General features: G+C 39.0%; 3 protein-coding genes and 2 long non-coding RNA genes across 5 annotated transcripts; 2 read left to right on the top strand and 3 right to left on the bottom strand.

The window, feature by feature from the left end:
- The first annotated feature begins 6,802 nt into the window (after positions 1-6,802).
- On the top strand, positions 6,803-7,786 carry LOC126381413 (uncharacterized). Its single transcript, XM_050030888.1, has one exon. It carries the CDS (start codon positions 6,803-6,805, stop codon positions 7,784-7,786), a length of 984 nt encoding a protein of 327 aa, XP_049886845.1.
- Positions 7,787-11,371: 3,585 nt separating this feature from the next.
- LOC126381410 (uncharacterized) lies at positions 11,372-12,349 on the bottom strand. The gene is made up of 2 exons (XR_007568808.1): positions 11,858-12,349; positions 11,372-11,776 (listed from the first exon to the last, which is right to left on the bottom strand). It is a non-coding gene; the product is annotated as an uncharacterized LOC126381410 (long non-coding RNA).
- A 34,409-nt stretch (positions 12,350-46,758) lies between these two features.
- Positions 46,759-49,098, bottom strand: LOC126381412 (uncharacterized). The gene has a single exon (XM_050030887.1). The coding sequence runs from the start codon at positions 49,096-49,098 to the stop codon at positions 46,759-46,761; it is 2,340 nt and encodes a 779-aa protein (XP_049886844.1).
- Positions 49,099-49,107: 9 nt separating this feature from the next.
- LOC126381403 (uncharacterized) lies at positions 49,108-50,969 on the bottom strand. Its single transcript, XM_050030885.1, has one exon. The coding sequence runs from the start codon at positions 50,578-50,580 to the stop codon at positions 49,909-49,911; it is 672 nt and encodes a 223-aa protein (XP_049886842.1). The 5' UTR covers positions 50,581-50,969; the 3' UTR covers positions 49,108-49,908.
- Positions 50,970-67,554: 16,585 nt separating this feature from the next.
- LOC126381415 (uncharacterized) lies at positions 67,555-68,821 on the top strand. Its single transcript, XR_007568811.1, has 2 exons — positions 67,555-67,674; positions 68,632-68,821. It is a non-coding gene; the product is annotated as an uncharacterized LOC126381415 (long non-coding RNA).
- The last annotated feature ends 3,268 nt before the right edge of the window (positions 68,822-72,089 follow it).

Raw genomic sequence — 72,089 nt, 5'->3', positions numbered from 1 at the left:
TTTCATTACATATAAGTCTCAAGAGCGTTTTAGTTTGAGGACGGAAGTTCACGAACGGCTGCCTCGATCGTGCACTAGGATGCTATTGGTAGCTCCCACCCACCGAACTGATTACTACGGCCAGTCTTTTACTGTGCAAGCTGTGCGCTTATGGAACTCCTTACCTGCTTCCATCAGAGTCGCTAACTCTCTTCAGAGCTTCAAAAACCAGTTGCGAGCTCATTTTGAATCCTTATGTGGATATTCTTAGGATATTACTATTATGTATGATGTATTTTATTTATTTCAATACCTGTATGTGTGTGTATAGTCTATTATTTATTATTATAGTTTTCTTTAGATTATGGTTAGGTATATTTTTAGTATATATGGATTATATTAAATTGAGTATTTATTAATATATGTACGTATAGTATAGAGTATTTATTATATTAACTTTAGTTTTACTTTTAGGTATTTATTTATTTATTTTTTGTTGCACCATCCCGCATCCAAGTTGTAAATGTTTGTTTCCTTTTGTTGGTTGCCTGGAAGAAATTGCTCTAGAGCAATAAGGCCGCCCAAATTGTACTGTATTCATGTGTTATGTCTGATTGTTGAAATTCTAGTTCTGTGCAATAAAGTATATTTGATTTGATTTGATTTGATCAGTGGAGGTTCTTGGACCAGATTCGCCCATTCTCCTTTACTCTTTTTTAGCAGTTTTTTCCTATCCTATACTGGCCACACTAGCATCCACCCTGGAAACCCTACAACGCCAACTGACAGCCTCATTCTTGTCCGTGCGCGCGCGGCGTTCGCACAAGTGCATACAAATTCTAAAACTTTTCCATAAAGTTGTGATATATTATTTTTATTTTTTATCGTGATGTCGAAACGAACACATGAAGAAGCAACGGAGTCTCGTGAAGAGAGATGGTTACGGAAAATAAAAATGTATGAAGAAAAAATTGAAGCAAAAAGACGACGTCAAACGGAGACTTTGCCTGCAATAGAACGTGATGAACAAATTGAAGGTACATTGTTACCGCTAATTTGTAATTCCAATGTATTCTTTGGAAATAACGTGATTCACTGTACTTTTAATATCCGTTGTGTTAGGCTGAATTGTTCGTCGACAGTTATAAGACATTTTTCTATAAATGGCAACACAAGAATGGGGTTGTCAAATCGGACGGATTGATACACGCTCTCTTGCGTTGGGGACCTTGTCGACATCGGACGTGTTTACCAAGTTAAGTGTTATTTGATACCAGAATAAATAAGTGTGATTACTGTTCTTCCGTATTTTTACTACATATCAGAAGTGGTAAGTACCTACGTTTTTGGAATGTTTTGTTGCCACGCGTGACCATTTTTCAAGCTGGATAGTTTGTAAGTTTAACTGTGGAAAAGTGTTGTTTGAATTATAATTATTCTTTAATTATTAGTGAGACTCTAATTGTTTCAATTATGCATAGTCAACTTTTATTTCAAATAGTAGGTACCTATAGTTATTTAACCTGTCTTTATTTCGAAGAGTTACCCACATTCTAAACATTACTTACGGATTACAGAAAATAAACAAAAATGAATGTATTACTATTGATATGTTCAACTTCAATGAATGACCTAATTAATCCAATGCTACGTACATACCTACATTTAAAAAAAATTAAAAATAAAATATACTAAAGGAAATAATAGTGAAATTTTGTCGTAAAGGGTTATTATGTTTGGTAAAGATTAATTCTAATGAATACAGCGGTAACAAAAATTTCGTTGTTATTGCGACCAGACATATAAGTAGTTTACAAGATAATTTATGTGTTGTTTTACATTTTTTTTTCTTATAGGCCACATAATATGGTGGTTTGGTATGTATGGTATCTTAGGATTTCGTATCAACAGTGGCTGCAAGCTGTGTTTGATTACTTGTGGCGCTGACCACCCCATTAGAGATTACAGGCGTGAGTATATGTATGTAAGTACATATGTAATATGGTCCGGTAAATCTGGTTTCAGTAATTGAATCTTTATTTAGATACTAAATTATAAAATGTAATTATTTTGTTTGGCCTAATATCATTAAGAGTCATTGTAATTATTATCATAAATTAGTAGAACTTGCTGGTATTGAGGGTTATAAGGGATTACTGAAAATGTCGTTTGTAAGGTCACATGCATAGTTTACGAGATTTTTACACAAATATTTTTAACTTTTACGTTTTTGTGAATAAAATGTTATCATAGCCTTATTATCCATCCCCTAGCAGGTTTTGGGTGTTCTTTAGTAACAATAATAGATCCTATATGAACAGCACATGTGATGATACCAGGTTGAGGTTACGGAGGTTGATGAAAGGGGTCAAACATATTGTCTATTTTCTCTAGATGCACCTAGGGCATGCTGTCCGGATATCCGGACGACCGAACACTCCGGATTGTTCTTCGGATTTATTATCGGGATGGTAGAATCTGGCGGATAATTATGTGCCTCGGACGCACCATTTTCGAGTTATCATCAAAAACAGTAAAATTAGATTCTTTAAAATTCAAATGTTGGTTAGTCATTAATGGTTACAATTTTATTCTACGAGTTCTAGGAAATGGACGGAGGAGACGGAGTCCGTAGTCTGGAGACTTCTAGGAGGAGCCGTTCACGTGCCAGACGCAGCCGCGGCCGCGGTGAAAGCCGCAGCCGCAGTCGCTGCTTGCTTGATCGCGAGCTGGCTTTGAGAAGAGAGCAAGAGAAGGTTGTCGAACTAATTAAAACTATTAAAGATGCTCTCCCATCGCAGCCGTTAAATCAAAGCTCACCATCAGTAAATAAAAATTTGGATTACAAAAATATTCTTCCGGAATTTAATCCGTCTCTGAAAAGCCAACGCATAGACATGTGGCTAAAAAAGGTAAATCAGTGCGCGGAGGTTTACGGCTGGGATGAGAGGACAGTAGTGCATTTCGCAATGCAGAAATTGGGCATTCGAAGGTTGGCGGCGAAAGTATACGGAACTTGGCTAGTCCACGTGGCGTTGAATAGTTTGTTTTTACCGTTGGAGCGGTAATTGTTTACCAAGATATGCAACAACGTGATGAATCTGAAGCTCAGAGGCGACGGAGCCTTACAACTCTCGAGATCCAGACATCCGAGCAGTCACGTGAAAGGCACACCGACCGAGCATACCGAGGGTGGACTTCACTCTAATTGCAATGACTCAAGTAAGATACGTAGTACAAGTCGTAGACGTAGTCCAAGCCGTTCGCGTCGTCACCGCAGCAAAACGCGAACCAGAAGCCGTAGACGTGTATTCCAAGCTATTGTAGACGTAAATCGAGCTGTTCTCATCGTCACAGTAAGACGCGAAGCAGAAGTAGAAGACGTAGTCCTAGCTCCACTCTCTACCACCGTAATCGCAGTATAAGTCGCCAACAAAGTAGAACTAGGAATAGTTCGAGTATACAGGAGCGAGAACAATTGTAGCGCGAGAGCGAGCACGGCTGCAGTTCCTTTAAGATCAACTTCAACGTGACCGTGCACGTAGTAGACTACCAGACAGAAATGACGGCAATCATGGGATGAAACGTCCGCATACAGATGCACATGACGAAGGAATTAATACCGCGCATCGGTCTAGACGGATAGATAGTCCTACATTCACGTCCAAGGATGTTATAGACATACTAAACTCAATAAAGCCCCAGCCGACGCCGGCAGGCGCACCCAGTCACTCTAATAACCCCAATCCTAAGAATATACTTCCAGATTTTGACCCGTCATCGAAAGGACAGCGAATAGATGTTTGGTTAAAAAAAAAAAAGTGAATGAGTGCGCCACCGTCTACGGTTGGGACGAAAGAACTACAATTCATTTCGCGTTGCCAGAAACGGCAGGGACTGGCTAAATCGTGGTATGATAGTCTAGAAACCATAATGTATACTTGGGTAGAATGGCAACAAAAGTTGTGTAGTGCATTCCCATTTGAGCAAAACTATGGCCAGTCCTTGGAGTACATGCTAAAGCGCAAAAGTATGTTCCAGGAACCAAATCGTAGTGTAATTTTACGAGAAATTGGCAATGTTGAACCAGTGCAATATCGGCAAACGCGCGGTAGGTTGTCTGATACACGGGTTGAGTGACAAAACTACAAAGTCGAATGCTTTGGCGTTACGGTGCACAGAACCTGAACAGTTATTAGAATTCCTAATGAGTAATAAGGAGACAAATATCCCAGAACGTTTCAATTTTAGGAATAGGCCAAACGTAGGGTTCAATACAACTAGCGGCAGCAATGGTAATAGAGCTAGTGGTTTCAAGATAAAATCAGTACCGAATGACACCGGTATATTTTGTTTTAATTGTAAGGGATCAGGTCACCCATTTCGAATGTGCCCGAAACCACTTATTCAATGTACTCGGTGCAACAAAGTAGGCCATAAAATAGACAGTTGTTTTATGAAACCCGACGAGTAGCGTGATAGTAAGGCTACCAATTCTCAAAAGACGATGTGCATATCCACGTCTACTCTGAACTTGAAGTTCTATAAAGAAGTTTTTATTAACGGGGTTCCAGTGAAAGCTTTTGTAGATTTCGGCAGTGAGGTTTCTCTTTTGGCAAATTCAGAATTAACACATTTGGGCCTTCAACACAACAACGTAACGACAGCTTTAAGGGGATTTGGCAACGAAGTTGTTTATTCGTTAGGGAAGGTGACGATTAGCTTCACACCCTGCAGTTAGGCGATAGTGAATTATGCCGGATTCGAGAGATACTTTCATCTGACTTAGATGCTAATGGATTAAAAGAAATAAAGGAAAATGTTGTTATCAAGGATAACAAGTTATACAGGTGTGTTAATTGTAATAGATCTGATTTGCGTTGGGTGGTGCCGAAGGGGGCAAGGTGGCAGCTATGACTTTGGCCTAGAGAACACTGGATCGGTTGAAGAGGACATATTGGTTTTCCTAAGATGTCAAGATTCGTGAAAAAAAAATATATGTGGATGCTTGCATCGAATGCGCATGTTCTGGGAATATGCGCATATTCTAAGAATATGCGCATGTTCTGAGAATGTGCGCATTAGTAGAGATTACGTCTACAAATTTTAAAAATGATGGAAAAAGTAAAAAGTTACTACCACAATTATTCGGATCCATATCGTGTTATTGCAGTACTCGGTAATGACCGGTATAAAATCGCGGCGACACCAGGTTTAAGTAATAGTAGACATAAGCGTAAAACTACAATCGCTGCCGATCGTTATGTTGCCCTGGGTTCATGTAGCAGCCTTAAGCATAAATGAAAGTGACACGGATCTTGAAAATATTGACAGTGAACATGATTTTTAACAGCGTTTATTGTTGTTGATCATGACTTAGAGTTACGAATCAAATTTAAATCAACGATATTACATCTTTTGTATTTAGTATAAATATCAATATGTGTAAAATGTGTATGAAGGTATCACTATACTATAAGATTAAAGGTATTATGACAATAGTTTGTTAAGGTAGCGACCATGTGATTGACTCGTTTTTAAAGTATAAAGTACCATGTGATTGGTTAGGTAATATTTGAGAAACAGAGAACCATGTGATTGGTTCGTTAAATTTAAGGTATAAAGAACCATGTGATTGGTTCGTTAAATTTAAGGTATGAAGAACCATGTGATTGGTTAACTAATATTAGAGAAACAGACGACCATGTGATTGGCTCGTTGGTATTGAAATAAAAAGGACCATGTGATTGGTTCGTTAGAACTGAGATAGAATGGACCATGTGATTGGTTCGTTAGAACTGAGATAGAATGGACCATGTGATTGGTTCATTAGTATGTAATATAGATTAATTTAATTGTAAACAAAATCTATTACCTTATATCTAAATATCTTGAATTGTTATTCTGTGCAGCTAATTAAAATTACCTTTGTACCACCATAAATCGGTAGCTATTACCCACGGCTAGAAAGCATTTTTGTGGGTTCATATAAATCTATACCTATTACCGGTCATTCTAATTTACCAACATTCTTAATTTGAATATAAATATTTTCTTTTACATTAATGGACGTAAAACCCAATGTTGAGTTAAATCGAATCTCTATCATTTAATTATTGCGTCTAGAAAACCGGGTCTTACGATTAAAATCTTTGTATAGTGAATTTCAAAATGAACAACCTCATGTCTATTCAAAAACTTAACTGCTCTATGAAACTGTGTGAAAAGATTGAAATGAAATGAAATGAAATGAACTGAAATGAAATTTATTGTGTGATTAACTTAAATATACTTTGTTAATTAGATACATTAAGCTGGAAGCGTGCATCAATCAGCCGAGTGTTAGGCTCATCTGTCGACGTGTATGGGGACATACACGCGGTCAGGATGGACGAGTGTTAGGCTGAATTGTTCGTCGACAGTTATAAGACATTTTTCTATAAATGGCAACACAAGAATGGGGTTGTCAAATCGGACGGATTGATACACGCTCTCTTGCGTTGGGGACCTTGTCGACATCGGACGTGTTTACCAAGTTAAGTGTTATTTGATACCAGAATAAATAAGTGTGATTACTGTTCTTCCGTATTTTTACTACAGTTGTATTCTTCGGATATTATATTTATTTTACCCCGTTGCATTCATCGGGAGATGATTTTACCCATATTTATTAGTACCCGTTGCATTCATCGGGCAATATTTTTACCGCAATATGTACTACCTGTTGCATTCGCCAGGTCTAAATATCGAAATATATATTTTTTCTGACTACCCTCATACCAATAAGTATATTTTTTCCTTTTCTACAAAATTTTCAGAACATATGGAATATAATGCAGGCATATCAGCTATACCGCAGATAGCTACCGATTCAGATAATCCACAAGCACCGGCTATCGATAACGATGTCGAATGCTCCGAGAATATGGTGAACGAAAGCGCCTTTGATGAGGTCAGTCAGATGACGGAGACTACAGGTATGAGTCCAATTACCACGTATTATGAGCATACTGATAATGCTGCTGACGATTTTGATCCCGATTTATTACGGGAACTGGGTGATTTAGATACGGACCCTACCGAATTTGGTGAGAATTTACAATCTGACGTTGCTGCACGATTTCAAAAGATTTTACAAGAAGGAATGAAAAAGGATATAAAAGAAGAGTTGCTTAAAAAATATCTTTTCCCTAAAAATGTCACTTTGGCTAAAAGCCCGACTCTAAACCCGGAGATTGGGGCCATTCTACCAGAGACCTGTAAGCAGAGAGATAAGCGATTGGCAGCAAAACAAGACCAACTAGGTAAAGCACTTGCTGCTTTAGGAATAGCTCTAACGCCTCTTTTGAAGAAAAATCCACACATCCCCGAAGTTATACGTATATTAAAGGACGCTGGTGTTTTACTGGCTGACTCGCACTTTGCTGAGACTGATACTCGACGTTCCGTTATAATACCTCTAGTAGACAAGTCTTTAACAGACTCTTTTAAGGACCGAAAGAGGGATGTTTTTCTATTCGGGGAAAAGCTGGGGGATTTAGTAAAGGACACTAGAGGCATAAAAAGGACGGGGCAGTTGATACAACTTTCTGCCTCCAATTTAAATGCAAGAGACCCACCGTCCCGAGGACCGCGGCAGCAACGTGGCGGCCAGACGTACCAGCACCGAGCCGGGGGGCCGAGGTCTGCACAGGCGGTCCAGACGTTCCAGACTGTAAACACTTGTCCTTCCTTAAATCACTATACTGGCTCGTCACTACACCAGTATGCAGGTAGACGTCCGCTCTCACCGGTGGCTCTCACGTGACTGTCCTACCTCACTACCCGTGCACCCGAGACAGCATTATATCTATTATATAAATAGATATAGAAACACTACATCCCTTCCTCATTATAATTTATTGATTCAATCTATATCAATTATTTTTAATCAACCTAGTATTATTATAATCCTTTTAATTTATTTTCCTCTTGATCTTGATCACTTTTATCTTCATCCTGAACTTTCCATTCAATAATTAATTTAATATGTGTGTATATAATAATAATTTTGATCAACCTAGTATTAATATTCCTACGAATTGTTTCCATCTTGATCTTTATCACTTTTATCTTCATCCTGAACTTTCCATTCACCTTCTTTTCTTTTTAGGTGTTTTCGTTTCGCCTCAGTCTTTGCCCAGTTTCTTCGTTTCTAACTGTTACATCTCCACCTTCCGTTTGTTCAACAATGTGTGGTGTTGGCTTAAAGTTTGCTGTCAATTTATTTCCTTTTTCTGTTTCCTTTACATAAACTTTGTCTCCTTCTGAAAGTTTTAGGTCTTCGGCTCTTCTCTTCCTATCTCCATATTCTTTCCCTTTCTCTTTCTGAATTGTGTCCCTGTCTCTTGTTTCACCATCAGCTATGTTACTTTCCTGGTCTAGTAAAGAGGGAATTTTATCCCTATTTTGTCTCCTAAAGAACAATTCGGAAGGGGTTTTTCCGGTTACAGAGTGAGGAGTAGAATTATACATCATAATATAATCCCACACACTTTCCCTCAAGTCCTCCTTCTGAATTTGGCAAATTTTTAGTCGTTTTAAAATATCTCTATTTTGCCTCTCGACCTCTCCGTTTTGTTGAGGCCAGTACGGGATCGTGTTAAATAATTTTATATTGCATTGCCGGCAATATTCCTTAAATTCTTCACTAACAAATTGACGGCCATTATCCGCCGTTATAGATGTTGGGTAGCCAAGGCGACTAAAGATCTCCTTTAACAATTTGATTATTTGTGTACTTTTAATAGCTTTGGTGAATTTTATCTCCTTGTACCTACTATAATAATCAATGACCACTAACAAATAGTCATTACTTGGCAGTGGGCCTAGTAAGTCCATAGCGATGTCCAGCCATGGCGCTGCGGGAAGTTCTCGTCGTTTCATGGGCACAGGAGGGGTAGGTAATCCGACAAGAGTGACGTCACGAACGTGAGTGACGTCACGAACGTCGTGTTACCGTGTTCACGTACCCGTTGCTGTATCAAAAAGAAATATAAAAACCGTGTATTGTGCTATCAAATCATAATAAACATAAACTTACCAAGTTCATAATTACCCTTAATTGTGGACACAGTGTTCAGTGCAGTGTATACACCAGAAAAACCACAATAAATAGTCACTATCAATAATATTTATTTATTCACGGTCGTAATCATAAACTTAATACAAAAAGTACCGTCAAAACAAGCGCGGTGGCGGGGTCGGCTTCTACATACGCCGCGGCGTCTCCGCCCGCGTGCTGCCTCACCCGCCGTCTGGTTGTGTCGAGCAGATGTGGCTCGCTATTACAGTTAACGGCAAAAAAGTCGTTATAGGCACCGCATACCGCCCACAATGGGTAACAGTAGACTTGATTTTGGGGGCGCTGTCCGAGTCTGTGTCTACATTTTCGTGGAGTGATCATACAGTACTGCTTGGGGACTTCAATGTCGATATGTTGGACGTCGCTGATCGAGACGGCTCCGTCAAGAAGTTAAATACTTTCCTAAGCTGTTACAATTTAAATCAACTTGTTATTGAGCCAACACACTTCACTGGCCACAGCGAGACTCTCATCGATTTGGTCTGTACAGATGTAAAGGGGAGCTCTGTTGATGTCTATTATGTCCCTGAACTAGGAAGACATGCATTCCTTACATGTTTAATAAATATCCCCAAATGTAAACCCGCGCCATGTCGAATCACGCGAAGGTCATTACGGGACATCGATCTGAATATGTTCAATAAAGATCTGTCATCGTTATATTGGACCAACGTTAGTTCTTTAACAAATGTAAATGACATGGTCACCATCTACAGTGAAATGATTTCATACTTGTTCGATATCCATGCTCCCGTCAAAACCGTATCAGTAAAGTGCGAACAGTACCCGTGGATAACGTATAACATAAAACTTATGATGAAGAAGCGGGACCAGGCACATACCAGGGCTCGACTTACTAAGCAGGAAAACCATAAAAAATACTATAAAGATTTAAAAAAGCTAGTGAGTGAGGCATTGTATAGGGAAAAGCAGGCATACTTCGAACATTATATTAACTCCACTGAAAATGACTCGCGTACGCTTTGGAAACATATTAAAAAAAATGTGAGAATTAAAAGTAGGCCCGAATTGCCAGCAAATATTTTCCAGGACCCAAACGAAATAAATAACTATTTTCTAAATGTACCCGGTAGCGATAATGTAAAAATATCCCAATTGACTTATTTTGAATGTCATCAATGTGTGTCCGACACATTTACTTTAAGCCAGGTCACAGAAAGTGATATTATGAAAGTCGTCCGTAATATTAAAACGAATGCTGTTGGAATGGATGGTATTTCGCTGGATATGCTACTGCTTACCCTGCCTGATACGTTGACTGTGATTACCAATATAATTAATTGCTCTATAGTAACAAATACGTATCCTACATTATGGCAGAAGGCATTGGTAAAACCGATACCAAAATCTTCAAATGCCACAGAATTGAAAGATCTTCGTCCAATCAGTATCCTACCATGTATGTCCAAAATATTAGAAAAAGTAGTTGCCTCGCAGCTTACAAAATTTCTGGAAAAGAATAACATACTACCGTACGTACAGTCGGGGTTCAGGAAGGGATATAGCACCACGACTGCCTTGCTACATGTTGTAGATGATATACTGGCTGCGCGTGACAATGGTGAGGGGACTTTGCTGACTCTGCTGGACTTCTCCAGGGCTTTCGACTGTATTAATATCCCAATGCTATTGTCGAAGCTACACTATTACGGATTTAGCATAGACAGTATAAAGTGGTTTAGTAGCTATTTTGAAAACAGAGCCCAAATTGTCGAATTGTGCAACGAGGACGGTTCATCTGTCAGATCGGACTCTAAAACCGTCAAAAGGGGAGTTCCGCAAAGATCAATACTGGGTCCTCTTATGTTCATTATTTATAGCGCCGATGTGGTGAAACAAATAAAGAACTGTAAATTCCACGTTTACGCCGACGATATACAGATTTACACTTCATGTAAGCCTTGTGATACTCGTCTGGCGGAAATTAGACTAGAAGAAGACTTAGAACGTGTTGCAGCATGGGCGGAAGCGAACACCCTAGTACTTAACGCAAGTAAAACGAAGTATATGATTCTTGGAACTAAACAACAGATAGACGGTATTACGCGTCAAGGGTTGAACGTTAGTATTCGGGGCGAAGTGGTACAGCGAGTGTCTGAATCGCGAAACCTAGGGTTGCTAATGGACGAAGAGTTACTTTTTGAAAAGCACATTACGAATACTGCTAGCAACTGTTTTTACAGACTGAAAGTAATGTACCAAATTCGAGAATATTTAAGTACTCCCATTCGAATCAAACTATGCGACTCTTTAATTCTCTCTAAGTTTAATTATATGGACGCTGTGTATGGGCCTCGGCTTCTGGCGCGCTCACAAAAACTGGTTCAGAGAGTACAGAATGCTTGCGCTAGATTCTGCTTCAAAATTCCTCCCCGCACACACGTAACACCTTACATAAACAAGGCTAGAATCCTAAAAATGAAATATCGCAGACAGTTTCATTTTGCAACGCTGATGTTCGGAATAGTTAATTTTAAATTACCGCCATATCTTGCGGACAAACTAGTTTGGTCCCGCGACGTGACTGCTGCCAGGACCCGTGCGTCGTACTACTCACTCGCGGTACCTCGTCACCGCACCACCGCTTTCCGTGGCAGTTTCAGGTTCGCCGCATCCAAGTGCTGGAACGATTTGCCGCCGCCGTTTCGTAGTCTGAAAACAATTTACAGCTTTAAATCAAAGTACAAATGCTATCTCCTAGATATGCAGCTATTAAGCTAATTAAAATTTTACCTAATTGGTTTCGACACGTCAACGTGGCGGAGTCCTCCTTGCGGGCTGGATGCGGCGACACAACCTTTGTCATGATTATTATTATTTTCCGTCGGGTAATGTTTGCATGGTCTGAAAAGTAATGGCAATATTATACACAGGCTTAATTATACTGTCCGTCAATCAAAAATAAAAAGTGCGTACTTATTCAATATTAGTGGATGGTATAGGTGGGTACATTAAGCATAAAACACTATATTTTGTTTTGGCTTACCTCATGGATCTGTTTATTGGGGTTTTCAAACGACTGCACGTTTCCATTATTTACTTTGGATGTTGTTGAGTGTATTGGACGTACTTAATTTATTGTTTCTTATTTGGTTAATGTATATTTGCTTTATTTGATTCACTTTATTTTTTCTTTTTAATTAATATACGCAATTCTATTACAAATTTATAATTTCGCTTTACTTTGGGAACACGTCGTGCCCGTTCGGCAGCGCGGCGGTCGAATGGAAAAAAAAGTTTTGTTTATAAGTAAGTACTAGTAGTAACCAAACTACTTTACCGACCGAGCTAGAATCGGGGTGCGGCGCGCGCGATAGATAGGTACTAAGACAGACTACACAATACACATTCATGGGATTCGTATTTGTTTATATTATTACATTTGTTTACTAGTTTTACCTATATTAATAACTTTCTTTTTTATTCTAACCTTAAGTATTTACGTATACATCTTTGCGATAATATTTGTCTATGTACACTCTAATTCTATTAAAATAATTTGGTATATATTATAATGTATATTTTTGAATTGAATTTGAATATACACACCATTAACACATGTTTATGGAATACGATGTTCGTGCGTCACCAAAAGGGTCCACATAATACCAGCGTCGTGGTTCACGCCGCGACTTGTGCTGAGTGAGGCCCTTTTATCTCAGGACGTCCACCACCACCTTATGGTCATTTCGACAAACATCCGTCTTGCTTTTTTGTAATTGTTTTAGTGGAAATTTGATATGATGTTGTTGACTTTTTTTTGTGTGTGGCGTCCTTTTATAATAAACTTTTTCTATTCTATTCTATTCTATTCTATTCTATTCTATTCTATTCTATTCTATTCTATTCTATTCTATTCTATTCTATTCTATTCTATTCTATTCTATTCTATTCTATTCTATTCTATTCTATTCTATTCTATTCTATTCTATTCTATTCTATTCTATTCTATTCTATTCTATTCTATTCTATTCTATTCTATTCTATTCTATTCTATTCTATTCTATTCTATTCTATTCTATTCTATTCTATTCTATTCTATTCTATTCTATTCTATTCTATTCTATTCTATTCTATTCTATTCTATTCTATTCTATTCTATTCTATTCTATTCTATTCTATTCTATTCTATACAAGAGTGCACCCTTTACAACCTTTTACCATCGCCTCAGCATCTTTGTCGATTCTAGGCCACCACACTTTTGTCCTCAAACGACTCTTCATAGCAACTATCCCAGGGTGACCCTCGTGTGCAGCCTCTAGGACATCTTTTCGAAGGCCCCGAGGTATGACGATCTTATCACCTCTCAGTAAAATGCTATCGTAAAAGCAGAGTTCATTAGCAAAAATCTTGTATCCCTTGACAGATTCGTCCCAGTTGTTATTGTAAATTCCTCTTCTTACGCTTTTGATTTCTGGGTCCGTTTCGGAACTTTTGATTATATCTGCCATAGGAATAGCACACGGGCGGGCTTTTTCCACAATCTGGTGCACATAATCGTCAATTTTTGGAATATCACAGTACTTTTCCTGATCACAAAGACGTGACAATGAGTCGGCAATATTGAATTTTCCGGGACAGTACTTTATTTTAAATCGATAGGCTTGCAGCCGCAACACCCACCTTTCAACACGCGCACAAGGTTTCGATTTCGCCCCGAAAAGAAATTCTAATGGTTTATGGTCAGTAATAAGATCGAATTCTTTGCCGAATAGAAATATGTTGAAATGTTCTACAGCCCACACTAAGGCGAGCGCCTCTTTTTCTGTTTGGCTGTATTTCCTTTCCAGTTCGCTTAATGTCCGATTACCATAAGCAATAATTCTAGGACCTCTCTTGTCAGTTTGAATTAGAACGGATCCTAATCCCACTGGACTTGCATCAGCAATGACTCGTGTGTCATCGTCAACATCATAATATCCCAATGTTTTCACCGTAGTAAGTGCTTGCTTTAATTGTTTAAAAGCTATATGATGTTCATCTGTCCAAAGTTCTTCAATGCTTGATTTCTTTCCAGTCTTTTTCCTTAATAATTTCTTCAAAGGTTCGGTCGTTGTAGCTAAGTTTGGGATCCACTTGTTGATGTAATTTACTAAACCTAAAAAACTTTGAAGTTCCTCAATTGTCTTTGGCGTTCTAAATTCAGCAATACTCTTCATATATTTATTTAGTGGTTTAGTTCCATCCTGTGTCAGTTCGTGCCCCAAGAAATTAATTTTACGTACTTTATATACGCACTTTTCTTCATTAAGCAGTACATTATTCTCTCCCAATACCTCCAATAACTTTGACAACCTTAAATCATGTTGTTGTTCATTTTCTCCAAACACTAAAATATCATCGATAAAATTTACTACTCCTTCAAGTCCGCTTAACATTCTTTCCAGTATTTTTTGAAATAGTTTCGGAGCGCAAGTAATACCGAACATTAGCCGTTTGTATCTGTACAGTCCTTTTGATGTTATAAATGTAGTCAGATGCCGTGAATCTGGATGAATTTCCACTTGGTGGAAGGCATTTTATATGTCTAATTTAGAGAAAAAACAAGCCTTTCTAATCTTGGGTAACAAGTTCTCTATGCAAGGTAATGGATGGTTTTCTCTCATTACCGCAGCATTGGCACGTCTCATATCTACGCATAAGCGTATATCGTCATTATCCTTGAGTATTGGCACTACCGGAGAAATCCATCGCGACGGTCCGTGCACTTTTTCTATTATGTCACTTTCAAGTAATTCCTGTATTTTCTGATCCACTTTCTTCTCAATAGGAATTGGTATTCTCCGGTACGGTTGCGATACTGGTTTGCATGTTTCATCGATAGGAATTTCTACAAGTACATTTTTGAATTTCGGGAAAGGTTTGTTTGATTGCGATATTTGATGAATACTAACACCTAATTTCAAGACTCCTAGTCGAATAGCAGTTTCTTTGCCTAATAAATCTCTGGATCCTCCTTTTATAACAAAAATAGTGGAACGCTCCGATTTCCCATTTACTTTGATGAGAGTTTCAAAGGAACCTTTAACATCTAGGGGTGTTTTACTCCCATAAGAAAACAAGGATTTATTAGTTTCCTTCACTTGTTTTGAACAAACAATTCTTCTCTTCTTCAGCATTTCCCATGTTTCATGCGTTATTAAATTCAATTTACATCCAGAGTCTATAAGCATATTCAGTTCAACGCCTCCAACTTCGCACTTTACTGTAGCATCATCGTTGATGTTAAACACATAATGAACATCTTCTTCCACATCAGTATCATTATTGCTAACCGTATTTACTTCATTGCCGCTTCGAAATCTTTTTAAGTTCCCATCAGTTTTTTGTTTGTCTTCTATTTTCCGTTTTTGTAACCTTTTCCTGCACAAGGCACTAAAATGTCCAAATTTTCCACAGTAATGACAGTTCTTTCCTTTTGCTGGACATTCCTGGTTTGGTGTAACATGTGCATTGCGTCCACATCTTCCACATTGATTAAATCCTGTCTTATTTGTTGTATGCCCCATTTTATTTCTATCATTTTTGTGATTTAATTCAGTCTTCCTTGATCCCGTATAGTTTCTGATCGTATTCACTTCATTAGTCTTGCTTTTTTGTTCGTACCCTTCCAATTGATGTCCCACTATTTCTAAAGTGTTAGCTTCAGTTATGATTTTATCCAGTGTAACATTGTCTCCTATTGTCAATATCTTCTTCCTTAGTTCCGATGATGTACATTTTTCTACTATCTGATCAATCAGGTGTTCCTCTGGACTAGTAAATTTGCATCTCCCTGCTTGATTTCTCAGGTTAACTACAAACTTTTCGAATTTCTCTCCCTCTTCTTGTTTAATTTGACGAAATATGTGTCTCTCATAAATTTTATTCTGTTTAGGGAGGAAATAACTGTCAAGTTTTTGAATAGCTACGTCAAAAACATCTATTCCTTCAGTTTCGGCAACATACGCTCCTGGTAAATTATAAATTACTTCCTGAAGTCCTGAGCCACCCAAAAGCAGCAGAGTTGCTCTTTTTTTTGTAGGGCTAGTGATTTCTGTCGCCTCCAGGTAAATATTTAGAGATCTTTTCCATCTTTCCCATCGCAATGCAACTGAAGCATTATCTCCTTCTAGATCAAACTTTTCCGGTGGTGGTAATGATGTTGTCATGTTAAGGAGTTTGGGGCGACCTGGAACCAATATGTCCACAATCACGTAAAGTTCACAATTCCATGTACGTCTACTTTTACCAAACACCAAGACAGTTTACATTTTTATGTAGGCCTGTTCTACCCAACACACAATGACGGTTTACAATTTTATATAGGTCCGTACTACCCAACACACAATGACGGTTTACATTTTATGTAGGCCCGTACTGCCCAAAACACAATGACGATTTACATTTTATGTAGGCTCGTACTGCCCGAAACACAATGACGGTTTACATTTTTATGTAAGCCTGTACCACCCGAAACACAATGACGGTTTACATTTTTATGTAGGCCCGTACTGCCTTAAACACAATGACGGTTTACATTTTTATGTAGGCCCGTACTGCCCTAAACACAATGACGGTTTACATTTGATGTAGGCCCGTACTACCCAAAACACAATGACGATTTACATTTTATGTAGGCTTGTACTGCCCGAAACACAATGATGGTTTTCATTTTTATGTACTGCCAGTTTAATACATACCTACATTGCATTTTTTTATTTATGTTTGTTAGTATTTATTATTATTATTATTATTTTTTGACATTTCATAAACTCTAATCGTTCACCACAAGAAACCACAGTCGTTTCTACAAATTTACAAAATATAAGCCACATTTTATTTGATTAAAAATTCCAGTATCTACTCTTAATCGCGTTGGTATAAAACAACGCGCGTTGCGCGTCGCGTTGGTTCTATTTCTCTTTTGTTTTGTATTTTGTTTTTTCCTGTTTGTGCAATAAAGTATTTGTTATGTTAAGTATGTTATGTAAAAGAAGATAGGTATGTACTTAGTTTTTAATGACGCACCAATTTAATGTAAACACTTTTTTTTTTTGTAGAAATTATGTAGGTAAGTAAACATTCCCATTTTTTTCTTTTAACATAAGAACCTACTCATACACGTACAGAATAAACAGCGTTAACACAAGTCTATTCATTCCCCGTTATGAATATTATATGAACACCGGATCACATTATTATCTTGCAAGTTAGTACTTAATAATTTGTTTAAGTATAATATAACCGTGTAATAATCCGTGATCAGTTTATTTAAGTACATTTATACCGAATCATGACGTGATTTTATTACTTGTAGGTAAACCTACGATAAGGACGACTATTTGATACTTACGTTATTATTGTAACATGCATTATATGAATTGTTTACCGATTTCACTAATATAAGTACCTATATGTATAACTTTAAGTGATTAATCCTATCATATCAAAATTAATGTAGATATCATAAGAACGTCATTTTTTTATAAAAATAAAACGGTTAGGTTACGTTTTGGTAATGTCGTTGCATATCCGTATATCCCCCTTTTTATCTTTCTTTCATGATCAAAACGACTGACCTTTCACCTCGTCGCCACATGTAAACACTTGTCCTTCCTTAAATCACTATACTGGCTCGTCACTACACCAGTATGCAGGTAGACGTCCGCTCTCACCGGTGGCTCTCACGTGACTGTCCTACCTCACTACCCGTGCACCCGAGACAGCATTATATCTATTATATAAATAGATATAGAAACACTACACAGACCAACAGGCGACGAGCAACAGCTCAGCACCCGCCACCACAGTTCGCACCTCGTCGACAGAACAACGCATCTTGGCAATCGGCGGCGCGCCGTCTGCCGCCTCAAGTGCAGCGCCCGACAACCAGTCGTCAGTCGTAACTACCGAGCCTCAGGTACATGCTGGTCGATTAAAGTACTTTATTAAGGAATGGCGATCTATAACGGAGGATGACTTTATTTTGAATACTGTGTTGGGTTATAAAATTCCCTTTGTTACTGAACCACAACAAAACCCAAATGATTACCGGCGACGGTCTTTTGCATCACACGAATTGCTGTTGGTTAAAAAGGAAATAAATCATTTATTAGAAATTAAAGCAATCAGGCTTTGTAAGCCTTCATTAGGTCAGTTTATATCGGATATATTCTTAATCCCAAAAAGTGACGGTAGTAATCGGTTTATACTAAATCTAAAGAAATTAAACAATTTTATTTACACGGAACATTTTAAAATGGAGGATATTAATAATAATAATAATAATAAAAGTTTATTTCGGACTTATAAAAAAAACATCCATATTTGTTAGTAACATTACAAACTTAAATCTAGTATTAGTAACAAATAAGTAATCCAGGCCGGTTGGACCCCCGATGGCGGCAGACTATACTTGTTTGACTGCGTGCAGTCGTATCCATCGGGCCAGCAACCGTGAGTCCCACCGGTCCGCCAGCGCGCGCAGTATGGTGTTGGGGCTGTCGCGCGTGCGGCGCAACATGGAGGCGCAGCGCTTACGCATGACAGCGGCAAACCCATCTAACGTCATGTTCAACCTAGATTGTAATGGCAGCTTATTTATCAGATCGGGTATAATATATTGCGAGGTTCTCTTACCATAAAAATTATGAAAAGTAGGTTTTTGTAATATCTTATTAGTAATTTGTCGTGTTGTTTTCTTATGTGATATATAATTTTGTATTTCTGTCCTAAAATATTGTTCCTTTAAAATATGAAATTTAAAATTAAAATGGATTGGTAAAACATTACAATATTCAAATAATTCAACATAACATAACATAACAAATACTTTATTGCACAAACAGGAAAAAACAAAATACAAAACAAAAGAGAAATAGAATTCAAATTCATTTTTCAAATTAATTTTAATATGATATGGTACAATCATTTTTAAAAGTCGTACTTGTAATTTATATATATGGTCGAGATGCGATTTAAAAGTACGGCCATAACTACTCAAGCCATAACCTCTCGACTAGTGCGACATAGATAGTGCGTCTAATCTTATATGGAATCCTATTTTTTATAATATAAAATTTGGCCAGAATAGCACGTAACTTTTGGCATACCATATGTATGTGCTCATCCCAATTAAAGTGGTTGTCAAGTATGAGCCCGAGATATTTTTCTTTGTTTACCTGTTTTATTGGGGAACAGTTACATGTGGTGGGAGAAGGAGTCAAATGTAAACAATGATGATTGTGCCCTACTATTGTCACAGGACATAGGGTTCTGGTTTGACTAGAGTGTACGTGCATCATTTTAGTTTTATCGGCGTTCAAAACCAGTCCTATGTCATGAGACCAACGGCAGATGTAATCGAAGTCGCGTTGTTGTAACGAAGCATTTCGGACCAACGAGCCTTGTAGCGACATCTTGTGGTTTCTGACGATATATCGTTGTTTTATATTTTACCCGCAGGGCATCACAGATGGCGCTGCAGGGTTATCGATGGGCCCGAATATTTTTAATTATTTTATTTTCTTCAAAATTTGGTATATTAAATTATCTGCAACATTTATTTAAAGATTTATTTTGGTTTGGTTTTGATCAAACAAATCGATCGTTTGTTGTCAGTGAATCGATAACGAATCTATGGTTTGCTAGATTTTTTTTATTTTGGTTGGCAATATTGTGGGTTCGTGTCTCAGACTGACAGCTGGCTGAGCTGAGAGACAGGTTTTGGAAAGGGAGACGTCGCGAGAGCGCCGGAGACTCCACTGCCGTAACTATAATGTGGGCAAATTAAAAGCCACGATTTATCGGCGGCATCAAGAGCCGATGTCTCAATTTAAATAAACAACTTAACCGAGATGGTGAGTCCTCGCAATTCTTCGTGCATATTTTTGCACCAACTTTGTGATAACCTCGAGGTCCTTGTTTTCAGCAACATCACTGAAATCCCATCGCCTAAGGTCCAGTGGGTGGGTTTAGGTTTCATCCGAGCGATGCCCAACTATCCCGGATGAACCTGTAAGTTATTTTCTTTGTTTTACACTCGTGAGTTGCCTTGCCACGCTGTCAGCTGAACCACATGCTAATCATTGCCATTCCTTGTTGCAGATGGGGTTTTTTTAAAGTTTTTAAAGTTTTTAAAGTTTTAAAGTTTTTGAGTTTTTAACGTCTTTAAAGTTTTGTTTAATTTTCTGACGTTTTTAAGTTCTATGAAGAAGTTTATGATTGGATCGGACTATTTCAACTTTTGTGAATGAAGATTGCTACTGTTTTCTTCTGCGTTTGCAAGTTATTTCAAGTTGTACAAATTCAAGGGAGTTTTCTTTGTCTCATGCTCACCGGTCTATAACATCTAGCTGTGCCCTTCAGGTAAACACCACTTTATAAATTTTCTGAAACATATCAGTATTTTAACACCATTTCCTACTTACCTACCTTGTCTCCGTTAGGTAGCAAAAATCTAGTGTTTCAGTGGCGCCCTTCTTGGTGAAATTGTCGCTCTGTACAACCATTTTAGAATATAAGTGGTGTTGGCATAAACTTTAAGAATTTTTTTTGTGAAAACAGTGTATTTTTTAATTAAAAAGTGATGGGATTTTGTGTGAATTGTTTGTGTTTTGTTTGCATCTTAGGTTAAGTTGTGTGTGTCATAGTATAATTAAGGTTCTAGGCCTCCTATTAGAGACCTAACTTAATTACTTATTTTGTTTTTATTTACAATAAGTTTAAACCCAAATTTATGGCCTAAATGGTCTAAACTACAGGTTAAAACATATTTTGAACATTTATTTGATGCTTACTAGCAAATTTTTTTTTATGAGAATTGAGCTTTTTGTTAAAATTTGGACTACTAATATCCATAATAATAGGTATATTCAACAATTTTTTTTACTATTTGTAAACATAAATGATAAAAACAAACAATTTACCATTTAATTTTTAAATCAATTAATATTACTTTCATAAAACATATAAAGGTAGTTTTTTATTAATACATTTATAACAGGACATTAGTTAAAAATTGATACTCTGTAACTTTGCTTCATCATCATATTGATAGTTGTGCCGCTGCTTGGCAAATATTTTGCTTATTTGTTTTTATTGAAATAATTATAGAACTGTCTTTCAATATCAACTTTATTGAGTATTCAGTAGTAAATTTCCTTTACCATCTTTACATATTGATTGATAACATATTACAACTTAAAAATAAACATTTACTTCATAGTAAACATAACCTTAAACAAAATTTATATAAAACACTGTTGTTTCTTTTATTGTTTTGAAAATTATTTACAGGGATAGACTGAGAATTGATGTTGTGTGATAATTACACTTATTTGGTTTATATTTAATGGAAAATTTGTACAAATTTTAGAAAATAAGTTTTGGAGGCAGACGGGTACATTTTGAAACATAAATTTACTTCAGTTTACTTCAAACCACTTTACAATCTTGAAATTATAACTCTGAAACACAACCATGGATATCCAAACTGTCTATTTACATTCACTGCTCCGTGATGAATTAATATATGAAGTGAGTATTCGTGCAGAAGCACCAGCTGATACTGTTCTCAAATTGAAGAAACAGCTTAGGGAGTTGATCACTGGTTTCTCTCCGGATGAAATAATGGATGATGAACGAAGACCACAGGCAGAATTCCCAATCATCACCGAAAAGCTGAAGGAGCTGCAGGCAAAACTTGATTTAGCAGTGAAGTCTAGGGAACGTCATCACCTTATGCGTGCTAGGGCTTTGTATAATCATCTTCATCACCGTCTTGAGCGTGTAGTATGCACGGAGTCTGTCGATAGGGACATAAAATTGAAGCTGAATAAAAATCTTATAGCTTGCGGTCACTCATTGGAGAAATTGTTGTCAACAAAAAACGTCATCGACCCAGAAGAGGAAAACAGGGGAAAAGGGACAGATGGTTCAGCAATTAATTTAATGAAGTGGAATATTAAGTTCGACGGCCGTATGAGTCCACATACGTTCTTGCAATCGATAGGTGAACGCGCCTCAGCGTTCGGGGTCAGTGACAGTGTACTTTTCAAGTCCGCCTTTTGTTTCTTTTCGGACCAAGGTCTTCTATGGTACAGAGGTGTTAAGGAGCAGGTTTCGTCTTGGCAGGAATTGAGTGAGCTTTTAGTCCAAGAATTCGCACCCGTTGATTTTGATTATCGTTTGCTGGGGGAGATTAGAGCTCGCACCCAAGGACAGGATGAACCAACACACATCTATTTTGCAGTCATGAACTGTATGTTTTCACAATTGAAACGACCACTTTTGGACAGTGACAAATTTGAATTTTTAATACATAATATTAGACCCATTTTTAGAGAGCAGTTAGCATTGCACGACATAGCTACGATAGCTGAATTAAAAGATAAATGCCGAAAAATAGAATCTGCGCGACAAATGACACAGCTGTTTGTCGAACCACCTAAGCAGTCTAGTTTAAATAATGAATTCGTTTACAAAGGCACAACGAAACCTGTAATGCCCGTCAGCGAATCCGCCGAAGTTAGGGAAATTGAACAGGTCTCGGCAGTTCAGCCACCAATTCAGGCTCAAACTTTTAGGCAGCGACACCCGCCAACTAATGAAAAGCCTAGTAGTTATCCTAATACAAAATCTGCGGCTAACAAATTGGTATTTCGCAAAAGATGTAAAGTGTCTACTCACTCAACCGCAAGGTGTAGGGACAAGACAGTTAAATGTTTTAAATGCGGTCATTTAGGGTTTACGGTAAGGTCGTGCCCAAAATGTAATAACCCAAAAAACTAGGTTGCTCGGACAATAACGCCGATCCTCCATCGAAGGTCGAAGATGGGGATTGGAAAAATTGGTTACAGGTAGTAACTAATTTTTTTAAGCTGAACAACGTAGCTTCCGTTTTGTTCGAGCCCAATGATGATGACGTTCGACCATATTTAAAACTTAATGTCCTGGATTTGACAATTTTTGGATTACTGGACTCAGGTGCAGCAATTTCAATTTTAGGTAATGGAGCACATACGTATTTTAAGTCATTAGGTTTTACAGTACAGTCTGGCAAAGACACTAATGTAACTGTTGCGGATGGTTCCCAGTGTACCTCTACAGGATTTTTAATGTTGCCCATTACATTTAATGGAGTAACCAAAATTTTGAAATTTTTTATAATACCCAGTATTAAATTAAATGTTATTTTAGGCGTGGACTTTTGGCGGGCATACAATTTGATGCCAGAAATTTTTGAAAGCGTTTCTTACATGAGAGGTCCACAAAAGTTTGTAGAAATGCCAGTCAACTCTATACAAGCTTATGACAGTCTTCCCAATGATCACAAGGAGTTAGCGGAGCTTATGATAACGAAATTTCATGACATTTCTTTTGAGCGCAAGGGTTTAGGTAGGACGCATCTTACTCAGCATGTCATCGACACTGGGGTTGCGCCACCGGTCAAGTGTAGACCTTATCCCATGTCACCGGAAAAGCAGAAGGAACTACATAAGGAGTTGGACAAGATGCTGGAGCTGGACGTTGTCGCCCCGAGCGAGAGTCCTTGGAACAATCCAGTCCTTATGGTTCCTAAAGCTGACGGTACATGGCGATTTTGTCTGGACTGCCGGAGGCTCAACTCTGTGACGAAAGGCGATGCTTATGCCATTCCCTACATACCCCAGATATTGGATAGCCTCAAGAATGCCAAGTACATCAGTTCTGTGGATTTTAAATCGAGCTTTTGGCAAATTCCACTCGACCCTAGCTCACAGGAGAAGACGAGTTTTACAGTGCCTGGTAGGGGGTTGTTTAAATTTAAAGTTATGCCATTCGGCCTATGCGGAGCTCCTGCTCGCCAACAACGGCTCATGGACATGTTGTTTGGACACCCTTTCTGCAGTGACGTAACTAAAGGCATGATATTCGTGTACATCGACGACATTATAGTAGTTGCTGAAGATCTAGAAACGCACATACTTCTTTTAAAACGGCTTCACGAAAGAATACAGAGCGCCAATTTAACAATCAACTTTGAGAAGAGCAAATTCTTCCGCAGCTCTTTGAAATATCTGGGATATGTAGTGGATGAGTTTGGACTTAGGACGGATCCCGATAAGGTTCGTGCTGTTCTGGAGTTCCCGGTACCCAAAAATCCGAAAGAACTAAAAACCTTTCTAGGTGTTTGTTCTTGGTACCGTAGATTTATCAGGAATTTCTCCACCATTGCGGCACCCTTACACGCTCTTACCAGCTCAAAAACTAAATTTATTTGGAACCAAAACGCAGAAAATGCTTTTGTTACTTTAAAAAACACATTAGTTTCAGCTCCAATTTTAGCCTGCCCTGATTTTAGTAAACCATTTTCAGTTCACTGCGACGCATCGAATTTTGGCGTAGGAGGTGTGTTAGCGCAGAATATTGATGGCCATGACCGCCCTATCGCTTATATCAGCAGATCCCTTAACAAAAACGAACGTAACTATAGTGCTACCGAAAGGGAGGCGTTAGCAGTTGTGTACGCGGTTGAAAAATTTGAACCATATTTAGGAAGTAGACCATTCACCGTCGTAACCGATCACGCTTCACTTAGGTGGTTCATGAATTTAGAGAATCCTACAGGACGCTTAGCTCGTTGGGGTTGTAGGTTATCCCAATTTAATTTTACGATTGAGCACAGAAAAGGGAAGGATAATGTCGTCCCTGATGCCCTCTCACGATTGCTGCATGTGGATGCCATCGATGCTCCAAATGCAGGAACCGGTGATGAGTGGTATGATAAGGTTTTTTCTGGTTGTACGGCTTATCCCAAAAATTATCCCAATTATCGCGTCGAAAATAGTACTCTACTACGATACAGCAAGGGTAAGTATGCCTTGACTCAGGAGTTTGATTGGAAGATTGTTGTGCCAAAGTCAAACCGTCTGCAGGTCATGTCCGAAAACCACGAACCACCGACCTCGGCACACCTCGGAGTGTTTAAAACGCACCGTAGGTTGTGTTTGAGGTATTTCTGGCCAGGAATGTACCGCGACGTGCTTGATTTTGTCAACAAATGTCGTATTTGTTCTGCTTATAAGCACAGGACCAAACTCACTCCTGGGATCATGGGTCAGCCTAAGCAGTGCTATAGGCCGTTTCAAGCTGTATCCGTAGATTTGGTAGGACCTCTTCCACGATCACGTTCGGGTTACATGCACCTTTTAGTAGTAACATGCTGTTTTTCAAAGTACACCATGTTATTTCCACTTCGTCGAGCGACTAGTGCTGCAGTAGCTAAAAACTTTGAGAATTATGTGCTTCTAGCTCACGGGATTCCTGAAACCGTAATTACCGACAATGGGGTTCAATTCACGGGATCAGAATTCAGTGGCCTTCTCAAGAAGTACAATATTCCACGAGTTCACTACGGGCCTAGGTATACGCCACAGATTAACATGGTGGAAAGGTACAACAAAACAGTCATGACAGCTGTTTCGTCTTATGTAGCTGACGATCATAGGACATGGGATCTCCATTTATTTAAGGTGCAATTTGCATTAAATAGTGCGGTGAACGAAACCACTGGGTTTAGTCCATTCCTTTTGGTCCATGGCCGGGAACCAATTATTAACGGTTCTTTTTATAAAAATGATGATAGGGAATATGAGGTCTCTATGCCAAGGGACGAGTATGCGGGTGAATTTGGGGTCCTTCGGGATATTTTTAATAAGGTTCGGGTTAATATAGAGAAGGCTCACGCGACGAACGCGAAGTACTACAACCTGCGACGCCGTAACGTTAATACTTTGCGCGAGGGTCAAGTAGTGTGGCGGAAAACGTACGTACAGAGTGACGCCGCAAGTTTTAAAGCCTCGAAACTTGCCCCAAAATACGAGCAGTGCGTAATTAAAAAGGTATTATCACCCTTGGTGTACGAATTGGTATCATTTAGTGGCAAGAACTTAGGTTCTTGGCATATAAAGGATTTAAAAATATAATTTTCAAATTGCCCCGTGTTCCCCTAGTCATATTTTTTTTAAAACAATTTTTTCCGGCTTGGATCATTGTTATAGGCTCAATTTAAATTTACGTTTATAGAGAGAGTAACAGTATTTTTCTTATACATTGTTATCTTTCATAACATTTTAATTTAGAAAAAAAAACTTTGGTGTGCTTACTTGTGTCAATAGGACCAAGTAACAACCTATTTATAACTGACATGTTTTTTTAAGTAGTCTTTTGATTTATAAAATCACTAGATTTACTAAGATTTTATAAATGTTTTATGTTTAATGTTTTTTATTTTTAGTGTGTTTATGGTGCACTGATAAGGCCCATACACACTAGCGTCTGCAACGCAGCGTTTTTATGAACGCTCAATATAGCGTTTTTATGTTTTTTGTTTAGGCGGTTATAGCCAAATATTTAGTATAGTTTTGTAAGCTTATTGGTAATTAACGACACATTTAATAATTATATAAAATCATTAAAATAGTCACTTAATAAAATATAACAATTAATTAGACTTCGTTTTGATCTGTGACTAGACGGTAATAATAAATCGTATTTTTAATGTCTAATACTTTATATTCAGAGATAAAATCAACACAATTATATTCGCAAATTCTTATTAATTTATTGTTTGTGAATAACATTATTATATTTGTGATTATACAACACTAAATTATAATTAAGATAGTCAGTTGATCTTTCCACTTTTGACGATACTCGTGTACCGGGCGGGCAAGTCAGTCTGTATTTGATCGTCCGAGCAAGTGTTTGTTAAAGATAAAAGTGTTGAATTGCTGAAATACTGGATTTTATTTCTATAAATCCTTTGACTCTGAAGTTATCCCTATAACTTCAGAAGTGGGATAAGCGAAAATTATTTTTCTTTTCGTTCTACGCCTACAAAGGAAGATCGGCAAACCGTAAGTGCGACGTTTCTCTTTGTTATTCTTTAATTTATATTTTTTTTAGTGTTCATTGCATGTGTAAGGAACGTATTATTAATAGGATAGATAAATTTTGAGGATGTAACATTAGTGTCTACCAGATTATACACGTGGTTTTGTATTTACGATTTTATATACCATTTGTGGGTCTTAAGTAGAAAAAGTAAATTTCATTTAATCAAAAACAAAGACATGCTTTTATTTTGTACTAGCTTTTGCCCGCGACTTCGTCCGCGTGGCGTGTTATATAAGAGAGAGATCTTTGTGTGTGTGGGAGTGCATACTTATGCAGTTTAGATTTTTTCATAAGTACATTTTTTTTCCCAATAACTCCCATTTTTCAAAATACAGCCAAAAATAAACTTTATATTTACTAAGGTATGCATGCGTGCTAGATTGAATCAATTGATTGAATTGTTTTTTTTTTAATTGATTGTTCATTGAGTTTTAATTTTAATACACACTTCCTCTCTTCCCTTCAACGTTGCTGTGCCCTATAGGGTCCATGTTTTAGTTCCTATGCCTATGTAACGGTTCACTAATGTTTTACAAAAAACGTATAACAAATAATCATTTTACAAACAACGTTTGGAAAACTAATCATTTGACAAACTTTCATTTCGCAAACATATTACTTTAAAAACAATCATATGACATAATACAGATTCCGCAAATGTTTTACTTAGAAAATAATTCAACTGTTAAAATATTATATTTAAAATAATCACATGACTAAATAATTCGTTTGCCAAACTGGTGATTATACAAAAAGTTACAAGATAAATTATTTTTTTTTTAAATAACTATTTTTATGTAAAGCCGTACAAAAGTCGGTATTTTAGAATAATTTTATTGTAGTACCCACTTATTGCCGCACTATTTCGTTTATTGCACTGTCTTTTAAAATAAGTGTGACTGACGCGTATTGTATTTTTTTAACTATAGTAAACAGAGAAAGATTTTTGTTGATTAACATAGATTTTGGTTATTACAAAAAGTTAGAAAATAAATTATTACTTAGTTTTTAAAAATAACTATTTAAACTCTTGAACAGATTGTTTATAGGCCAGAAATAATTTTGTATTAATACTAATACCATAGAAACTTAAATCTTTTAAAAAAAATCATATTACGTGAATTTAGTAAAATAAGTAGAATTCGGTTCTGGCACTCGCCGGCCGCTGCCGCGGCACGCTCGCTTCGCTCGCTCGGCTCGTGCGTTGTGGTCGCAGTTCTAACCTAACCTAACCAAACATTGGAAAATAAATTATTATTATAATTATTTAACTTCTTTATTATTATTGGACTTTCATGCATGAACCCAAAGTAATGATATACACGTACTTAATAGCTTACTACTTTCTTCTAAAATGATCTTTTTTCATACGTTTTTTGTTAAACTATAGTAAACTGAGAAAGATTTTTGTTGATTTACATAGATTTTGGTTAATAAAATATTTACCAAGCAATGCATTTTGTCAAATGTTATTTTTGCTTTACGTTGTTTTGCCATCTAACATGTTTATAAAATAATCAATTTGTAAATTTATGTTTTAGCGTAATAATTATTTTTTTTGTAAATATATTGTCTAATGAGTAGTTTATTAAACAATAGTTTGTAAAATGATACATTTATCAAATATAGTTTTGACAAATGTTGTTTTTCAAATGAAAATTTATTATTTGTTTTTTGTCAAATAATCGGACACCCTATGTAACACCCTATTGTACTACATGGAATGCAATAAATAATTTAATTGAATTGAATTGAAAATATCTATCTTACGCGGTTTCGATTTTTTCATACAAATGTTTTTTTCCCACTAACTCCCGTTTCCGTGGGAATTTTGCAATATCCTGTTGCAACTAAGCTTTAAGTTAACTAAGGTACCTGCATGCCAAATTTCAAGCGTCTAACTTAAGCGGTTTAGATTTTTCATACAAAAAGATTTTCCCGCTAATTTCCGTTCCCGTGGGAATTCCGGGAATTCCTTTCTTAGTGCACCTCTACGGTATCTAAGCTATGTCCCTTCCAAATTTCAAATGCCTACGTTTAGCCGTTCAGGCTATGCGTTGATATATGTCAGTCACTGAGTCAGTCAGTTTCTCCTTTTATTTAGATTTGATTTTTTCATACAAATGTTTTTTCCCGCTAACTACCGTTCCCGTGGGAATTTTGTAATATCCTGTTGCAACTAAGCTTTAAGTTTACTAAAGTACCTGCATGCCAAATTTCAAATGTCTAACTTGAGTGGTTTAGATTTTTCATACAAAAGGATTTTCCCGTTAATTCGCGTTCCCGTGAGAATTTTGGGAATTCCTTTCTTAGTGCACCTCCACGGTACCTAAGGTACCTGCATGACAAATTTCAAAGGTCTAACTTGAGTGGTTTAGATTTTTCATACAAAAGGATTTTCCCGCTAATTCCCGTTCTCGTGGGAATTTCGGGAATTCCTTTCTTAGTGCACCTCTACGGTACTTAAGGTACTTGCATGCCAAATTTCAATTGTCTAACTTAAGCGGTTTAGATTTTTCATACAAAAAGATTTTTCCGCTAATTTCCGTTCCCGTGGGAATTTCGGGAATTCCTTTCTTAGTGCACCTCTACGGTACCTAAGCTATGTCCCTTCCAAATTTCAAATGCCTACGTTTAGCCGTTCAGGCTATGCGTTGATATATGTCAGTCACTGAGTCAGTCAGTTTCTCCTTTTATTTAGATTTGATTTTTTCATACAAATGTTTTTTCCCGCTTACTACCGTTCCCGTGGGAATTTTGTAATATCCTGTTGCAACTAAGCTTTAAGTTTACTAAAGTACCTGCATGCCAAATTTCAAACGTCTAACTTGAGTGGTTTAGATTTTTCATACAAAAGGATTTTCCCGTTAATTCGCGTTCCCGTGGGAATTTGGGAATTCCTTTCTTAGTGCACCTCCACGGTACCTAAGGAACCTGCATGACAAATTTCAAAGGTCTAACTTGAGTGGTTTAGATTTTTCATACAAAAGGATTTTCCCGCTAATTCCCGTTCTCGTGGGAATTTCGGGAATTCCTTTCTTAGTGCACCACTACGGTACTTAAGGTATCTGCATGCCAAATTTCAAACGTCTAACTTGAGTGGTTTAGATTTTTCATACAAAAGGATTTTCCCGCTAATTCCCGTTCCCGTGAGAATTTTGGGAATTCCTGTCTTAGTGCACCTCTACGGTACTTAAGGTACTTGCATGCCAAATTTCAATTGTCTAACTTGAGTGGTTTAGATTTTTCATACAAAAGGATTTTCCCGCTAATTCCCGTTCCCGTGAGAATTTTGGGAATTCCTTTCTTAGTGCACCTCTACGGTACTTAAGGTACTTGCATGCCAAATTTCAATTGTCTAACTTGAGTGGTTTAGATTTTTCATACAAAAGGATTTTCCCGCTAACTACCGTTCCCGTGGGAATTTTGTAATATCCTGTTGCAACTAAGCTTTAAGTTTACTAAAGTACCTGCATGCCAAATTTCAAACGTCTAACTTGAGTGGTTTAGATTTTTCATACAAAAGGATTTTCCCGTTAATTCGCGTTCCCGTGGGAATTTCGGGAATTCCTTTCTTAGTGCACCTCTACGGTACTTAAGGTACTTGCATGCCAAATTTCAATTGTCTAACTTGAGTGGTTTAGATTTTTCATACAAAAGGATTTTCCCGCTAACTACCGTTCCCGTGGGAATTTTGTAATATCCTGTTGCAACTAAGCTTTAAGTTTACTAAAGTACCTGCATGCCAAATTTCAAACGTCTAACTTGAGTGGTTTAGATTTTTCATACAAAAGGATTTTCCCGCTAATTCCCGTTCCCGTATGATTTTCGGGAATTCCTTTCTTAGTATACCTCTACGGTATCTAAGGTACCTGCATGCCAAATTTCAAACGTCTAACTTGAGTGGTTTAGATTTTTCATACAAAAGAATTTCCCTTCACTACTCTGCTCCTATTGATTGTAGCGTGATGAAAAGTATACTATAACCTGTCCAGGAGTGTGAAGAATAATTGTACCAAGTTTCATTAAAATCCGTCCAGTAGTTTTTGTTTCTATAAGGAACATACAGACAGACAGACAGACAGACAGACAGACAGACAGACAAAAATTTTACTGATTGCATTTTTGGCATCAGTATCGACCACTTATCACCCCCTGATAGTTATTTTGAAAAAATATTTAATGTACAGAATTGACCTCTCTACAGATTTATTATAAGTATAGATTAGTTATTTTTTTTTTCTCCCGCTTGTTTTTTTTATTCTTATTGTTTTTACTTTGATGTGTGCCATACGTACTTACTCGCGAAGATTTCTATAGGCGATGTAAAACTACAATTACATACGTCGATAGATATCTAACTAGTATTTTTTTTAATTCCGATTGAAGAGATTTTGAGAGGACCCTATAATAGCTAATTTACATCACGTGTAGGTACATGCATGCAATGCAATAGCATAACGATAGTTTACTAAGCTGTGCTATGTCAGTTTCAGCTCCTTACTATCATGGATCAGGAAGACTATGGGAGTCGAGATCTGAGTTTTGAAAGGTTCAGTGCAGACCCAGGTGTACCCAGGTGTGAGGGTCAGGGTCGGGACGCACTGGACTCAAGGCGGAGAGCGCCTAGTCATGCAAGCTGGCCTAGAGAACCCAGACGTGTGGGTGAAGGCAGGTCATTAAGAAAATACAATTCAGAGCGACCAGGGGTATCGCGGGAGCGCGGTACTGAGGTCGAACGTAATATTTCCGACGAAGAGAGTCAAATAATCCATTTGCGAAGAATTGCGAAAAGGTCTCTACGTACACCGGCTCGTTTGGTACGAGAGCGTTCGCCCAGTACGGAATCCAGAGGACACGAGGAAGTTAGAGAAGGACGTTCACATTGGCGTACAGCCAGGCGTGAAAACGAGATGACCACGAGGCGGAGATCCCGGCGCAATAGGAAGAGAAGCCGTAGTTCGTCGGGAGACACGGGTGAGTCGCAACCATCTAGTCCTAAGCAGCGTAAACGTGATAATTCTACTACGAATGTTATATTAGATAAATTCTTATCCATTCTGCAATCGGTCAAAAGTTCAGATAAGCCAAAGATGACTTTTAACACCAATATTATACCTGAATTTGATCCTATGTTAAAGGAACAAACGGTTTTGACCTGGTTAACGAAGGTAGAGGAGTGCGCCGAAATGTACGGCTGGGAGGACAAGGAAATTATACATTATGCCTTACCTAAGCTAACAGGTGTAGCACGATCTTGGTATCAAAATCTGCCTACTATGAAGTTCACGTGGACTGAATGGAAAAATAAGTTGATAGAATCTTTTCCAGTTCGCGAAGACTATGCTGAACTTTTGACTGAAATGCTTTCTAAAAGGGTGAAATACGGAGAATCGCTTGATCATTATTATTATGCAAAAATTAACTTATTAAACAGATGTAAAATTTACGGACGGCAGGCTGTGGACTGTCTGTTACATGGTGTTGAGGATAGGGCTATTAGGATAGGCGCTCAAGCGGCACAATTTTCCGAACCGGAGAAAGTTTTAAAATACTTCAGGACGGTCAAAGTCGGACAAAATCGTGAAAATCACGAATCGTCTTCTAAATTCAGAAACGAACGGAGAAATACAGCTTCTGTTAGTAAACCTGGAGGCTCCAAGCCGGACGCTATGAAAATAACATGCTATAATTGTGATCAACCTGGGCACCCGAGTTTCAAATGTGACAAACCCCCGGCGAAATGTACTACATGCGAAAAATCAGGTCATTTATCCGCCCATTGTTTTAAAAACAAATCTAATAAAAATCGCGAGAGAGATGTACATCAGGGTAAAGATTACAATGAAAAACAGGTCGCCTAGTTAAGTGTAGCGGAAGAGTTAACTGCTAAATACATGATTTACATCAAAGTGAACGGAAATGTCGTAGACTGCCATTTAGATTTGGGGAGTCAGTGCTCGCTAATAAAATTGTCCAAGGCTAAGGAGTATAATTTAGATATAGTGATGCCAGAGGATTTACCTACCCTCCGAGGTATAGGTGCTAATCTAACCTACCCAGTAGGAATGACAACCGTTTCAGTTGAAGTCCAAAATATAAAACAGACTATTAATATGTATGTAGTAGACGATTATGTCATTAATAAATCGGTTCTGTTAGGACACTCTTTTACGGAAAAACCGGACATTATCATCACAAAGACCCCGACTGCCGTTATATTCCAACAAATTCCACGTACTAAGGTACACCTGACGACAAATACAAACGTTGATATCCAACCAAATACATTGTGCGCCGTCCAGGTTATTGCCGAACCTAGTACAGACGTTCGAGTTTATGTAAACGGTTCTGTTAGGGGACCCGAAGGACATGAGTACTATCTCCTCCCGGGTGAGTACGAGATCAAAGGTGGACGTAGCGCTTTGCTGATACACAATGCGTCATCCAATGTAATTACACTAGAAAAAGGGACCCTCTTAGCGCGCGTATACCCTAAGGATTCCGGGAACTCAGAACATATCGTAAATTCATGTAAAGTGTCAATTTGTGAAACCCAGAAGGATGATGATCTTAATTACGGCGATAATCTAACTCCAGAGGAGCTCATGAAATTACAAAAATTAATAGAGAAATACAGTAGCTGCTTCTCGAGTGGCCTTTATGATCTGGGATTCACAGATTTGACTGAAATGGTAATAGAACTCGAAGATGCGGAACCGGTGGTCTATCGACCCTATCGGATGTCGTACGCCGATCGTGCTCTAGTTAGGAACATGGTACAAGAAATGGTTGACCACGGTATTGTTAGGGAATCCACCTCGCCATATGCCAGCCCGATCGTGTTGGTGCAAAAGAAAACAGGGGATAAGCGTTTATGCGTCGATTATCGAGCGTTGAATCGGAAGACGAAAAGGGAACACTATCCCCTACCACGAATCGAAGATCAACTTGATCAATTGGCGGGCAACACGGTATTCACGTCACTTGATTTGGCTTCTGGCTACTATCAAATACCGATCGCTGAGCAATCACGACATAAAACTTCCTTCGTAACGCCAGATGGCCAATTCGAGTACAATCGGATGCCGTTCGGGCTGGTAAATGCGCCTTCGGTTTTCCAGCGTACGATTAACAAAATATTACTCGAGGCAAAAATTAAGTACGCTATTGTCTATATGGACGATGTCCTTATTCCGGCCAAAAACGTAACCGAGGGTCTACAACGACTAGAAGAAGTCCTAGGACTATTGAAAAAGGGTGGTCTTACGTTAAAGTTAAGTAAGTGCCATTTCTTCCTCGACACCATTGACTTCCTCGGATATGAAGTGAATTCTAATGGAATACGGCCTGGTCATCGAAAGACCGAAGCAGTGGGTAAATTCCCAAAACCTAGCAATCAACATGAGCTTAGGCAATTTCTCGGATTGTCAGGTTATTTTAGACGGTTCATTAGGAATTACGCATTACTAGCGGCACCCTTGACAGATTTACTGAAAAAGGACTGTAAATGGGCGTGGGGGGAGGTCCAAGAACATGCATTTAACAAAATAAAGGGCATGTTAACCGAAAGACCTATACTCGCGCTCTATGATCACCGTGCTGAAACCCAATTACACACGGACGCCAGTAAAGACGGTCTAGCTGGTATCTTACTTCAGGCCAATTCGAATGGAGTTTTCCAACCTGTGTTATATTTTAGTCGTAAGACTAACGCCGAAGAACGCAAACTTCATTCTTACGACCTGGAGACACTAGCAGTAGTGGCGTCGCTTAACCGGTTTAGGGTTTACCTCATTGGCATTCCGTTCAAAATCTTCACGGATTGCGACGCATTGCGGTCGACTTTTGTCAAGCGTGATCTGATTCCCCGAATTGCCCGATGGTGGATACAGTTGCAAGAATTCGACTGCACCATCGAGTACAGGCCGGGTTCACGTATGCCGCATGTCGACGCCCTGAGTCGCAATCCTGTTGGGGAAGGTGAAATGGAATCCCCAACATGTTTAGATGTTCTAACCATCGAAAATACTGAACAAGATTGGATTGCCACAGTACAATCAGCTGACGATGAAGTAAAAAGTATTAAGGAAACTTTGTCGAATCCGGATTCACAACAAGTAATGGACGTCCACACAAATTATAAATTAAAAAATGGACGCGTGTACCGAATTGTTGGGGATGAAATAAAGTGGTTCGTTCCCAAAGGGGTGCGTTTCCAAATCCTGAAAATGAATCACGATGACGTAGGTCACTGTGGTTTTGACAAGACCCTGCAACGCATACGTAAGAATTACTGGTTTGCAAAAATGCGGAAGTTTGTGAAGAAATACGTTTCTTCTTGCTTAGAATGCTCTCACCACAAAGCACCTGGTGGAAGACGTGAAGGCAAACTTCACCCTATAGAAAAGCCCAGCGTGCCCTTCCACACAATTCATGCAGACCATCTAGGACCGTTTATAAAAAGTAAGAAGGGCAATTGCTATTTGCTTGTTGTAGTGGACGGATTCACAAAGTATATTACTGTAAAACCAGTAAGAGACACTAAATCTACAACTACAATTAGGGTTCTTAAAGAGTATATCAGTTACTTTGGGGCTCCAACACGGCTCATCACAGACAAAGGCACTAGTTTTACAAGTGGGGCTTTTAAAGACTTTGTAACTTCATATGGCATCAGGCACGTCGTAAACGCAGTCGCGACCCCTAGGGCGAATGGCCAAGTAGAACGGTTTAACAGAACTATTTTAGATGCGCTGTCTACTTCAACTCACGGGAAAGACGAAAAATCTTGGGACGAAAACGTATTAGATATTCAACTAGGATTGAATACCACAACTCATAAGACAACTCAAAAGACACCATCTGAATTGCTCTTTGGATTTAACATTAAGTGTCGAAGTGAAGGAATTTTAGGCGCAGTTTTGGACGATACTGTTAACGTAACTTCCGGAAAAGATTTGGTAGATATGCGGGATGAAGCTAGGGAGAAAATAATAGAAAAACAAACTTAAGATCAAGAAAAGTTTAATAGTCGTAGAAAACCGGCAAAACGGTACTCAGTAGGAGATTTAGTGCGTGTAGAGCGGCAACATCCTCATGACGGGCAGTCACAAAAATTAGTTGTTAAGTTCCAGGGACCATATCGCGTTGTAAAAGCACTTCCGAACGATAGGTACGTTATTGAAGACACACCGTTGTCACAAAAAAATAACCGCCGTTACGAAGCCATTGTGGCAGTAGATAAAATGCAACCGTGGCTACACTTTACCAGAGATCTGGAAACTAGTGACGAAAATAACTCTGATGGCGATTAGATTATATAGAGTGAATATTAATATTTATATTGCATAATATGTATGATCATCCTATTCTTTCATTCGTAGAATTATATCAATTGAATAAGTGTAAAATATTATAACAATTAGTATTATTTGATTAATTATTATAAGTATAAGTAATATATATTTTGAAACAATTTCAATGCCATGTGAAAGAGTTTACTTATCCATATGTGACCGTGAATATAATCCTAAATAGATTAATACTATGATAAAATCAGTATTGTATAAAATCAGTGATTAGTATAAGATAAACAGTTATATTTCTAGCAAGTATTTAGGTACTATTTCGCGAAGGGACTCGCTCGTTACAGGAAGGCCGAGCTGTAAGCTTATTAGTAATTAACGACACATTTAATAATTATATAAAATCATTAAAATAGTCACTTAATAAAATATAACAATTAATTAGACTTCGTTTTGATCTGTGACTAGACGGTAATAATAAATCGTATTTTTAATATCTAATACTTTATATTCAGAGATAAAATCAACACAATTATATTCGCAAATTCTTATTAATTTATTGTTTGTGAATAACATTATTATATTTGTGATTATACAACACTAAATTATAATTAAGATAGTCAGTTGATCTTTCCACTTTTGACGATACTCGTGTACCGGGCGGGCAAGTCAGTCTGTATTTGATCGTCCGAGCAAGTGTTTGTTAAAGATAAAAGTGTTGAATTGCTGAAATACTGGATTTTATTTCTATAAATCCTTTGACTCTGAAGTTATCCCTATAGTTTTTTATTATTTACGTTGCTCGTGTCAACAAAAAATTTTTTAATGGGCATTATAGTAGCCGTTGTAAATTAAGTTTAGTTAGGGAACCTTATTAGGTTACTCTTTGTTTTTTTTTTTTCCTTTTCGACGGAGCGGGTAGTGACTCCTTAAATAAGCCTCTAACAACTGTTGTTTTGTTTTTTGTCTTTGTCTTTAGAATTGGGGTATCGAGTGACACTAAGAGAGTCGTCAGCTCATCAGGGGTATGATTGTGGGTAACATCCAGTGAAATGGATACTGGGTGCTACTATATGAAAGAAGTGAAAGGTGATCAATGAATGGTGATGAATAACAGGTCGGGGTAATTGTTGTGCTTAGGGTTGTGCTGTTTAGATGTTGGTGTTTGTGCTTCGTTACGTTTTTTTTTTAAAAATTGTTTTGTCGTCTCGTCTTTAGAGACAGTTTTTTTTAAATTTAGACTGGTTGTGCGCTCCAGGCTCTATGGCTGAGGGCAGCCGTGTTTCTCACCCAGTTCGAAACCTCTCGTGGGTAGGGGGGTATTGTAACGAAGCATTTCGGACCAACGAGCCTTGTAGCGACATCTTGTGGTTTCTGACGATATATCGTTGTTTTATATTTTACCCGCAGGGCATCACAGATGGCGCTGCAGGGTTATCGATGGGCCCGAATATTTTTAATTATTTTATTTTCTTCAAAATTTGGTATATTAAATTATCTGCAACATTTATTTAAAGATTTATTTTGGTTTGGTTTTGATCAAACAAATCGATCGTTTGTTGTCAGTGAATCGATAACGAATCTATGGTTTGCTAGATTTTTTTTATTTTGGTTGGCAATATTGTGGGTTCGTGTCTCAGACTGACAGCTGGCTGAGCTGAGAGACAGGTTTTGGAAAGGGAGACGTCGCGAGAGCGCCGGAGACTCCACTGCCGTAACTATAATGTGGGCAAATTAAAAGCCACGATTTATCGGCGGCATCAAGAGCCGATGTCTCAATTTAAATAAACAACTTAACCGAGATGGTGAGTCCTCGCAATTCTTCGTGCATATTTTTGCACCAACTTTGTGATAACCTCGAGGTCCTTGTTTTCAGCAACATCACTGAAATCCCATCGCCTAAGGTCCAGTGGGTGGGTTTAGGTTTCATCCGAGCGATGCCCAACTATCCCGGATGAACCTGTAAGTTATTTTCTTTGTTTTACACTCGTGAGTTGCCTTGCCACGCTGTCAGCTGAACCACATGCTAATCATTGCCATTCCTTGTTGCAGATGGGGTTTTTTAAAGTTTTTAAAGTTTTTAAAGTTTTAAAGTTTTTGAGTTTTTAACGTCTTTAAAGTTTTGTTTAATTTTCTGACGTTTTTAAGTTCTATGAAGAAGTTTATGATTGGATCGGACTATTTCAACAAATTTTGTGAATGAAGATTGCTACTGTTTTCTTCTGCGTTTGCAAGTTATTTCAAGCTTCTTTACGGCGGAGCTTGCCTTGGTTGTTTGCACGTCGAAGCTTTTCTTTGTGCGGCGCGCATATGGATGTGCCGCGCCTCTCCTTTTGTCAACACTCCGGATAAGGCCCGGTGAAGGACTGCGAGGTTGACCGGTGGACGTGCAGCCCGCCAGCTGCGTAACAGTTGGCCCGCTGCGCCGCCATCGTCCAGCACGCCCTGGCCTGAGCCGGCCTCAACTCATCACCTGTACGGTATTCCGGAACGCCTCAGGTAGGCCTGATAGTCGGAGGTCCTCGAGTAAGTGAGGTGCCTACAGGTGTACGGACAGTGTTTTTAAATATAGTGATATCCCATGGTTGTTACGGAGTGACAATTAACCTGACGGACCAAAGCGCGACCTGTCTCCCTCCATAGGGTTTTTACATTATATTAAAAGCTTTTTCAAGTTTAGGTTCAGAAAAATATATTGCTGATTTGTTTGCAGACAAATTTAAAGAAAATGTTCAAAACATAATTCCGAATTGCTCACATAAGCTTCTTGATCCAGAGACTTATCGAAACCCGATTGATAAGTCTATATTATTTAAAAAAGCTACGCCTGAAAAAATTAAAAGGATTATCATGAACGTCAAAAGCAACAAGGCTCCAGGTATTGACGATATTCGAGCTGTAGATCTCAAAGTCATAGCTGATAGGATTTCAGTAGCTGTAGCTCATTTAATTAACGCCAGTGTACGTAATGCTACATACCCGGATCAACTGAAGGTAGGATTAGTGCGCCCAATTTTTAAAGGTGGAGATACTAAAGATAGCTCAAAATATCGCCCAATTACAATGCTCCCTATCATTAATAAAATAATTGAGAAATTCGTCAGTAATCAGATTCATGACTTTTATCGAACTAATAACGTTATTTCTGAACACCAGTTTGGGTTTCAGGTAAACAAAAGCACTAGTTTGCTACTATCTCGCTTTACTGATGAAGTTAACACTCACCTTGATAGCAAAAAACACGTCCTTATCTTACTTATTGACTTCAGTAAAGCATTTGATACTTTGGATCATGACATTCTTGTACGAAAGTTGGATGACACGGGGGTTAGAGGACCTATTCTTGATTGGTGCAAAAATTATTTAAGTAACAGAGCTTACCAGGTGCAGGTTGGCGCCGCATACAGTAATCATATAGTGGTGACGGAGGGTACGGCCCAGGGCTCTGTTCTCGGCCCACTTCACTACCTGTCCTATGTCAATGACATGAATAATGGCATCAAAGATTGTAGTATCTATCAATTTGCTGATGATACCTGCTTGGTCGCTGCAGATAGGGATCCCAAAGATGTAGAAGCCAGGTTACAATGAAACACTAGATTTTTGCTACCTAACGGAGACAAGGTAGGTAAGTAGGAAATGGTGTTAAAATACTGATATGTTTCAGAAAATTTATAAAGTGGTGTTTACCTGAAGGGCACAGCTAGATGTTATAGACCGGTGAGCATGAGACAAAGAAAACTCCCTTGAATTTGTACAATGTATATTGTATTATAATTATTAAAGTACAACCATGGGCAGGTAAAAACCCTATGGAGGGAGACAGGTCGCGCTTTGGTCCGTCAGGTTAATTGTCACTCCGTAACAACCATGGGATATCACTATATTTAAAAACACTGTCCGTACACCTGTAGGCACCTCACTTACTCGAGGACCTCCGACTATCAGGCCTACCTGAGGCGTTCCGGAATACCGTACAGGTGATGAGTTGAGGCCGGCTCAGGCCAGGGCGTGCTGGACGATGGCGGCGCAGCGGGCCAACTGTTACGCAGCTGGCGGGCTGCACGTCCACCGGTCAACCTCGCAGTCCTTCACCGGGCCTTATCCGGAGTGTTGACAAAAGGAGAGGCGCGGCACATCCATATGCGCGCCGCACAAAGAAAAGCTTCGACGTGCAAACAACCAAGGCAAGCTCCGCCGTAAAGAAGCTTGAAATAACTTGCAAACGCAGAAGAAAACAGTAGCAATCTTCATTCACAAAATTTGTTGAAATAGTCCGATCCCATCATAAACTTCTTCATAGAACTTAAAAACGTCAGAAAATTAAACAAAACTTTAAAGACGTTAAAAACTCAAAAACTTTAAAACTTTAAAAACTTTAAAAACTTTAAAAAACCCCATCTGCAACAAGGAATGGCAATGATTAGCATGTGGTTCAGCTGACAGCGTGGCAAGGCAACTCACGAGTGTAAAACAAAGAAAATAACTTACAGGTTCATCCGGGATAGTTGGGCATCGCTCGGATGAAACCTAAACCCACCCACTGGACCTTAGGCGATGGGATTTCAGTGATGTTGCTGAAAACAAGGACCTCGAGGTTATCACAAAGTTGGTGCAAAAATATGCACGAAGAATTGCGAGGACTCACCATCTCGGTTAAGTTGTTTATTTAAATTGAGACATCGGCTCTTGATGCCGCCGATAAATCGTGGCTTTTAATTTGCCCACATTATAGTTACGGCAGTGGAGTCTCCGGCGCTCTCGCGACGTCTCCCTTTCCAAAACCTGTCTCTCAGCTCAGCCAGCTGTCAGTCTGAGACACGAACCCACAATATTGCCAACCAAAATAAAAAAAATCTAGCAAACCATAGATTCGTTATCGATTCACTGACAACAAACGATCGATTTGTTTGATCAAAACCAAACCAAAATAAATCTTTAAATAAATGTTGCAGATAATTTAATATACCAAATTTTGAAGAAAATAAAATAATTAAAAATATTCGGGCCCATCGATAACCCTGCAGCGCCATCTGTGATGCCCTGCGGGTAAAATATAAAACAACGATATATCGTCAGAAACCACAAGATGTCGCTACAAGGCTCGTTGGTCCGAAATGCTTCGTTACAATACCCCCCTACCCACGAGAGGTTTCGAACTGGGTGAGAAACACGGCTGCCCTCAGCCATAGAGCCTGGAGCGCACAACCAGTCTAAATTTAAAAAAAACTGTCTCTAAAGACGAGACGACAAAACAATTTTTAAAAAAAAAACGTAACGAAGCACAAACACCAACATCTAAACAGCACAACCCTAAGCACAACAATTACCCCGACCTGTTATTCATCACCATTCATTGATCACCTTTCACTTCTTTCATATAGTAGCACCCAGTATCCATTTCACTGGATGTTACCCACAATCATACCCCTGATGAGCTGACGACTCTCTTAGTGTCACTCGATACCCCAATTCTAAAGACAAAGACAAAAAACAAAACAACAGTTGTTAGAGGCTTATTTAAGGAGTCACTACCCGCTCCGTCGAAAAGGAAAAAAAAAAAACAAAGAGTAACCTAATAAGGTTCCCTAACTAAACTTAATTTACAACGGCTACTATAATGCCCATTAAAAAATTTTTTGTTGACACGAGCAACGTAAATAATAAAAAACTATAGGGATAACTTCAGAGTCAAAGGATTTATAGAAATAAAATCCAGTATTTCAGCAATTCAACACTTTTATCTTTAACAAACACTTGCTCGGACGATCAAATACAGACTGACTTGCCCGCCCGGTACACGAGTATCGTCAAAAGTGGAAAGATCAACTGACTATCTTAATTATAATTTAGTGTTGTATAATCACAAATATAATAATGTTATTCACAAACAATAAATTAATAAGAATTTGCGAATATAATTGTGTTGATTTTATCTCTGAATATAAAGTATTAGATATTAAAAATACGATTTATTATTACCGTCTAGTCACAGATCAAAACGAAGTCTAATTAATTGTTATATTTTATTAAGTGACTATTTTAATGATTTTATATAATTATTAAATGTGTCGTTAATTACTAATAAGCTTACAGCTCGGCCTTCCTGTAACGAGCGAGTCCCTTCGCGAAATAGTACCTAAATACTTGCTAGAAATATAACTGTTTATCTTATACTAATCACTGATTTTATACAATACTGATTTTATCATAGTATTAATCTATTTAGGATTATATTCACGGTCACATATGGATAAGTAAACTCTTTCACATGGCATTGAAATTGTTTCAAAATATATATTACTTATACTTATAATAATTAATCAAATAATACTAATTGTTATAATATTTTACACTTATTCAATTGATATAATTCTACGAATGAAAGAATAGGATGATCATACATATTATGCAATATAAATATTAATATTCACTCTATATAATCTAATCGCCATCAGAGTTATTTTCGTCACTAGTTTCCAGATCTCTGGTAAAGTGTAGCCACGGTTGCATTTTATCTACTGCCACAATGGCTTCGTAACGGCGGTTATTTTTTTGTGACAACGGTGTGTCTTCAATAACGTACCTATCGTTCGGAAGTGCTTTTACAACGCGATATGGTCCCTGGAACTTAACAACTAATTTTTGTGACTGCCCGTCATGAGGATGTTGCCGCTCTACACGCACTAAATCTCCTACTGAGTACCGTTTTGCCGGTTTTCTACGACTATTAAACTTTTCTTGATCTTAAGTTTGTTTTTCTATTATTTTCTCCCTAGCTTCATCCCGCATATCTACCAAATCTTTTCCGGAAGTTACGTTAACAGTATCGTCCAAAACTGCGCCTAAAATTCCTTCACTTCGACACTTAATGTTAAATCCAAAGAGCAATTCAGATGGTGTCTTTTGAGTTGTCTTATGAGTTGTGGTATTCAATCCTAGTTGAATATCTAATACGTTTTCGTCCCAAGATTTTTCGTCTTTCCCGTGAGTTGAAGTAGACAGCGCATCTAAAATAGTTCTGTTAAACCGTTCTACTTGGCCATTCGCCCTAGGGGTCGCGACTGCGTTTACGACGTGCCTGATGCCATATGAAGTTACAAAGTCTTTAAAAGCCCCACTTGTAAAACTAGTGCCTTTGTCTGTGATGAGCCGTGTTGGAGCCCCAAAGTAACTGATATACTCTTTAAGAACCCTAATTGTAGTTGTAGATTTAGTGTCTCTTACTGGTTTTACAGTAATATACTTTGTGAATCCGTCCACTACAACAAGCAAATAGCAATTGCCCTTCTTACTTTTTATAAACGGTCCTAGATGGTCTGCATGAATTGTGTGGAAGGGCACGCTGGGCTTTTCTATAGGGTGAAGTTTGCCTTCACGTCTTCCACCAGGTGCTTTGTGGTGAGAGCATTCTAAGCAAGAAGAAACGTATTTCTTCACAAACTTCCGCATTTTTGCAAACCAGTAATTCTTACGTATGCGTTGCAGGGTCTTGTCAAAACCACAGTGACCTACGTCATCGTGATTCATTTTCAGGATTTGGAAACGCACCCCTTTGGGAACGAACCACTTTATTTCATCCCCAACAATTCGGTACACGCGTCCATTTTTTAATTTATAATTTGTGTGGACGTCCATTACTTGTTGTGAATCCGGATTCGACAAAGTTTCCTTAATACTTTTTACTTCATCGTCAGCTGATTGTACTGTGGCAATCCAATCTTGTTCAGTATTTTCGATGGTTAGAACATCTAAACATGTTGGGGATTCCATTTCACCTTCCCCAACAGGATTGCGACTCAGGGCGTCGACATGCGGCATACGTGAACCCGGCCTGTACTCGATGGTGCAGTCGAATTCTTGCAACTGTATCCACCATCGGGCAATTCGGGGAATCAGATCACGCTTGACAAAAGTCGACCGCAATGCGTCGCAATCCGTGAAGATTTTGAACGGAATGCCAATGAGGTAAACCCTAAACCGGTTAAGCGACGCCACTACTGCTAGTGTCTCCAGGTCGTAAGAATGAAGTTTGCGTTCTTCGGCGTTAGTCTTACGACTAAAATATAACACAGGTTGGAAAACTCCATTCGAATTGGCCTGAAGTAAGATACCAGCTAGACCGTCTTTACTGGCGTCCGTGTGTAATTGGGTTTCAGCACGGTGATCATAGAGCGCGAGTATAGGTCTTTCGGTTAACATGCCCTTTATTTTGTTAAATGCATGTTCTTGGACCTCCCCCCACGCCCATTTACAGTCCTTTTTCAGTAAATCTGTCAAGGGTGCCGCTAGTAATGCGTAATTCCTAATGAACCGTCTAAAATAACCTGACAATCCGAGAAATTGCCTAAGCTCATGTTGATTGCTAGGTTTTGGGAATTTACCCACTGCTTCGGTCTTTCGATGACCAGGCCGTATTCCATTAGAATTCACTTCATATCCGAGGAAGTCAATGGTGTCGAGGAAGAAATGGCACTTACTTAACTTTAACGTAAGACCACCCTTTTTCAATAGTCCTAGGACTTCTTCTAGTCGTTGTAGACCCTCGGTTACGTTTTTGGCCGGAATAAGGACATCGTCCATATAGACAATAGCGTACTTAATTTTTGCCTCGAGTAATATTTTGTTAATCGTACGCTGGAAAACCGAAGGCGCATTTACCAGCCCGAACGGCATCCGATTGTACTCGAATTGGCCATCTGGCGTTACGAAGGAAGTTTTATGTCGTGATTGCTCAGCGATCGGTATTTGATAGTAGCCAGAAGCCAAATCAAGTGACGTGAATACCGTGTTGCCCGCCAATTGATCAAGTTGATCTTCGATTCGTGGTAGGGGATAGTGTTCCCTTTTCGTCTTCCGATTCAACGCTCGATAATCGACGCATAAACGCTTATCCCCTGTTTTCTTTTGCACCAACACGATCGGGCTGGCATATGGCGAGGTGGATTCCCTAACAATACCGTGGTCAACCATTTCTTGTACCATGTTCCTAACTAGAGCACGATCGGCGTACGACATCCGATAGGGTCGATAGACCACCGGTTCCGCATCTTCGAGTTCTATTACCATTTCAGTCAAATCTGTGAATCCCAGATCATAAAGGCCACTCGAGAAGCAGCTACTGTATTTCTCTATTAATTTTTGTAATTTCATGAGCTCCTCTGGAGTTAGATTATCGCCGTAATTAAGATCATCATCCTTCTGGGTTTCACAAATTGACACTTTACATGAATTTACGATATGTTCTGAGTTCCCGGAATCCTTAGGGTATACGCGCGCTAAGAGGGTCCCTTTTTCTAGTGTAATTACATTGGATGACGCATTGTGTATCAGCAAAGCGCTACGTCCACCTTTGATCTCGTACTCACCCGGGAGGAGATAGTACTCATGTCCTTCGGGTCCCCTAACAGAACCGTTTACATAAACTCGAACGTCTGTACTAGGTTCGGCAATAACCTGGACGGCGCACAATGTATTTGGTTGGATATCAACGTTTGTATTTGTCGTCAGGTGTACCTTAGTACGTGGAATTTGTTGGAATATAACGGCAGTCGGGGTCTTTGTGATGATAATGTCCGGTTTTTCCGTAAAAGAGTGTCCTAACAGAACCGATTTATTAATGACATAATCGTCTACTACATACATATTAATAGTCTGTTTTATATTTTGGACTTCAACTGAAACGGTTGTCATTCCTACTGGGTAGGTTAGATTAGCACCTATACCTCGGAGGGTAGGTAAATCCTCTGGCATCACTATATCTAAATTATACTCCTTAGCCTTGGACAATTTTATTAGCGAGCACTGACTCCCCAAATCTAAATGGCAGTCTACGACATTTCCGTTCACTTTGATGTAAATCATGTATTTAGCAGTTAACTCTTCCGCTACACTTAACTAGGCGACCTGTTTTTCATTGTAATCTTTACCCTGATGTACATCTCTCTCGCGATTTTTATTAGATTTGTTTTTAAAACAATGGGCGGATAAATGACCTGATTTTTCGCATGTAGTACATTTCGCCGGGGGTTTGTCACATTTGAAACTCGGGTGCCCAGGTTGATCACAATTATAGCATGTTATTTTCATAGCGTCCGGCTTGGAGCCTCCAGGTTTACTAACAGAAGCTGTATTTCTCCGTTCGTTTCTGAATTTAGAAGACGATTCGTGATTTTCACGATTTTGTCCGACTTTGACCGTCCTGAAGTATTTTAAAACTTTCTCCGGTTCGGAAAATTGTGCCGCTTGAGCGCCTATCCTAATAGCCCTATCCTCAACACCATGTAACAGACAGTCCACAGCCTGCCGTCCGTAAATTTTACATCTGTTTAATAAGTTAATTTTTGCATAATAATAATGATCAAGCGATTCTCCGTATTTCACCCTTTTAGAAAGCATTTCAGTCAAAAGTTCAGCATAGTCTTCGCGAACTGGATCACAATGAACAGGAACGAGCCGGAGCGGGAGTCACCTGTTTTCTCCCTGAGCCTGAGACCCAATTCTGACACAAAGATTTTGGTGTCCGCCCCCCAGCTACCAAAGGTCTCCACGGCAACGGGCACGAAGTTATATGCAGGCAATAGAGCTGCATACTTCTCCCTCTTCTTCTCAGCGGCATCCTCAGCCGCTGCCGCCGGTGAGTGGATGGTTCGACCAAGGTGGCTGGCGGCAACAGTGCTGACACAAGTAGCGTCCCAAACCAGGCACTTGCCATTTTTCCAAGGCACCAAAGTCAAACCATCCGGTCTCCTCCCGTCAGACCTACACAGGCCCGGGGGCTCAAGCACGCAGGGTACGCTCGCTGACACTAAGGCCCTCCGGATAATATCGTTGAGTGCATGGTGACGCGAGAACCTCCCCGCGCAACGTCGACAACTCAGTGCGTGATGGCCATCAGCTTCCACCATGGAACCGCAGGTGCATATGTGGGGTTCACACACCTTGCAACCCAGGCGAAAAGCCACCGCCACACGCAAAGAGTCGTCGTCTAATAAGGTGCCCAAGTGAGGGGAGGGTAACGCGTGCAACCATGCCCCAGATTCAGGTTGGGAAACCGCCCGGAGTCTGGCCAAAGATGCCCCATCGGCACGAGACATAAGTTGACCCTGGATCCGCTTCGCCCCGACATCATCCCACGCACGCTGAAGATCGGACTCAACAGGGATTGACTCTCCCGCGTTGAGGGCCCCCCATGCTGACAAGGCATCGGACACATAGGGCAAACTTTCCCCGCCGCCATTAGATTGGAGGATAGTAGCGACAAGGTCTGCAACCCCATGCGCCGACGCCAAGAAAGCCGGCAAGCCCACATCACGAGATAATCGCACCCCTAAACCCCCATACCGGATCGGGAGAGTCGCCTGCACCCATTGATTTTCATCAAAGGAGACGTTTAAAACAGACTCAACCGTCAATTTTAGGGCCTCGTCAAATGAAGCCACATCACCCGGACACTTCCAGGTTGGGGTAGTCCGTAGCAGGTACGTAATCTTCGGAACAGCAAAGCACATCCGCAACAGAACAATTGCCACGTGCGCGGAAAGGTCTTTAAGACGTTCCTGAGTGACACAGAGAAGGCGAGTGCGAGAAGAAAGGGCCCCAGGAACTCCATCAAGAAAAATTGGAGACCCCAAAAGGGTGAAATCAGAAACCGAAAGTTCCTTAAGGCCTGGCAGAATCGAACAGAAACAAGTGAAGTGTGTACGAGCCTCTGTACTGCAGGGGAAAAATTCGCATTTAGAGGGATTCACCACTAGACCTAGTTCTTTGAGACGAGGAATAAGGGTCTCAAGATCCTGAAGAACATCTTCTGGTTTCCCTCCTATTGTGCCATCATCCAAATACCATACATTCAGGGTCGATTTGAGTTCGACTATGATTTTGTGTATGGCCAGACTGAAGACTAACGGCCCGAGCGGATCCCCCTGCTGGGCTCCCACTTGAGAAAGGATGAGGTTGTCACTATAGAAAAGCTTCGACGGAGATTTATAAACCTGATGAAGGAAAGGATAGAGAGAAGGAACTTTTTCTTTAACCTCACTCAATAGAACGTCTCTTTCCAAAGTATTAAACGCGTTGCAAATGTCAAGCTTCAGTACAATGCTGTCCGAGTTCGATGGTTCCATTACGAACGACCGCGTTGCGTGGATGGCCGCCTCACAACCCAGACGCGTCCCAAATCCCAACTGGTGTGGCTGTAAATAACCGGCCATGTCATTTTTTACGGCGCGACACGCTAATTTGGCGGCCAAACGACGAAAAACGCTGCCGACAGCTATAGGCCTTATACCGCCGTCTTTTTTGGCCAACGCGCATAAGGAGGCGCCGTACAGATAAGGGCACACTTGGGGAGTCACTTGCCCACTAAGCAAAAAATTTGTGAGTTTCACCAAGCATCCCAAAAGACGGCACCCATTTTCCCCAGCCGACACAGACGTTAATTCCTTGAGGTGGCTGGGACGCAATCCATCCAAACCCCCCGCAGAGCCACTATAAAACGAGTTAAGCCCGGACACCACCTCCTCTATAGCCACCGACTCCGGGATAAAAGAAATTCCTGGATCAGGTGGGACCTCAAGGGGGCGGGATGGGGCCGGGTGCTTCTCTCTTAAACCTGCCAGAGTGTTGGAGTCCTGCTGTGCGTATGAGTCCTCAGACAGCAAAAGTCGCACAGCCCCCTTAAAATCCCCTTCAAATACCTTAGCCTCAATGATCTTCCTAGCCGAGCGCACTCTGCGATACATTTACTTCTTGCCGGAGACATACTGCGGTCATTTTATGATCGGCCAGTTTCGTACAGAGCGCAGCGCAGCGCACATCTTGAAAGCGGGATCGAATCAGTACATGGTCAATACAAGATTTTGTAATCATACCTTTTCTAAGCTCAATTCTGGTATAATCGGTAATCCCACTTTCAAGTCCGTGCCCGCTCAGCATATCCATATATGATTTCGTCATAGAATCATTTATTTTGGTGTCTATATTCATATCACCCATTACAATTAAATCCGACTGTGAACAGGATAATAATGTGCGGTTTAACTCGGATATAAATGCGTGCTTATTTGTATTTGGAGGCTTATACACGGCACACAGCGTTAACTTATAGTGTGAAGTTGTTTCAACATTACCGATCAAGCATTCAAAGTTAATAGTAGTTACCTTCTTTTGTTTAAATTTGTGATTTTTGTGAATATAAATTAAAATGCCCCCGCCTCTCTTATTTTCTCTTAATAGTGAATGCATTGTATAAGTAATCCTTCAAGTGAAAGAAGTGACAAATTTTACTAGAAATATTTGCTTCTGTGACAACAATAAAATCGATGAAGGATGTTTTATAGGAATATACAACTTGTTCCAGCTCGGCAAAATGTTTAATGAGGGAGTGTATGTTAGTGTGGATTCCTATTAAATCGGTATTTTTTTTACCAGGTATTTGTGAAGCAAAACAGTTAATGTCGGGACAATTAAATATTTCATTAGAGCTTAAACCAATAATATCGTCCATACTAAATATGTATATTGCGTGTCTGTAGGTATCTTCTCAGTGACATTTAAGCAGTAAGTGACTCAATATCTGCATCGCTCCTTATCCAAGTTATTTTGCTAGAATCTGATTTCCTTGCAAATACCTTCCCGTATTTACACCAAACGAATTTAAAGCTTTTAGCATCTTTTAACTCTCTTTTAGCTTTGGATAGGAGATATTTGGTTCGCGGGGTAAGTGCCTCCCGAACATAGATTGCTTCAGTAGCGGCGTTGCCAGATGAACTGGGTAGCACGTTGGAGACGACTAGACTAGCGGCACGTCCAGCAGCCACCCATTGGGACTTACAGCCCTCGCTGTTCAGTTGTACCATAATAGCCCCAGTTTTACCATTCCGTGCGGGTAGGCGTCTTGCTCCGCGCACTTGTGTTCCGTCGTCACTAGTTATTTGTAGTAACTCACCTACTTTTTTAACTATTTCCAAGACATTTTCTTTGTCCTGCACTGGAATTCCTGCAATTTCGATACTCTCACCTAACACCGCCTGATCCTTTACCTCCAGACGTTGTTCGAGAGCAGCAACTTTAGTTTCCAAATGAGTGCATTGGTTCCTAAGGGCGGTTTGTTTCCGTTCCATCACCTTGATTTTTTCACCAGTAGCAGCGATGGTTTCTTCGTATTCGTCGATCTTATCACTGGCATGCTGAACAGATTTCATTATCTGATCAAGCTCACGCATCACGATTTTATGAACCTCTTTGGTGATATTTTCAAGCTGTTTTTTTAAGTTAATGCCTGAAGGTGCCGACGATGGTGCAGCTATTTCATCTTCATCATCCTCGTCTTCCGCAGCCGACACAAATGAAGTTCTTCGGGTGGAGGAGAGCCGACAGTCGTTACAGACCCATTCAAGGGTCTCAGCCGCTCGAAGAGCAGCTCATTGTTTATTGTTCAGCCCACTGCATTCGGCTCTTTCATGAACAACAGCTTCGCATCGACTGCAGGTGATCGCTGGAGATCTTTTTGTAACAGCTTTGAAGCACACGCCACATTTGCTCATGATGAGGGTAGTTCTTTATTTCTAACAGCACTGAGTACACGACCGGCGTTGGCAGTAGCCACAAGCGAACTCTGTGTGACTCTTAATCACAAGTGACTCTTAATGTATTTTATTCTTAATATTGCACATTTTTTTAAGTGTAAAAAAATCTGTTTTTATTTCAACTTTTCTTACATTCGTTCATCACTTAACGTTGAGGCAGACAGTGAATCTAGAAAGATGAATATTGACACTGAATGGGAGTTAGGTGCACACGAATTTCAAACACTTATCAAGTTTTTTGGGGAACCACGGATTGATTTATTTGCTTCGCGAATAAATGCTTAGTGGTTCGGCCACGGACCTAGTAACAGGAGGCGCGGGGCGGGCGCCGCGCGCGCTCCCACCAGTAAACCAGTCGGTCTTAGCCTCGCCGCGCATTTACACATATTATACCTACCTTGTACCTATTTCGTTCAATAGACTTTTCTTTACAATTTAAACCAGCGCTTTATTCACCCGTGGAGTTTCTACAAGAAGCAGCTACCCCAGAGCTATCAGTGGTCCTTCAACCCTTAAAAATATAAGAAGAAAAGGACTTACGCGAAATATTCAAACAAAAGACATCAACGCGTCCGCGCCATATTGCGCGATCATATTGCGTAGTGTTACCTATAAAGCGCGGAGGTCGAACAAAGGACGCCTGTGGAGGAAGGCATATTTTCGACACCGAGGATACCTTTGAAGACCGTGAGCAGCCGAAAGTCCACATCATTTCAAGAACACCCAGAAATTATATTCGTATAAGTTACCTGTGGAGGGAGGCGTAATTCCTGCATCGAGGATACTTGCGAATATTGTGGACTGCCGACATTCAGACAAACAGAACTACATTCATCATCACTATCACAGAACATTCCAGAAACAGAAAATACCTAAATCAGAAGACCGCCGCGCGCCGCGGCGTAGAGGAACCGACTTTATTTCTGAGTGAGTTCGTTCCAATACTTATAATCCTTTATTATTCCATATCATATTCCCATTTTGGGGTGGTTTTTGTCAATTATTGCGTGTCGATAGCTTATTATACGTTAATTGTCACTTTATAATTATACACACGTCATTGCTTTGTCACAAAATCATAAAAATATAAAACAGCGTAAATTCTTCGTCTAGCAATCATCTTATTTTGTAACGATGCGCTGAGCGTAAACAGCTGACAGATCCCGTTATCGTTCGATTGCTACTTGCTTACGTAATTCTTTCTACTTATCGCATCTGTGCCTATTGTATTCGCACGCCGCGGTCATTATCAATTTGCATTGCATTTATTTCCGTAATATTTTATTTGCACAACTTAATCATGAGTGAAGAACGTATTAAGGAGTTAAAAAAATTGCGTGGCAATGTGAAAGGACGGCTTACTAATTACTGCAACTTTTTAGAGCCTTTGCTTTCTAGTGGAAAATTATCAGACATTCAGATCACAGAATTAGAAATACGATTGACAAAATTACCTGCTATAGAGAGTGAATTTGATAAATTACAGACAGAATTCGAGGCATTGTCCGAGGTGATCGAGGGAGAGGAACATAAAATATTTGAAGAGCGCGTGACATTTGAAAACAAGTGCTACAGTATGATGGCCCAAGCCACGCAGCTGATCAACTCCGTGCGGAAGGTCCGTGACGTCCGAGACCCCCTCCCGGCCGACCTCTCCGACGCCGCCTCCACATCCAGCTCGAGTGCTGCTCGCCAGGATTTCGTGAGACTACCTAAAATAGACTTACCTCATTTCGATGGCAACTTTCAGCACTGGCTTGAATTCAGAGATACGTATCTTTCCTTAATACACAATAACAAAAGTATTAGTGATATTAATAAATTTCACTATCTTCGTGCCGCTCTAAAGGGCAGTGCATCTTTACTTATTCAGAGCAAAGAATTCAGATCAGACAATTATGAAATAGCTTGGAATACATTAACTAACAGATTCGATAATGAGCGACTTCTGATAAATTATCATATAAATGCTATTTTTAATTTAGAATCAATGCAAAAAGTTATTATTTGAGAAACTTAATTGACGTAATTAATAAAAACGTATGTGCACTAGCCAATTTAGGGCAGCCGACAGAACACTGGGATACAGTTGTGATACACATTATGTCAAAAAAATTGGATAATGTGACTTACCGTGTTTGGGAGGAACATCGCAACTCAATCACAAGTTATCCCACATTGAAACAATTTATTACCTTTTTAACGAACAGAGCAGACACACTGGACACTATACAACAAGAAATGTCTTACAAATACAGTACACAACAAAAACACATTCCACAACACTCAGACACAAACAAAACAAAAATCAAATCAGATCAGGCTTTCAACATAACATGTCCTATGTGTAAAAAGAATCATTATTTATTCAGCTGTCAAGACTTTCGCGAATTAGATGTTAATATGCGTAATCAGAAAATGATAAACTTTAAAGTTTGTAAAAATTGTTTAAGGCCTGGTCACACAGATAAACAATGCAAATTATCTCACTGCAAATATTGTAAGCTCAGACACAATACACTTTTGCACATGGACAATGAAACAGAACCGCAAGTTTCTGTGGCTTTGTCTACAGATGTTCAGAGTCCTAACAAGGCTTGTATTCTGCTTTCCACAGCATTGGTGATGGTGACGGACACCATGGGGAGACTTCACACGGCTCGCGTCCTTCTAGACAGCGGCAGCACTTCTCATTTCGTCACTGCACACCTCTGTGAGAAACTGGGATTATCCTATTTTCGCCTGCGAGATTTATTTTGTTAACCATGTAGTACCCTTAGTACGTCCAGCCAATCCGCACACAGTATTCAGCGTAGTAGAAGAAGAAAGAGAGGGCACTATCTTTCTCTTCCACCACGCCGGTGGTGGTTCGATGAGAAACTCATTCCTTTGTGCGCACGCGCCGTGAACGCAAGCAGCAGTTATAAATAATAATTTACGAGTAATTTTATTTATAAGTACCTACATATTCAACAAAAAATTCGACTATTTCGTATTGAAATATGTCTAAACGACCCCACGAGGAGTCAAAAGAAGAACGTTGGCATCGTAAATTGAAAAAGTATGAAGCCAAATTGAAGAAAAGACGGTTAATTGTTTATAGTGAAAACGAGGACGAACAATTTGAAGGTTAGTGTTTTTTCTACCATAAAAGTGTTTCGAATTTGTTATTGTGCTCTTTCATGCCTAGAATCAATGCGTGACATTGTTCAACGGCAATGCTTGCTCCGAGTTAACACGAGATGTTAACCAGTAGCTATTTCTGTTCAGAGTTAATACGAGATATTAACCAGAAGCTATTAACTATTTTATTTTTTAAGGCTTTATTTGCCTATTTCTGGATTGCGTCTATTTACGCTACGCTTTTATTTACCAGATAATCCAGATCCCGACCGAGGGTCGGTCGACGGGTGGTACCCTCCCTATGAAGAGCCCCCGGCCGCACTTGCACCGCTTTCGCCTAACCCAGACGAGTCCGTGCCTGTTGAATTCCCTACACCGACCACGCCCGTACCGCCCGCCGAGCCTACCGTTTTAACCGAAGGCTCCAGTTCAGGCTCCGCGGATGCCGCTGATACTTTAAACGTTGACCCAGACCTTCTTAAAGCCCTTGGGAATTTAGAAGAGGAGATCACGGACTGGGGTGAACCCATAGTCGATCACATTGCTGTGCGTCTCAAACCTTTTTTGATCAGTGGACTTAAAAAAGAAGACAAAGACACTATTCTTAAGAAATATCCATTCCCTAAGAATTTGACACTGACTAAGGCTCCGACTCTAAATGCGGAAATTAGCACCATGCTAAACGAGACGAACAGAAACAGGGATAAACGCCTGTATGTTAAGCAAAACCAGCTAGGAGCTGTATTGAGCGGAGTAACAAAGGCTATGTCATTTTTATTGCATAAAGATCCCAAGATAGCAGACATTTTAAGCATTTTGTCGGATGCGAGCAAGCTGTTAGCCGACTCTCATTACCTAGAAACCGACACTCGAAGAATACTGATTTCTCCATTGATCGATAAGGATCTCATAGTCCACTTTAAAGATAGGAAAAGGGATGAATATTTGTTTGGGGACAATCTAGGAGAATTGGTGAAAAATTCTCAAGGAATTAAGAAGACCAGTCAACTTATTCAAGCAAGTCCATCAACGAATTTAAACCCCAGAGGACCTTCGTCTCGCGGCCGTCAGCAAAAGTACAACACGAATCGAGGCGGAGGTCAACAGAGGACGTTTCGTCGTCGAGGTGCGCACCCGCAACAACAGGCCGCGCCAGCGCGCCGCCAGCCGCAACAGGCGCACACCGCGTCGCGCCGCCCGCCGCACGGCGCCCCAGCGAGCGCACCGCGACCCCCGACGACGGCAGGGACGCTCCCTTAACAACCTTACCATCGCCACAGGTACATGCAGGCCGTTTACAATACTTTATTGAAACCTGGTCGTCAATTACTGACGATAAATTTATCTTGAATGCAATTTCTGGTTACAAAATTCCTTTTACTGACATACCAATTCAAAATCCCGATTCATACCCGAAACGCATATTTTCAGTTACTGAAAGCACATACGTTAAATTGGAAATATCTCATTTATTAAACATAGGTGCTATTAAAGAATGTACTTTCGTTGAAGGTCAGTACGTCTCTGATATCTTCCTTGTCCCCAAAAAGGACAACGGCTTTAGATTTATTCTAAATCTCAAAAACTTGAACCAGTTTGTTTACTGCGAACATTTTAAGATGGAAGACATCAGAACAGCGTCCAGACTTGTAACCAAAGATTCATTTATGGTAAATCTCGATTTAAAGGAAGCTTACTTTCTACTCCCGATACACAAATCCCATAGAAAATATTTACGATTTTCTTTCAATGAAACTTTATATGAGTTTTCCTGTCTTCCTTTCGGACTGTCATCAGCGCCATATATTTTTACAAAAATACTTAAACCTGTTATTTCATATCTTAGATCAAAGGGATTCTTATCGGTTCGGTACCTTGATGACATTTTGTGTATCGGTAGTTCATATAAAGAATGTATTGATAATGTTAATCAAACTATTGAATTCTTAACTAAACTGGGTTTTGTCATTAATTACAAAAAATCTAACTTGAATCCAAGCAAATCATGTCAATTTCTAGGTTTCATTTTAAATTCTGAGAAAATGATATTAGAACTTCCACAAAAGAAAAAGCAAGATATTTTAAGGCGTATTGAAACTATATCGACGCTTAAAACAATTGTGATTCGCGACTTTGCACACTTTTTAGGAAATCTAATTGCAGCATGCCCAGCTATTGCTTATAGCTGGGTATATACGAAAGGATTTGAGAGAGCGAAATATTTAGCGTTGCTAAGCAATGGTGATAACTATGATGGGACCATGACCATTCCAAATAGTTTCTGTGGTGATTTATTATGGTGGAAAAATAACATCCTTCTGGCCACTAATCCTATTCGGCGAAGTAAATATGTAATGGAGATTTTTACCGACGCGTCCCAAACTGGCTGGGGCGCCGCATGTAACGGTAAAAGGACCGGCGGACATTGGTCAATCGAAGAACGAACTAACCACATTAACTATTTGGAATTGTTAGCCGTGTTTTTCGGTTTAAGATCGTTCGCTACTAATAAAAATGATTGTGAAATTTTACTACGTGTCGATAACACCACCGCCATCTCATATGTAAATAGAATGGGCGGTGTTCAATACCCACACTTAGCAAGTGTTTCTAAAAAGATCTGGCAGTGGTGCGAAGTAAGAAAAATATTCATTTTTGCATCTTATATAAAGTCTTCACGGAACATTGAAGCTGATTACGAATCTCGACGACTCAATATCGACACGGAGTGGGAACTCTGCAATAATACGTTTCAAAAAATTGTCATGCGGTTTGGTCAACCCGATATTGACCTCTTTGCCTCTCGCACTAATGCGAAGTGCGATCGATATGTATCTTGGCGGAGAGATCCATACGCATTCAATATAGATGCCTTCACCGTAGACTGGTGTCCTTTCTTCTTTTACGCCTTCCCACCATTTTCGTTAATTTTAAAGGTTCTTAACAAAATTGTTAACAATAATGCTACGGGTATATTAGTTGTACCATATTGGCCCTCACAACCCTGGTACCCCTTATTCAAATCCCTCTGTATTAGTGAAATCATGATATTTCCACCCAGTAAACATCTCCTTTCATCTGTTTTCAGGACAATACACCCGTTGCATCAACATCTTTCATTAGCAGCGAGCATTGTATCCGGCAAGCATTCCTCAATCAAGGCGTACCGGACTCGGCTATAGATGTAATGATTTCGTCGGTGTCACAAAGTACTAGAAATCAATACACATCCAGTTTGAGGAAATGGTGGGAACATTGTGTAAATAATGAAGTCGATTTTTATAATGTCACGATTACTTCACTACTTGATTTTCTTAGTAAATGTTTAAAATCAGGTACTTCTTACGGTTCATTGAATTGTCACCGTTCAGCAATATCTTTAATTTCATCTAATCGTATAGGCGAAGATGCAAGAGTTAAACGTTTTTTTAAAGGTGCATTTAAATTGAAACCTGTCTTCCCTCGCTACAATGTAACTTGGAATCCTAATATCGTTTTAGAATACTTGTCTAAATTATTTCCCAATGACTCATTAACCTTAGAAAAAATCACTCATAAATGTACAGTTTTGTTGGCTTTAGCAACAGGGCAAAGAACTCAGACGCTTTCTTTAATAAAGTTGCACAATATTAACACCTACAGCGATAGGGTAGTTATTACGATAACAGACTTGGTTAAGACATCAGGCATAGGCCGGGCTCAACCACTACTAGACCTTCCCTTCTTTTTAGACAAACCGAGTATTTGCCCTGCAGCCACAGTAATTGCATACATGTCGGCCACTGCTCCTATCAGACCAATGTCTGAGACCAAGTTGTTCCTGACTTGTAAAAAACCTCATAAAGCTGCTTCATCGCAGACCATAGGTCGATGGATAAAGCAGACTTTAGAGGTAAGTGGTGTTGATACAAGGGTGTTCCGTCCACATAGCACACGCCACGCGGCAACGTCTGCCGCGTTGCGCGCTGGTATAAACATTGACGTAATCCGTCGTTGTGCTGGTTGGACGGGACACTCTACTGTTTTTGCAAATTTCTACAATAGACCAGTAATTAATGAAAATGTGAATCTTCTAAGTAATGTAACCGAATAACAATTAAGAATTTAAGACTGATAATTTTCTGATCTTTAGTTTTTTAATTTATAAATTTTGTTGAAAATAAAAAATAAAACAACTCTGTACTTACCTATTTGTTTATTATTTTGATCTTATAACAACATTGACTATACGCTCTAAACATCTACATGGTTAACAAAATAAATCTCGCAGGCGAAAATAGGATAATTAAATGATCAAACGAACTTACCAAGTGAAGTTCGATCATAATTATCCTATTTTCGCCGAAGAGATTTAAAGTCCCTCCCAACCCCTTTTCTCGTTCTAAAATCTAGATCATTATCCATAGTCTAGATTTAAACCCCTGAAAGATAAAGTCAATGTTGTATAATTCTGCTGTCTCTCTGAATAATGAGTTTCTCATCGAACCACCACCGGCGTGGTGGAAGAGAAAGATAGTGCCCTCTCTTTCTTCTTCTACTACGCTGAATACTGTGTGCGGATTGGCTGGACGTACTAAGGGTACTACATGGTTAACAAAATAAATCTCTTCGGCGAAAATAGGATAATTATGATCGAACTTCACTTGGTAAGTTCGTTTGATCATTTAATTAGTAAGGCGTAGCACTGGCTCCTCTGTAGTAGGTATAAATAATCTATGTTACTATAGTGCAGAGTCTTGTGACATAACTATCCAATCACTAACGGGCAGTTATCAAGTCAATCTTAATTGTTACGTCTTGCCAGATATAACAAAATCATTACCGTCGTCTTACATCGACATTACAGACATACCTCTTCCTCTGGGTATTACATTAGCAGATCCCACGTTTAATAATCCCTCGACAATTGACATTTTAGTCGGAGCAGAGATATTCTGGGACATTTTAACGAATAATTCCATAAATTTAGGCAAACAGAAACCAAAATTGCAAGAAACTAAGTTAGGTTGGTTAGTGACAGGGGTTATACACACAGAGACAAAACATAAAAAAACACAGATAATCAGACTATACACGACAACAATCATTGTTATTTCATTCAAAACGATGATTCGCAACTTACTCGTTTCTGGGAGTTGGAATCAGTACCGCCGAAGTACAATTTAACACAGGAAGAGCGAGCATGCGAGCAGAGCTTCACGGAGTATACTCGCAGAGACAATGAAGGGAGGTTTGTAGTAAAAATTCCATTAAAAGACTCACCTGATGTTCTCGGAGACTCCTACTGTATGGCGAAGCGGCGATTCCTATCTCTGGAGCGAAGACTGCAACGGGATCCAGTTTTAAAGGAAAGGTATCATCAATTTATGACAGAATATTCAGATTTAGGTCACATGACTGAAACCAAACAGACATCAGACAATACCATCAACTTTTACCTGCCTCATCATGGGGTAATTCGTGAGTCAAGTACAACGACGAAGTTACGGGTTGTCTTCGACGCATCAGCCGTCACAACCACAGGTAAATCATTCAATGACATTCAGATGGTGGGGCCGGTTGTACAAAATGACCTGCTCTCCATTTTACTCAGATTCAGGCAACATAAATATGTTGTTTCAGGCGACATCGAAAAGATGTACAGAGCAATTTTGGTTGAGCCCTCTCAACGCAGTTTACAACAGATTTTATTCAGGTTTGATCAGAATCAACTAATCACAGCATACACACTTAATACAGTCGCGTATGGCACTGCATCAGCGCCATACTTGGCCACAAAGTGTTTAGTGAAACTTGCAGAGCAGTGTTCTCATTCTGACGCCAAAAATGCTATTCGTAGAGATTTTTACGTAGACGATTTTCTTAGTGGCGGAGATTCCATTATTTCAGTTATAGAGCTCTGTAAAATGGTCATAAACACTTTGCAGTCAGCTAAATTTAATTTGCGCAAATGGCAGTCAAATAATACAGAAATTTTACAATCAATTACATCAGACACACAATTAACAAACGTAGAGAAACCCTTAAATCTTAGTGAACCGCTTCCAAACAAAACATTAGGTTTACATTGGGATTCTTCATCAGATAATTTACTTTTTTCCATTAATTTGGATCCATCAAAAAATAAAGTCACAAAACGTGTCATTTTGTCACTTATAAGTCAGGTTTTTGACCCCTTAGGGCTTCTAGGGCCTTGCACGGTTGAAGCAAAAATGTTAATGCAGCGGCTTTGGATTGACAAGTACGGCTGGGATAACGAAGTAACATTTGATATAAAAACAAAGTTTGAACATTTATTTATTCAATCACTTACCTGCTTCAATGCACTTCGTATACCACGCTGGGTTTGTTGTGACAATGCTGCTGCATTCGAACTTCACACCTTTACAGACGCCTCCGAACGTGCATACGGAGCATGCGTTTATGTCAGAACAATAAATACAAATGGTCAGGTACGGGTCAGACTACTTGTATCAAAAAACAAAGTTGCACCTCTCAAACCAGTTACTATTCCCAGATTGGAATTATGTGGGGCGTTATTGGGAGCAAGACTTTGCACTACAGTTCTACAGTCATTAACCAAAAATATTAAATTTATATTAAAATTATATTAATTAAAACCTAAGGTTGCCTGGCAGAAATTGCTATTTAGCAATAAGGCCGCCTATTGTACTTATGTTTTTATTCGTATGTTTATGTCCTTTGTATATGTCGTTGTGCAATAAAGTATTATTGATTGATTGATTGATTGATTGATTGAAAAACTCAAGCAGCATTTTTGGCAGCGCTTCTCACACGACTATGTTTCTCTCCTTCAACAGAGGGTCAAGTGGAAGTCATCAAGCGACGACCTGAAGCTTGGTTCTTTGGTCCTTTGGTACGGGACAAGAACCAGCCTCCGCTGATGTGGCTCATGGGCAGGGTCAGTAAGCTTCATCCCGGACCAGACAGCGTCAGCAGAGTAGCTGACATCCTAACGAAGAAGGGAACCATTCAGAGAGCATACAATAACATATGCCCTCTCCCCGTCATATCTTCTGTTGAGGCATCAAATGCTTCAACCCCCGGGAGCATGGTTCGGCCACGGACCTAGTAACAGGAGGCGCGGGGCGGGCGCCGCGCGCGCTCCCACCAGTAAACCAGTCGGTCTTAGCCTCGCCGCGCATTTACACATATTATACCTACCTTGTACCTATTTCGTTCAATAGACTTTTCTTTACAATTTAAACCAGCGTTTTATTCACCCGTGGAGTTTCTACAAGAAGCAGCTACCCCAGAGCTATCACTTAGTGTTCCTTATATATATAATGGAAGAGGGATCCTTTTGCGCATAATATCGACGCGTTCACGGTTAACTGGTCTCAGTTTTATTTTTATGCGTTTCCTCCCTTTGCTTTAATATTGAAAACATTAAACAAGATAGTTTCTGACAAAGCAACAGGTATTATTGTTGTTCCACAATGGCCTTCTCAACCGTGGTACCCCTATTTTATGTCATTATGCATTGAGGAAATTTTAATTTTTCCCCCTAGTAAGTATCTCTTGTCCTCTCCTTTCAGGTCAACACACCCACTGCATTGCCACCTTTCCCTGGCAGCGTGTGTGTTATCCGGGAAGGATTTCGCAAGCAAAATGTACCAGAAACGGCATTAGAGGTTATGCTTTCGTCAATATCGGAGAATACGCGATCTCAGTACTCTTCGAGCTTGAAATTATGGTGGGAGTTTAGTTACCAAAACAAAATAGATTTTTTCAATTTTAGTTTTTGTATTTTAGTCTTTATTAGAATTACTTACTGTTTGTTTTCAAACGGGTTCCTCCTATGGTACCTTAAATAATCATCGATCGGCGATTTCTTTAATATCAACCAATACTTTAAGTGATGATTTGAAGTTAAAGAGATTCTTTAAAGGAATTTTTAGGATGAGACCGACATTTCCACGATATAACTTTACTTGGAATCCGTGCGTAGTTGTTAAGACTTCTTAGAAAAACAAAATAATGATTTAATTAATTTCGAACAACTATCAAAGAAGTTGGTTATGTTACTTGCCCTTGCAACTGGTCAAAGGACCCAAACATTATCGTTTATAAAATTGCCGAATATTAAATGTTTTGATGATCGTTTAGTTATAACTATTACAGATTTAATTAAGACTTCTGCCATAGGCAGAGTTCAACCTATTTTAAATCTTTCATTTTTTCGTCCTCGTCCAGGGATTTGCCCAGCGTCTGTGTTACAAAAATATATTGATGTAACTGCATCTTTACGACCTGTTGCGGAGGATAGACTCATCCTCACTCATAAAAAACCGCATAGGCCAGCCACTGCCCAGACTATCGGACGCTGGATAAAGAATACCCTGAGCGAGAGTGGGGTCGACACCTCTATTTTCACCGCTCACAGCACGAGACACGCCTCTACATCGGCTGCCTCCCGAGCTGGCTTGAGTGTCGACGTCATTCGGAAGACAGCTAGTTGGTCTGCGCAATCGGCTATCTTCGCGAATTTTTACAATAGGCCTGTAAATGAAGCTGCGATAAGTTTAATTGATTCATTGTCTTCCTTGTGATTTTTTTTTGATAAATATGTTTGTATTTAATAAAATAGCCTCTATTTATGCTTAAATGTGGTTGTCTTTTCATTTTTGAAAGACCAGTTTGATCTATTAGTATCTAGCAACATAGAGCTTTAGGCTCTGAACATCTACATGGTCAAAGATTAAATCTCAGAGGACGAAGACGGGATAATTATATGATCAAACGAACTTACCAGAAGTGAAGATCGATCTTAATTATCCCGTCTTCGCCGAGGAGATTTAAGGTCCCACCCTACCCAAGTGGCATGTCCCATTAGTATGTTGCTAGATTTGTTTTAAACTTAGCTACTCTGAAAAGAATGAGGCTATCAGTCGACGTTGTAGGGTTTCCAGGGTGGATGCTAGTGTGGCCAGTATAAAATAGGAAAAAACTGCTAAAAAAGAGTAAATTTGTAACATTTACTTTTTTTTTTCTACTCTAAAACTTGTGCGATATCGTAAGCGCGTAGCGGGGGCTACTACATGGTCAAGGATTAAATCTCCTCGGCGAAGACGGGATAATTAAGATCGAACTTCACTTCTGGTAAGTTCGTTTGATCATATAACTATGACACAGAGATACAGAGAGAGGTTGGAAGCGTTTGACATGTGGTGTTGGCGAAGGATGGAGGGTATAAGCTGGACTGAAATGGTGTCAAATGAAAAAAATGCTGGAAAGAGTTAAAGAAAAGAGAACCATATTGAAGAATATAATAGAGAACCGGAGAGGAAGAATGATTGGCCACCTGATACGACACGATTCATTTATAACAAACATTATAGAAGGAAAATTTGAAGGGAAGAGAGGAAGGGGTAGACCTAGGATAACATTTATGAAACAAATAAAAGAGAAGGTGCAGGTCGTGCCGTAACGGGAGGTGAAGGTTTGGCGGGAAGAAGAGAGAAATGACGGTTACTCCACCGACAAGAGCGCAGCTCTTAAATAGAGAGAGAGAGAGAAATGATTCAATAAGCTTCTTGTTCGAGACAGAAACCATTAAGAAACTTAGCATTTGACATTATAATTTGAATGCCAATATTTAAAAGTCTTCTCATGCTTTGCCAAAAATATTGAACAACATTCGGCTTTTTTTTAATAAGAGAACTGAATAAAGGAAAATATATGATCAGTGGTGCCGATTCCTGCAAACACAAACTTAAATCTAAATGACAATGGGCACTTTTGTATGAAACTTGGTCCAAGAACCTCCACTGATGAGACTTATATGTAATGAAAGCTTATGCTTTCCCTATGATTCTGGCAAAGTTCTATCAGATTCTGTCCCGGGGTTCTTTTTTTACGGCCATGTTTGTCCTGGCTAAAAATGTGATAAAATACAGTGGGAGCTAAAATCGACTCAAGATTTGTTGCTGGATAACTAAGTCTACATAAATAATCATGTATCATATTGTATATCATTTTAAAGAGGATCTTTTCCAGAATCCGAAACATAAAAAAAAATAAAAAAAATCTTTTTGTAAGCGAATTATAGTCAATTTATATCTGCAGCGCCATTGTTTCTCGGTAGCTAAGTTCAAGTTTCATGCCTTTTACCCCTTCCAAAAGTATCTTACCGATTTTTTTTATATTGTTTCCGGAATTTGATCTGAGTGATAATAACAAGAAAAATAAATAGACACCTCTCCGATAGAGACCGCCTAAGCTATTGCCTAAATCGTCATCATTAGCAAGTCATTACGGTATTGCATATTATAAGCTTATCAGCAACTTGGAACTTGGTCCAAGAACCTCCACTGGTGAGACTTGCATGTAATGATAGCTTATACTTGTCCTATGATTCTGGCAAAGTTCTATCAAACTCTGTCCTAGGGTTTTTGTACGGCCATATTTGTCCTGAGTGTACAGTAGTGGACTGCAAAATCACCTCAGGATTTGTTGTCGAAAAACTATTTAACTAAGTCTATATACATAATTATATATCATAATGTATATCAATTTTAAAGGGGAAGGTTATCAGAATCAGAATCACAAATAAAAAAAAATGCATTAAGTATGTAAACGACTTTTAGCCAACTCACGTCCGTAGCACCATTTTTCTCAGCAGCTACGTACGAGTTTCGCGCCTTCCAACCTTTCCAAAGAAGCCCAATCATTTTTTCCTTCTTCTGATATTGCATTCTTAACCTGACAAGTGACAACAACAAGAAATTAAATAGATACCATTCCGATAGAGGCCGCGTAAGCTATGGACCTATTGCAAGATAACGTACTCAAAGGCTAGTCATTATAATCCAACAGACGTAACATGACTAATCATGTTACGTCTGTTGGATTATAATGACGAATTGATGCGGCGGGACGGAAATGTAGTACATCGCCTTATGCGAAAGAGACGAAATATGTGTCTCTTTAACACTAACAGTATACAGCTTAGTACGAGAGAAACAAGAAATAAGTCATTCTAATCAAGATGCAATACAATGACTCTATTGTATACAAAAGAAACACATTTATTAAACAAGTTCAGGCAATAACTGGTGCAAAAGGCGGCTTTATTGCCAAGGTAGCAATTACTACCAGGCAACCTTACGTTTACGATACGTTTGTTGTACCCTTCGGCATTGTTTATAAGACAAGATATAAGCCTGGGTTAATAAAACAAGATTGTGGTGAAAGAAAACATACTACATTTGCGTCCTCCCGCATTCTAATCATGTTACGTCTGTTGGATTATAATAACTAGCCTTTGAGTACGTTATCTTGCAATAGGTCCATAGCTTACGCGGCCTCTATCGGAATGGTATCTATTTTATTTCTTGTTGTTGTCACTTGTCAGGTTAAGAATGCAATATCAGAAGAAGGAAAAAATGATTGGGCTTCTTTGGAAAGGTTGGAAGGCGCGAAACTCGTACGTAGCTGCTGAGAAAAATGGTGCTACGGACGTGAGTTGGCTAAAAGTCGTTTACATACTTAATGCATTTTTTTTTATTTGTGATTCTGATTCTGATAACCTTCCCCTTTAAAATTGATATAAGTACATTATGATATATAATTATGTATATAGACTTAGTTAAATAGTTTTTCGACAACAAATCCTGAGGTGATTTTGCAGTCCACTACTGTACACTCAGGACAAATATGGCCGTACAAAAACCCTAGGATAGAGTTTGATAGAACTTTGCCAGAATCATAGGACAAGTATAAGCTATCATTACATGCAAGTCTCACCAGTGGAGGTTCTTGGACCAAGTTCCAAGTTGCTGATAAGCTTATAATATGCAATACCGTAATGACTTGCTAATGATGACGATTTAGGCAATAGCTTAGGCGGTCTCTATCGGAGAGGTGTCTATTTATTTTTCTTGTTTTTATCACTCAGATCAAATTCCGGAAGCAATATAAAAAAAATCGGTAAGATACTTTTGGAAGGGGTAAAAGGCATGAAACTTGAACTTAGCTACCGAGAAACAATGGCGCTGCAGATGAAAATTGACTATAATTCGCTTACATAAAGACTTTTTTTTGTTTTTTTTTATGTTTCGGATTCTGGAAAAGATCCTCTTTAAAATGATATACAATATGATACATAATTATTTATGTAGACTTAGTTATCCAGCAACAAATCTTGAGTCGATTTTAGCTCCCACTGTATTTTATCACATTTTTAGCCAGGACAAACATGGCCGTAAAAAAAGAACCCCGGGACAGAATCTGATAGAACTTTGCCAGATTCATAGAGAAAGCATAAGCTTTCATTACATATAAGTCTCATCAGTGGAGGTTCTTGGACCAGATTCGCCCATTCTCCTTTATCTTAGAAAACCTAATTTTAATTTAGTTTAGCAAAAAGTGCAATTCTGGCTTTCTGGTCGTCTAAATTTAAAATATTTAAACAGGATTTTTGACACGCTTCAATTTAATAGAACGTCTACGAGGTCTATGGTCAACCAGCTGGTGCCGTTTATTTCGTAAAGAATTGGTAAAGAAGAATGAATGGAAGTGAGTGAATGAAATCGTCATTTGAACAAAAAAAATACATGTTTTTCTTATAATTTCGTACGAAGGAATAGAAAATCATAATTTATGTGTGTTTTAGCAGCAAATACAATAAATAAATGCAATAAAACATTTTTCTATGAATTTTAAAACATACATCTGGCATTATTCTAAACCATAAAAAACACAGCGTCAAGATCATACTTAAAAAAAAAACGTGTTGAGATTAGGTATCGTTAGGTTTTCAAATCAAAAATACTTAATAAAACACAAAAATGACTAAATAAAAGGACGTCGATGAAGAGGAAGACCAAGGCGGAACTAGTAAAAGTGGAAGTTGTGTTGTATCAGAACGACGGAACTCGCTGTGAATGCATATTAAAAGTCCTCAACCAACAAGACTCCTATCTTCTTCTTCGTCGTTCCCTCATTGCTGAGGATCGCGACCACAGGTTATGGTTTTCCACTTGGTACGGCTATATGCTGCGTGCACCGCCCTCTGTATGCTGCCGCCCACCGTCTTCTTCACGATGTCAAACCACCTCGTAGGCGCCCTTCCTCGCGCACGTTTGCCATCCATTTGCCCAACGATGATCTGCTTCTCCAGACTGTGCTTCGGAGACCGCATAATATGTCCGAAGAAGCTTAGGGCACGATTCCGGCATATTGAGGAGAGCCGCGTCGTGATCTTGAGCTCTTTTAATATGGACTCATTCGTACACGTAAATAGCCTTAAATTGCCAAGTAGCGAAAGTCCAACATGAGGTGAGCACGAAGTTTTGAAGACAGGAGTGATTGTATTAGATTTCCTCCTGAGCAGTTGCACTACAAATTTAGTGATGAAGAGGTGAGTGATCGATAAAATATGTCATAGAAGAACTTGTAGACATCATATTAATCTGAGTTACTTGTATTAATCAGATTTTTTACTAATTTTCAGGCAATACTTAACAGAAACCTTAAGTGGGATGACATAATTATAAACAAAATCAATAAGAGGATGAACTCTTTTAATGTTTATAAAACAATAGTATGGAAGAATTTTGATGCATCTTGGAGCAATGGCAACATGTAAGCATATTCCTAGTTAAAAATATATTTAAGTGAGTGTTGCTCGTTGTAAGTGGATTACCTTTACGGCTGATTAGGCTCAGGCCTAGGACGGCCAGATATGAGGAACAGCTAATCCTGTTTTTTTCTCTAATGTTGTTTGTAAGATCAATGACCAACCTCATCAACCTGCTGCTGTGACTATTTGGGTGTCCCAGACTAAAGGCCCTTGACGCAGCTTACTTATCTAATGAAATGCCTATGTAGGTACTTAAGTAATTAGTAACGGAGTCAAGACTCTCTCTTTGTGAATTTGCCTCTTATGTATGAAACTGTTTATCATGCCAGTCATAGTAACTAAACACATAACGGCCTCCATGGTCTAGTAGTTGAACGTTGTGCTCACAATCCAGAGGTCCCGGGTTTGAATCCTGGTGGAGAAAAATCACTTTGTATTCCTTATTTTGCTAGGACATTACAGGCTGAACACCTGATTGTCCAAATGTAAGATGATCAGTGCTTCAGAAGGCATGTTAAGCTGTTGGTCTTGGTTACTACTTACTAGTGTAAGTATGTAGTTGTTACATGAGTCTTGCCCTTGGCGGCTCAATAATAACCCAGACACCAGGGTTGATGAGGTTGGTAGTCCATCTCATAACTCACATGATAGAAGAAGAATAGTAACTAAGGAAGGGATCTTCTTCAGTATTATAATGGGCTAAGTAACGGACTCCAATGCGGGTTGGTGGAGGAGTTTTTCTTTTTTGGAGCAGCATGGTGGAGTATGCTCCATACCCCCTCTGGTTGATTGAGGGGAGGCCTGTGCCCAGCAGTGGGATGTATATAGGCTGTTTATGTATGTATGTAGGTAACGGACTGGTATCTATCTTAAAAAACTGACTGCATGTTGTCTTGATTTATTAAAGTTTAGAGAGATGGAAGTGTATACAGCATTTATAATATTTGTTTTCTCTTCAGATTTGGGAGTTGTGGGTGACAACGAGCAGATTACATAACAATGGGAGGATAACAAGGGCCTTAACTGAAAAAACTGGTGAATGTTCCCAAATAAACCTCACAGATGTAGAAGAAAGACAAAATAAATTTGTTTATTTATTTTATTTCTGTTCCCTACTAAACTAGTAATAAAACATACTTGTTACAAATACTTTTTGATTGTATTTTATTTATAACATCAAAACTTGCACAGAAAAAAGAAATATTTATATTTGTGATGGGTTGTTTATCTGTCACCACTCTGGTCATTATGTCCATCACAAGAGGCTGCAGTTGGTCTTCTTGGTAGTGCTCGGCTCAGTCCATCCTGGTATGGTGGTGTGACTATGTATGTAAGTACAGCACCACAATGGTAGGTATGTATGTAAGTATTTTTTTATACTCCTGGGTTCTTCTTTCTTTATTCGTCACCATCTAAAACAAGTATAATGCTTAGATAATTATTCTAATAAGAAATAAACATAAATAGCCTATTTATTATGTCCCACTGCTGGGCATAGGCATCCCTTAAATCAACTGGAGGGGGTATGAAGCATACTATATGCTGCTCGACTGCAGATTAGTGACGGTGTTTGGGCTAAATAGCCCGGGAATAACTGCTTGACGTGCCTTCTGAAGCACAGAATCATCCGACTTCTTTAGACAATTGGATGATTCAAGCCTGCAATTTCCTATCCATACAAAGGACCTTGACAGCCTCAAAGTGATTTTGACTATGTCCCCATCGGGTATCAGACCCGGATCTCCAGATTGTGAGCTATGGTTAGAGAACCATTAGACCAAGGAGGCTGTTATATATATAACTCATAGGCAGACAGATTTGCATTCATATTTAATGTACTTACATACCTGAGAGAACATTAGGGATCCATGTCACAGACGTCTTTTTTGTTATTGGTGGCTCATAATTACAATTCAGGATGCAGTGGCTAGTAGGACTACTTGCAAATGTCAAAGTCAAAGATTTATCACCTGAAATAAAAAAGGATTATTTAGAATACATACATACATCAATTCATGCTTACATTTCCTAACGGGTTGGACAGAAACAAATATAATGATCAGAAGGATGTAAACAAAAAATGTGGGTTCCGTCACATTCCCAGTACATTTAGCATGCCATGATATTCGTGGAAACTGAGATAAAGCAGTAAAGAGCTTGTAAAAGAAGTTTTTTAGCCCACCTTTTGTTACTGCTAACTGGTGATTTTGTTTGGTTCACATCATAAAGTATTTTGAAATAATCTAAAGGAATAAACCAACAAGTAAGGTATCTACCCAGAGCGGGATCAAGTGTGTTAGTAATTTGACTTGGGCAATAAACTGTTTGGTTGCTGCCATGTTATTTATTTATACCTGATAACATTTATCTTGCTGTGGAGGCCTTCCTTCAGTGTACTTCTGTAGTTCCATTCCATAGATAGGTACATTACTTTTGTAGTAATTTTAAGTCCTTCAGGTCAAAAGGATAAGAATAAGCAGGCAGTACAGCCTGCACTGCGCGCCTGGTAGGAGTCATTACAGTTTTGACACACACAGAGCTAGGTATGTGTTAATGTTACACGTTAATCGTTAATATCACTGGCACTGCATTGTTTCAAGCATCCACCACACGGTCCAGTTGAAAATAGTGTTTAAGATTGACACAATTAGATTGTCCTCTTAGATAAACGCTCAATTCTAGGTCCATTTCTATTCCTAGTTTACATAAACGACCTACCTAGTCTTGTAAAACATGAGGTGGTGCTGTTTGCAGATGATACCTCCTTACTTTTTAAAGTAAAGAGACGACAAGATTCCTTTGACGATGTAAACAACGCCATTTCAGAGGTAGTGGATTGGTTTACTGTAAACAACCTGCTACTTAATGAAAATAAAACAAAATATGTATATTTTACGTTGGTTGTGTTACGTTCGTGTTAGTAGGCCACTCGATTCTATTATTGCAAAAAATAAGGAATTGGACCTCATGGATACTGCTGTATTTTTGGGAATTACTTTGGACGCTAAGCTGCAATGGAGTCCCCATATTGATAAGTTGTCCAAAAGCCTCAGCTCATCAGCATTCGCGGTCAAAAAAATTCGTTTAATAACCGATGTAGAAACCGCGCGATTAGTTTATTTTGCCTACTTCCACAGTCTAATGTCGTACGGCATCTTGCTGTGGGGTCATGCTGCAGATGTGAACAGCATTTTTGTTCTGCAAAAGCGAGCCATTCGGGCGATTTACAAATTGGGACCCAAGATGTCAGTTAGAAATAAATTTAAAGAAATTAATATTTTAACTTTGGCATCACAATATATCTTTGAAAACGTAATATATGTAAAAAAACATATAGGATTATTTGCAAAAAATAGCGATCGGCACATTGTTAATACCCGGAATAAAAATAAACTTGCTTTACAAGTCAGTCGATTACATAAGATTACTAAATCTTTTAAGGGGCAATGTATACGTTTTTACAATAAGATTACCATTGACATTCAGAATTTGCCTTTCAACTGCTTTAAGACAGTAGTTAAACAAAAACTTTACAAAAAAGGTTATTATAAAGTTAGTGATTATTTAGAAGATATGAATGCATGGGATTAACTGTCTGAGATCTGATATTAGGCAGCTAAACTATTCAATTGTATATCAATATTTTATGTTTATTTTTATTTTTTTAAAGAACGTCTAGGGCCCTGTGCCGAAGTTTTTCTTGCAGCTTCTTTTCCCCGGCTATACAGGTTGTGAGAAGCTGCAGTAGTTTTAGGCGGATGAGACGTTCGTTATGTAAAAATTGACGTTTCAAAGTGTAACTATGTTACCTACTGAATAAAGATATTTTTGAATTTGAATTTGAATGTTTGGATTAACTTTGAAGATGATACTCATGCCAGAGACATCATCATACCAGCAAAGAGTCTTTTGTTTCGATGGGGCCTCCTCGCCGTCTTCTTTCTTTTACTGGTCTTGGGCGGTAAACGACGTAAAACAAATATTTCTCGTTGATCCTTCTATTCGTATATTTAGAAGATTCTTTATCGCTATTTAAGCAATTTTGAGAGCAACAAGGTCTTCCTAATGATCTGCAGGTGAAATCAGTGGCCGGAATTCACAAAAAGCGCCCAAAAAGTGCCGAAAAACTGATTCATGTACTTAATTTTAAGAAGTTTAATTTTATCCGGCAAGTTTAGAAAACCGTATAAAATTAATTTAGAATAAGAGTTTAACGTCAAATGAAATGTTTGCTAGAATAGCTTTTTGTCGCCTAAACCTAAATTGAGTAATTTAGAAACGTCATTCCTAAATTTAAGATTAGGCGTCAACTAAAATGTGCCGCCAGAATACAAATCCAGTTTTTGACATTTAAACCGTAATCTTAGCTAATTTAAATTTAAGTTTGCCTGCCGGAATCGGCACCAGTATCCAACTA

The sequence above is a fragment of the Pectinophora gossypiella genome, unplaced genomic scaffold (genome assembly GCF_024362695.1).
Source record: "Pectinophora gossypiella unplaced genomic scaffold, ilPecGoss1.1 Pgos_50, whole genome shotgun sequence".
NCBI classification, from domain to species: Eukaryota; Metazoa; Arthropoda; class Insecta; order Lepidoptera; family Gelechiidae; genus Pectinophora; species Pectinophora gossypiella.
This window is presented reverse-complemented; position numbering and strand designations above follow the sequence as displayed.

Coding starts and splice junctions, on each gene's coding strand:
- LOC126381403 (XM_050030885.1), bottom strand. CDS start 50,580: ATGCGTGAGCTTGATCAGATAATGAAATCTGTTCAGCATGCCAGTGAT.
- LOC126381413 (XM_050030888.1), top strand. CDS start 6,803: ATGGAATATAATGCAGGCATATCAGCTATACCGCAGATAGCTACCGAT.
- LOC126381412 (XM_050030887.1), bottom strand. CDS start 49,098: ATGTATCGCAGAGTGCGCTCGGCTAGGAAGATCATTGAGGCTAAGGTA.